General features: G+C 31.6%; 3 protein-coding genes and 1 long non-coding RNA gene across 7 annotated transcripts; 1 reads left to right on the top strand and 3 right to left on the bottom strand.

The window, feature by feature from the left end:
* Positions 1 to 30,612: 30,612 nt before the first annotated feature.
* Positions 30,613 to 41,176, bottom strand: LOC108476348 (histone-lysine N-methyltransferase, H3 lysine-9 specific SUVH4-like). Of its 2 annotated transcripts, XM_017778537.2 has the most exons (17): positions 40,932 to 41,174; positions 39,501 to 40,641; positions 39,297 to 39,419; positions 38,836 to 38,910; positions 37,986 to 38,081; positions 37,537 to 37,591; positions 37,329 to 37,438; positions 36,273 to 36,449; positions 35,056 to 35,154; positions 34,315 to 34,416; positions 33,831 to 33,880; positions 33,628 to 33,713; positions 32,808 to 32,967; positions 32,502 to 32,607; positions 32,228 to 32,410; positions 31,588 to 31,830; positions 30,613 to 31,007 (listed from the first exon to the last, which is right to left on the bottom strand). In XM_017778537.2, exons 2-17 carry the CDS (start codon positions 40,611 to 40,613, stop codon positions 30,894 to 30,896), a joined length of 2,892 nt encoding a protein of 963 aa, XP_017634026.2. In that variant the 5' UTR covers positions 40,614 to 40,641; positions 40,932 to 41,174; the 3' UTR covers positions 30,613 to 30,893. The 2 variants fall into 2 exon arrangements, with proteins under 2 accessions (XP_017634026.2, XP_017634025.2); XM_017778536.2 differs by having other exon boundaries at positions 39,297 to 40,641; positions 40,932 to 41,176.
* A 3,963-nt stretch (positions 41,177 to 45,139) lies between these two features.
* On the bottom strand, positions 45,140 to 50,054 carry LOC108476425 (OVARIAN TUMOR DOMAIN-containing deubiquitinating enzyme 1). 2 transcript variants are annotated; one of them, XM_017778644.2, is made up of 10 exons: positions 49,874 to 50,054; positions 48,912 to 49,159; positions 48,280 to 48,345; positions 48,079 to 48,162; positions 47,830 to 47,952; positions 46,796 to 46,848; positions 46,566 to 46,615; positions 46,388 to 46,488; positions 45,718 to 46,001; positions 45,140 to 45,398 (listed from the first exon to the last, which is right to left on the bottom strand). In XM_017778644.2, the coding sequence occupies exons 2-9, from the start codon at positions 49,077 to 49,079 to the stop codon at positions 45,735 to 45,737; spliced, it is 912 nt and encodes a 303-aa protein (XP_017634133.1). In that variant the 5' UTR covers positions 49,080 to 49,159; positions 49,874 to 50,054; the 3' UTR covers positions 45,140 to 45,398; positions 45,718 to 45,734. The 2 variants fall into 2 exon arrangements, with proteins under 2 accessions (XP_017634133.1, XP_017634132.1); XM_017778643.2 differs by having other exon boundaries at positions 48,912 to 49,150; positions 49,874 to 50,047.
* A 2,719-nt stretch (positions 50,055 to 52,773) lies between these two features.
* Positions 52,774 to 53,620, bottom strand: LOC128290252 (uncharacterized). The gene is made up of 2 exons (XR_008279927.1): positions 53,491 to 53,620; positions 52,774 to 53,362 (listed from the first exon to the last, which is right to left on the bottom strand). It is a non-coding gene; the product is annotated as an uncharacterized LOC128290252 (long non-coding RNA).
* On the top strand, positions 53,250 to 56,025 carry LOC108474572 (ethylene-responsive transcription factor ERF113-like). Of its 2 annotated transcripts, XM_053025498.1 has the most exons (3): positions 53,833 to 53,873; positions 53,978 to 54,502; positions 54,959 to 56,025. In XM_053025498.1, the coding sequence occupies exons 2-3, from the start codon at positions 54,466 to 54,468 to the stop codon at positions 55,531 to 55,533; spliced, it is 612 nt and encodes a 203-aa protein (XP_052881458.1). In that variant the 5' UTR covers positions 53,833 to 53,873; positions 53,978 to 54,465; the 3' UTR covers positions 55,534 to 56,025. The 2 variants fall into 2 exon arrangements, with proteins under 2 accessions (XP_017632029.1, XP_052881458.1); XM_017776540.2 differs by lacking the exons at positions 53,833 to 53,873; positions 53,978 to 54,502 and adding an exon at positions 53,250 to 53,380.
* Positions 56,026 to 72,089: the final 16,064 nt, after the last annotated feature.

The raw sequence follows: 72,089 nt of genomic DNA, 5'->3' as shown, positions 1-72,089 counted from the left end.
CAAAATGTTGATTTTCATTTTGCCCCAAATTTCACAGTTCATACAATTCAGTCCTTACTTAATTAACCCCTCAATTAAACTAATTTTCTCAATTAATACTTTTCCTAGACATTATAAGTTATTTCATAACTATTGAAATTCAGAATTCCACATAAAACTCTAACTTCAAACTCTTTTACAATTTAGGTCCCAAACATTCACTTTCTATTCAATTCTTTCAATAAAATCAGCATATAAACAATTTAAAGCTCTAATTCTATATCAAATCATCAGATACTTCCAGCACATATTCATAGAAACTTTCAATTTCTTTCGTAGAATTAAGAACTAATGAATTCAACAAATGGACCTAGTTGTAAAAGTCACAAAAACACAAAAATTTCAAGAAATAATCAAGAATTTAACTTACTTGCAGTAAAAATATGAAAACCCAGCTTAAGGGAACTCTTCCATGGTGTTTTTGCTGATGAGAATGGAGAAAAATAAAGAGAAATCTAGATAATTCCACTTTAGTCCTAGCTTTATTAAGTAAATTTTACAATTTGCCAATTTTTCCCTTATTTTCTTGGTGATTTCATGCTCTTGCCGTCCAGCCCAAATAGACCTTGGGTCTATTTTCCTTTAAACCCTCTTTCTTTTATCATTTAAGCTATTTAATCATTTCTCACAATTTTGCATTTGATACAATTTAGTCCTTTTGTTCAATTAGCTATCGATTACTTTAAATTTCTTGTGAAACTTTAATACTAACTTATTAACACTCCATAAATATTTATAAAAAAATTTATGGCTCGATTTAAATTCCGAGGTCTCGATACCTCGTTTTCAATTCTAATTATTTTAATATATATATTTGTACATTTCACTATTTCAAAATTTTCCTAACTTCACATTTAACTTATACTCACTAAATTAATAATATTTCCTACTCATTTTCGGATTTAGTTATCTCGAATCACTTTTCCGACACAAAAATTAGGTTGTTACAACTCTCCCACTTTAGGAATTTTCGTCCCGAAAATCTTACCGAAGAAGTTGCTTTCAACACTCATAAAACACCTTTACTAACTTCTCGGAATCACAATTTGATTTAACCTCGAATGTCTTTTTCCATTCACCTTTGAACTCTAGAACACAATGTTGGAACATCTTGTCAAAATTCTAAATTACCCTCTCAAGGATACATATACTCTTGATCATCAAATGAAAACTCAGCCTCTGAAATGATCATACGAGATCTTTCTTTGTCAAATGAACAACCATAAACTAAATAACATTTTCCTTTCGATGTTAATGACAATCCCAATTCAAATCTATAGTCATTCTATCTCATAACACACTAGTACTATCATTGACTAATAATCCTAAATGTTCTTAATGTTAAACACTTGCTAACAAATAGACATCTGAACATGAACTTAAAGATATTATGTAACACTCGTGCAATCACTAGTACATCTAACTCACAAGAAGATAATAAAGATCTTGATAATTTCTCAAAAGCCAAAAAAAACACTACTTACCGACTCGGACTTCCATCATAGAGATAATATATTTCCGCATGTATAAAACAAAATCATAATCGGTAGAAACATAAGAATAGTCTCACATAAATTTTTACCATTAACTTCATTTCAACATATTAAAATAGAATTCCAAGAAGATGGAGAAATGCGATCATAAACCGACCAGGACCAATAGGGCTTTCGTCTAACATCATAATTAACTAGCATTCTCAAAACATCGAACTCCACAGAGATGAACAACCACACACACATATCTCGAGGATAAAAGAATATATAGAATACCCGAAAAAGATGATCATATTCGTTTCAACCGTAACTATCACAAGACATCTTTACTACTCAATTATCATTTTTTTACTAATTCTATCATCATGAACCGCATCATTCCATTCACTAACGAAAACCAATTCGGGAAAAATTTCAGCAAACACATACTTCAGACATTGTATCTGAATAAGTCGACTAGTCGAGGTTAACTTTTTCTTTAACCGTGACATTACGTAATCTGAATAATCTTTAGAATAATCTGATATCTTTTTTTTTTAAAAAAACTGTATTCACTTGTCAAACTATTTTCAACTCCGTCTGCATTATTAATTATTCCATTACTGTACTCACTAGTTTCACATTTGTTTACTTATTCAACATTTTTTTTTTTGTAAATTTTCATTATAAAATACTACATTGGTAAGAGGGTGAGGTCGTAAAGCCTCTAACTGAGTTCTCATAAATACACACATATAACTTAGCGTTTATCATCAACATCATATCATCACAATTGCATAATTCACTTCAAACAAATTAACATACATGATTATGTTACGAACTTTTCAATTATCCATTTCAAACTAGTGTACTTAAACATACATTCCATGAATTTTGAGTAAATTTACTCATAGCATTTACTTAACCAATCAAGTCAAACTCATAATATCATATGAATGCCACACAAACATAGATAAGTTTATCACAATATAAACTTTCATTCCATTCACGTTCATCATTTCTCAACTTTTGATTATCTCATTTCGTACATTGTCACATACATATCATGAACTTCTATTCTTACATTTCTAAGTTCCTTCTCATCATAAACACATTTCAAATATCTCAATATCACTAACTCATACTTCTCTTACCATATACATAATTTAAATTTAACATTTAATAATAAATAATTTGAATTATAGTAATATAATCGTCGTTGAGTATGTTTGTACTCATGGTATTACCATAATTCAAATTATAAATGCTATAATAAATAATAGACATCAAACATGTAACAATATAAGTCATATGTGTTAATTATGCTTTAATTTCATATCTCGCAATAGTCTTTCATTAAATGGCATCATATATCATCTATATTATCTTTAATCAATTCATGAACCTTTGGTTCAAGCTTTCAATCTCATATCTCTATTTCAATTCACAATTCATTTCTTTTCATAATTCCACTTTTCACACTTTCTATAGTTTAATCGATCAAATTCATTCGATTTTCTCATTTCATTTACTCAACCCTATTAACATAACTCGGACTCGGACGGATATACGGATCCAACCAAACACACCATAGGGTACATTGTGCCTAAAGCGGTACATAGTACACGATCAATCACGACACATAAGTGCGAAATCGACACATAAAGTGCCCGATCGATAAAAGCCGACAAATCCCGTACTTCTAGTTCCTATGGCATGCCAATTATATCCGACTAGTCCGACAAGTTAATAGGAATTCAATTCTCATTTCAATTTCACTTAATATTCATATTTACCCTATTAACAAAACTCGAACTTTGGCGGATACGGATTCCATCCAAACACACCAAAATGTCCAACAAAACACACCAAGATAATCCTCCAAAACACACCATATCATATAATCCTCCCACACACGAATAATATAATCCATCCAAAACACACGAGAATAACAAAGTGCCTCTTGGATAAATCCGATCAGCATATCCAAATCTCATCTCCAAATCCCTTCTCAAAATCCTATGGCATGCCAACTATATCCGACTCAGTCAGTGATTAATAGGTATTCAATCACTTTCCATTTCCAATCAATACACATTTCAATTAATCACATATTCATATCAATTTCATCACATTCCCAATCAATAAAATTTTCAAATATAACATATATCCAAAATTCTATTTCCACATCAATCACATATATCCATACAAATTTAATTTAATATTGATACTTACCTTAAATTTTACTTACTATACACATAAATTTAAATATAACATTTATTCATACCTTTATGAGTTCGACTCATCATAATCTACTTTTGCTCACATATTTGAGTACCGCTTTCAACATTATCGTAATTAGCTCGGTTGGAAAGTATCTCTATCTTTAAGTAAAATAAATCTCATCAAGTGGAAGATATTAAATTATCTTATCACAAGTTATATAATGGCATGTATTTCTAGACTTCACATATGCTACGTTAGGTCGAGAACCGCTAAACCTTAGCTCGATACCAATAAATGTACCTAACCGAATCAATCACAAGAAATAGAGTTACGAACATTACGGTTCTTACCGATTCATTTATCGGATATTTCATTAATCCGATATCTTTTCTTTTCCGTTCAAGTCTCGTATTCAAGTCATCCGGATCTTTATAAAGAAATTTGATCGTCGTTTTCATTTATTTCATGTTATAATACATTCAACTAATGCTCTAAACAAAATTATCATTTTACCCTAAACTTTTAATTAATGATTTCATCCTTAGGTTAAAATAAAATTATTGCAATTTAATCCTTATTTCCAGCCGTTATTCTCACACAAATTAATAACAACCTATGAATTCTATTTTCCATAATTTCAACACTTTTCAATTTAATCCTTAAAACATGTTTTTCCGATCTTGAGCTAAATTAATAATTTCATTCAATTTTGTAATTTAAATAATAAAATAATCCATTTCATGCAAATTGGTCATTTCTAACATATTTTTATAAAATTGCCCATAAAATTTTACTTTTATTCAATTTAGTCCATGAGCCTAAAACATACAAATTAGCCATGCTAGCTGAATATTCATACATATTTTCCTCCTCCTCCTCTCCATTCCACATCCTTAATTTATATAACATGCAACAAGTAACATTATCAATAATTTCACTATTTACTTATGTATATTCAAACTGTCCATTTGCGTCATAGTCACTAAATTATTTATATCTTCAGCTACAGAACTCAAAATTAAGATCTATTAATTTTCCCTGAAACTAGACTTACTTATCTTATTACAATAAAATTTTCAGAATTTTGGTTTAGCCAATAAGTACAGTTTATTCTTTAAAGTTACCCCTGTTCTGTTGTCTGAGTTCGACCCTTCTTCACTAAGAATTAATTATCTCATCGCACGAGATTCGGATGATGTTCCGTTTATTCTATTGAAAATAAACTCTTTAAGGATTTTAAAATATAAATTTAATCCCTTAATTATTTTTCTCCAATTTTGATGATTTTCCAAAGTCGAACAGGGAACCCAAAATCATTCAAGTTGTCTCACAAAACTTATTATATCTCATGATTTACAATTTCATTCCTTGCACTGTTTCTTAAGAAACTAGACTCAATAATCTTTAATTTCGTATTTTATTCATCCTCTAATTAGATTTATACAATTTTTTAGATTTTTCAAAGTTAGACTATTGCTGCTGTCCAAAACTGTTTTAGTGCAAAATGTTGATTTTCATTTTGCCCCAAATTTCACAGTTCATACAATTCATCCTTACTTAATTAACCCCTCAATTAAACTAATTTTCTCAATTAATACTTTTCCTAGACATTATAATTTATTTCATAACTATTTAAATTCAGAATTTCCACATAAAACTCTAACTTCAAACTTTTTTACAATTTAGGTACCAAACATTCACTTTCTATTCAATTCTTTCAATAAAATCAGCATATAAACAATTTAAAGCTCTAATTCTATATCAAATCATCATATACTTCCAGCACATATTCATAGAAACTTTCAATTTCTTTCATAGAATCAAGAACTAATGAGGTGGTTTGTGAATACCGGATGTTTTTCCAGAAGAATTACGGGTTTGCCACTGTTCGGAGATAGAGTTTGGTATTGAGCTTGTACACGGGACCACACCGATTTCGATAGCTCCGTGATCGTATGGCACCAACGGAATTAAAGGAGTTGAAAGCTCGGTTGCAAGAGTTGGTGGATAGAGGCTTTGCTCGCTTTGAGTTTTTCACCTTGGGGTGCACCGGTGTTGTTTGTGAAAAGAAGGACGGAACCATGAGGTTGTGCATCGACTATCGTCAACTTAATAAAGTGACAATAAAGAACAAATATCCATTACCGCAGATCGATGATTTGTTCGATCAACTGAAGGAGCCTCGGTGTTTTCAAAAATAGATTTGAGATCGGGCTATTATCGATTCTGAATCCGAGATTCGGATATACCCAAAACCGCCTTCGAACAAGATATGGTCACTACGAATTCTTAGAGATGCCGTTTGGGCTCACTAATGCCCTCGCGGTATTTATGGATTTGATGAATCGGATCTTGGATCATATTTGGATCGGTTCGTAGTGGTGTTCATTGACGACATCTTGGTCTATTCAAGAGATGAGACCGAACATGCGGAGCACCTGAGATTAGTGTTGCAAATTTTACGGGATAAGCGGTTATATGCTAAGTTCAAGAAGTGTGAGTTCGGTTAAGAGGTTAGCTTCTTGGGTCATGTGGTATCTGCATCGGTATTCGAGTCGAATTCGAGTAAAATTTCAACTATACTTAACCGGAAGCCTCAGAAATATTACTGAGGTTCGAGTTTTTGGGACTTGCTTACTACCGACGGTTTGTAAAAGGATTCTCGATGATAGCCACACCCATGACGAAACTGCTTCAGAAGGATGTCAAGTTTGAATGGACGGAAAAGTGTCAGAAAAGTTTTGATCAATTGAAAACTCATTTAACGGAAGCTCCAGTTTTAGTGCAGCCCGAATCTGGCAAAGAGTTTGTCATTTATAGTGACGCCTCCCTACTTGGGTTAGGTTGCGTATTAATGCAAGAAGGTCGAGTTGTGGCCTACGCGTCGAGACAATTAAAGCCACATGAGAAAAATTATCCGACCCATGATCTCGAATTGGCTGCCATCGTATTCGCCTTAAAGATATGGCGACATTACTTATTTGGTGAGAAGTGCCATGTGTATTCGGATCACAAAAGTCTCAAATATTTGATGACTCAAAGAGACTTAAATCTGCGACAAAGACGTTGGCTCGAGTTGTTAAAAGATTACGAGCTTGTCATTGATTATCACCCGGGAAAAGCTAATGTGGTTGCGGACGCCTTAAGCCGGAAATCACTATTTGCTTTACGAGCAATGAATGTACACTTGTCTATTCTACCCAACAATGTGTTAGTAGCCGAATTAAAGGCCAAACCATTGTTGACTCATCAAATTCGTGAAGCTCGAAAGTTGATGATGAGTTGGTTGCAAAACGGGTGAGTGTGTTCGAACAAGGAATCGGAGTTTCATATTGGTGATGATGATTGTTTGAGGTTCGAAGTCGTCTGTGTGTTCCAAAGAATTCAGAACTTATTTCAATGATTCTGAACGAAGCCCATTGTAGCCGAATGGCAATCCACCCGGGGAGTACGAAGATGTACAACGATTTGAAACGACAGTTTTGGTGGCATGGTATGAAACAAGACATCTCCGACTTTGTTTCGAGATGTTTAATATGTCAACAAGTGAAAGCGGAACATCAAGTGCCTTCAGGATTACTTCAGCCGATTACGATACCCGAGTGGAAATGGGATCGAGTCACAATGGACTTTGTGTCCGGACTGCCATTGTCAGCAAGCAAGAAGGATGCGATTTGGGTTGTTGTTGATAGACTGACTAAGTCGGCTCACTTTATCCCCGTGCGTACGGATTTTTCATTGGATAAACTAGCTGAATTGTATGTTTCTCAGATTGTGAGATTACATGGGGTACCGATTTCTGTGGTGTCGGATAGAGATCCGAGGTTCACCTCGCGATTTTGGAAGAGATTGCAAGAAGCTTTAGGTACCAAGTTGCATTTCAAAGACCGCCTTTCACCCCAAACCGATGGTCAATCCGAGCGGATAATTCGGATACTTGAGGATATGTTGAGATGTTGCATCCTCGAGTTCGATGGTTCATGGGAACGTTACTTACCTTTGATTGAATTCGCACAACAATAGTTTTCAATCAAGTATTAAGATGGCGCTTACGAGGCCTTGTACGGCGTAAATGCCGTACACCATTGTTTTGGACCGAGCTCGGTGAGAACAAAATTTTGGAGTGGATTTGATTAAAGATGCTGAATGAAAGTAAAAGTAATCCGTGAAAATCTGAAGATAGCCTCCGATCGTCAAGAAGTCGTACGCGGATCTGAAACGAAAAGACATTGAGTATCAAGTGGGAGATAAAGTGTTTCTTAAAGTTTCGCCTTGGAAAAAGATACTCAGATTTGGCCGTAAAGGCAAATTGAGCCCGAGGTTCATCGGGCCATATGAGATATCCGAACGAGTCGGTCCAGTTGACGTATCGTTTGATTTTGCCCCCTGAACTTGAAAAGATTCACGACGTCTTTCATGTTTCGATGCTTCGACGCTATAGGTCTGATCCGTCGCACGTAATTAGTCCATCAGAGGTTAAAATTCAAGCCGATATGAGTTATGAAGAAGAACCGATTCGTATCCTAGCTCGTGAAGTGAAGGAGTTGCGAAACAAAAGGGTTCCGTTAGTAAAAGTGTTATGGCTCAAACACGGGATGGAAGAAGCTACTTGGGAACCCGAGAACTCTATGAAGGAGCGATACCCAAACCTATTTACCGGTAAGATTTTCGGGGACGAAAATTTCTTAAGTGGGGGAGAGTTGTGACAGCCTTAAAACGACCCTAGTCGGAATGTGGTTTCGGGACCACAAAACCGAGGCATAAAAATAATTTGATATTTATTTTGATGCCTATAATATGTGTTAACTCATGTGTGACATTTTGATGCTTTAATTTAGAGTTATAAATGTGAATTTCACTAAAAAGGACCTAGTAGAAAACTTTGAAAGTATGACGGGGAAATGTGTGATGACTAATTAAAGCATGCATGCAAAACAATGGCCTTGCATGTCAAATACCCCCTTTTTACAAGTGATGGCCGGCCATGACAAGGGAGTATGGGCTAAACATGCCATGAAACATGTTTTGTTGGTGCATTAGGGGGAAACAATAAACAAATAAGCATGGGTAGTAAAGAAAAAAAAAATGTGTGTGTGAGTGAAACCCCCCATTGCCGTACATGGAAGAAAAGAAAAGAAAAAAATTTTGCTCATCCATTTCATTCTCTCTTGACCGAAAATACTAGAGGGGAAGGGAGGAATTTTGCTTCATGCTTGGGTTGGAAGAGGATTAGGAAGAGGTTTGGCTATATTTGCATCAAGATTAAGGTATGTTTGATGTTGTGCCATGAGATTCATGCATGTTTTTGGTTGTTAACTTGATGTTCTTATTAGCCCATGGTTCAAATCTTTGTTATATCATGGGGATGGTATTTGGCCAAGGTGGATTTTGAGTTAATGCCATTGCATGTTAAATATGAAGCTTGATGATGATACATGTGATGGTGGATTGAGGACTCTTAGATTTTCTTTGAGCATTTTTGAATGATATACTAAGTTCTTTGTGTAATCATGACCAAAATTATGGTGTTGTGATGTATTCGCCATGGTGCATCCCCAAGTGTGATTTATGCTCTTTGCATGGAGAGTAAGATTTGTGTTTCAAATCATGTTCATGTTTAGTTACAATCAACTTGAGATTCGGCTCTAGCATACATATATGTATATATGTTTGAGCATGATGTATTGGTATGACGTATATACTATCTTAAGGTATATACTTACTTATGATGATGTTTTGGTTATGAAGGAAATGATAGATGTGTATTGAGTTACAATATGGAAAGGTATTAGTTAGTAAAATGTATGCTGTTTTTGTGTGGTAATAAGTGCATAAATGGCCTCAACATGGACATGCATATTCGCCACATGAAGGGAAATTGGTGAGCATGTATTCGGTTAGAGGCAACCATATTGAAGCCTTATCTTGGCTTAGATTGTTGACTAAATGGGTAATAAGTGAGGATGGTTGCGAATATACAAACATACATATGCATGTGTAATTGAATTATGAATGTTTAGCGAGATGGTTAAACTAGTTGATTTATTGATTAAGCTCAAGGAGTTAAAGAAGGAGAATCAAGCAAGGGAAAGGCGAAGGTCATCGAGTAGCCGACTTGGACTATTTTACCCAACACAAGGTAAGCCATTAAGCATATATTTGATATTGCTTAAATGATTGTAATATCTATGCAATTGTGTTTAATGAGATGAAATATATACAAATGTATGTGTATGAAAAGATGATAATGTTGAGCGTAAAAGAGATAGTGAAATGTGTAGGAAGTTTGCTTGCACTAAGTGTGCGAGAAATAGATGTGTACGGTGACGAGATTGGCACTGAGTGTGCGAGCTTGTAATGTACGGCACTAAGTGTGCGAGTTTGGACTATATGGCACTATGTGTGCGAACTCTACACATATCTCCGATTGAACATTTATATGGAGGCGTGACTTTATCGAGATGAGTATGGACAGCGGAAAGAGTAAGTACCTTGAGTTCATGGCTAATAGATGCTATGTTCATGCTCGGGGTGGAGTTGGTAAGATTTAAATCTATGTGATGATTTCAATTGCATTCCCGTAAATAAGGTATCGTGGAATAGATGAAAGTTCATTTGATTGCATGATTGTTGCGGAAATGAAATGATGTATGGAAATTGCTTCAAATATCCTATTGAACAGTATATGAAATGTAAATGTATGACTTGGTATGAGATTGATCCGAAAGATCTAAGGAACTATGGTATAGTTCGGTATGGCTGGAACATTTGGCCTTGTTTCATTATTTCATTTTATGATAATTGTATTAATGGATGGTTGTGGAATGCTTGTGACTTACTGAGTTATAAACTCACTCGGTGTTTTCTTGTCACCCATTTTAGGTTCCTTGGGCTCGTCTCCTTTTGGGTGTTCGTAACCGTCAAGGAAGTCATCACACCGGCGAGCAATCTTTGGTATTGTCTTAGGAGAACATTTGGCATGTATGAGCTATTTTGTTTTGTTAAATTTTGGGTTGTAAACTTTAAGCCATGTGAAAATGGCCTATGTGGTCGTTTGAGTGGGATGCTAGAATCTATAGCCACGAGTCTTAGAAACCTTAATTTTGATAAGGTGGCCATAATTTGTGTCACGTATGATGGATGAGTAGTAAGGCTAAGGAAGGATTCATGAAATTGGCATAGTCTACTGCAGTAACTGTTGCGGACAGCAGCAGTGATATGAGATCGAAAAATCACTAAAAATAGTAGAAGTGGAATTAATAGCTAAAAAAAATTATGTACTCGAAACTTGATGGGTCTATTTTCATATGGATGAAACAAAACGACCATATGATCTGTATTTTAAGAGATATTAAAGTTCTCGTGAAACAGGGCCAGAACGGTTTCTGGATCCCCTGTTCCGACTTTTGAAAATCATTGTAAATTAACCAGAGATAATTAGGAGTCATGCCATATATGTGTAGATTCCTATCTGAGTCTAGTTTCTATAGAAAGTAACGTCATCAGTATTGAAGCCCTGTACAGGGAGATATCCAATTCGTAACGTACAAAGGTCAGTGTAGTCGATCCCTGCAACAGGGGAGAATTTAACTAATAAACTGTACTAATTGGCTTGACCAAAAATTCTAGAAAAAAATATGTAGATGGAAATATGAGTCTAGTTTCAGGGAAAAATTACGAAACTGATTTCCGAGTTGTAAAACTCAAGATATGATTTTTGAAGCGACTAGTACACAGATTGGCAGCTTGTCTGGGAAATTCTCAATAAGTGGTTTGAAGTCTGTTAACACCTCGTGTTCGACTCCGGCGACGGTCTCGGGTTCGGGGTGTTACATAACCCCAGTCCGGCGATGGTACGGGTTAGGGGTGTTACACTCAACTTCTCAGTTTTTTGACAATTTCTTTTTTTCTGCCTTTCGATTTTCTCTGCCGTTCTTTTTTTCCTTCACTGCTGCCATTTTGCTCTTCTGGCTTTTCTCTACTTCTCCTTTTATTTGCTGCCAATTGCTTACTGGAAAACTTCCTTCTTCTACTGCTTTGGCTTCTCCATTAATACATTCTTTCTCTAAACCCTTTTACGTGCCACAACATGTCTTCTCCGTTGTGCTTTTTTCCGGTTGCTAAGTAGTGTTTTCGCCTCTTACTAAGTGATTCTTGGTTGATGATTAAGGAGATTATTGTTACTTAAGGTAGGCGAAAGGCAGTGATCAGTTTGTTCTGTTACTGAGGTTGGAGCGTTAAGGACAGAGTTGTCGTTGGTAAGTGGATCATGCTTATTGAACCGCCCTCGGTATTGGGGTCTTGTTTAGATCATTATTTTTTTTTTACTAATAAGGTTGTTTTAATGTTCGGTTTTTAAGTTTGTAATTGGGGAATCTTTGTTAATTGTGATGACAACGAAAGTCTAGAGTTAAGGGTTGTGCTAGTGCTGAATTATAGAAGGAAATGTCCGGTGTTTGTAAGGTAAGAGTTCGATTAAGTTGTTAGATGTATGTCTGTCGATTTTAGTTAAATAATTATTGATTGAGGTATAATAAACGTGATATTCTAGTCAACTGATAGGTCTTGGGTGCTCATGAGTGCTTTTGCAAAGAATCAGAATCAGGTGTGTAACCATATCACTGAAAACGAGATTTGGCATAAAGCTAAAAAATAGGACTGTCGACGTCACACGGGTGTGTGGTCGCCCATGTAATAGGCCGTGTGATCAAACATGGGCGTGTGATCAACGAGGCTTGTCGTGTGCGATACACGGGCCAGACCGAATTGGGCCATGTGGGCCACATGGGCGTGTGGGCCTACACGGGCAAACAACATGGGCTTGTAGGCCCATTTGCACTATTTGACTGCTAAGGTTGCACGGGTCGCCCGAGTCAACTGTGGACTTACTGTAGGGTCAGGAAGCTTACTTAGACCTCTAATTGATTGAAAAGACTATATGACTGATATGAAAAATATGATGATGTTCCACTAATTTAATACTGTATGCCTTGATTACATTCATGATATCATGTTATAGCATGTCATACCTGTATATTGCATTGCATTGGGTTGGGGGTTTATATTATTCGGAGGAAGTGTACTGTAAGGCCTCGAGCCTAATTTACTGGTAGCTCAACTACAAACCACTATTTAGTGCCGTATTCGGTACTTTTTAGAGCATAGGGATGGGTAGGTTGATTATATCCCCACATGGAGTGTAGGGTTGGACGGAGTTGGAGTGTAGAGGCTGGCTAGGTAGGATTTGATACTATATATCTGTTACTGTACTGAATATTGATACTGTATTAGGCCAAGGCCCAAATGCATGACTGCTTCTTTATTGTAATGGGCTAAGGCCCTAACTGAAACTAAAACTGTTACTAAAATAGGCTTAAGCCCAAACAATGATTACATGATGTCCGCTTGTTTATATGGGAATTACACACTGAGTTTTCGTAAACTCACATTTCTACTTTATTTGTACAGGTAATCCCCAGAATTAGAAAGATCGGAGCGGCAGAGGACTCAGCAATGACCACACGACCCCTTTTTACACTATTTCATACTTAATTAGATTTTTAAAGTTTTATTTGGGGTATTTTGCTGTAATAATGGCCACTATGGATTTTTGCTTAAAATTTGGATTTTATACTACTTTATATTTTATATCTGCTAGAGGTAGGTAAAACACTGTGTTTTAGCAAAATACCTACAAGACACAAACTGTTTTAAAAAGCTTCCGCAACGTATAATGTTTTGAAAACTAACGACTGAATCAAAACCATGACTTTGCAAATTAATCAAAGATAATGACTAGTTCTAAACGAACACTGTTTTAAGCTAAGTTACGGATTTTTTTCAACACAAGCTACAGTTTTCAAACACATTATCGTGCGACACATCGCTAGATTCGGCCATAACATCCAGGCAGGGTTTGGGGTGCTTCATCCTTGATGAAATTGAGAAACGTTTTCTAAAAATGATAAAGTTGAGATGACATCACTTCTGACTTCTTTGATGTCTATGAAGTATAAAGGTCAAGGAAACGTAAGGGAGTACATTATGGCGATGTTCCATACTGCTTTAATACTTAAGGCACTTAAGATCTAGCTTTCTGAGGAATTGTTTGTTCTTATGGTTTTGGTATCGCTTCCTGCACAGTTTGATCAATTTAAAATTAGTTATAACTGTCAAAAGGATAAATGGACCCTAAATGAGCTCATTTCTCATTGTGTGCAAGAGGAAGAAAGGTTAAAGTGTGATAAGTCTAAAAGTGCTCATTTGGCCAATGCCCCTAAAGACAAGGGCAAGAAAGAAATATCAGAATGAAGCTACTAAGGGTCCAACTCAAAAGAAACAACAACAAGCTATAGAGAGTTGTTTCTTTTGTAACAAGTTTGGACACGTAAAGAAAGAATGTACCAAATATCATGCTTGGCATGCAAAGAAAGGTATAATTTTTAATTTGGTCTGTTATGAGATTAGTTTAGCTTCAGTACCTAGAAACACTTGGTGGATAGATTCTGGTGCTACTCCTCACATAAGTGTTTCTATGCAGGGTTGCCTAAGTTACCAAAAGCCAAGTGATGGAGAAAGAGACATCTTTGTAGGCGATGGAAAATCGGTAGAAGTAGAAGATTAGGCATTTTAGGTTGTTATTAGGAACTGGTTTTTATTTGGATTTAAAAGACACTTTTATTGTACCGTTATTTAGACGGAATTTAGTTTATGTTTCTTTGTTGGACAAATTTAGATATTATTGTTCATTTAGAAACAATCAATAAATTTGTCTTTAAATTCAAATGTTATTAGAATTGGTTATTTAAATACTTATAACAACCTTTATTTGCTAGAAACAGTTGCATCCTATTATGAAACCTTGCATATGGAATCACGTGGTATTAAACACAAATTAAATAAGGAAAATTTAGCATCATTATGGCATAGGCGCTTAGGTCATATCTCAAAAGTTAGAGTTGAATGCCTTGTGTCCGATGGTATTTTAGAGTCCATTGACTTCACAGACTTTGATGCCTGTGTCGATTGTATTAAGGGAAAACAGACCAAAACCAAGAGATAGGGTGCCAACAGATCTTCAGACGTCTTAGAATTAATTCATACAAATATTTGTGGGTCATTCCCTACGGCATCTTGGAATACTCAACAATATTTCATAACATTCATAGACGATTACTCACGTTATGGGTACCTATATCTCATTCATGAGAAATCTCAGTCTTTAGACATGTTCAAAACTTATAAAGCTGAAGTTGAGAATCAACTCAACAAAAGGATTAAAAACGTCAGATCTGATCATAGTGGTGAGTACTACAGTAGATATGATGGCTTAAGTGAAAATATCCAAGACCATTTGCGAAATTCATAGAGGAATGCGGTATTGTCCCACAATACACCATGCTAAGATCGCCTAGTATGAATGGTGTAGCTAAAGGACAAAACAGAACTCTTAATAATATGGTAAAGAGCATGATTGCTCATTCTACCTTACCTGAGTCCCTCTGGGAGAATGATTAAAGACAGCAGCTTACATTCTAAATAGAGTACCCAATAAAGTAGTTGCAAAAACACTTTATGAGTTTTGGACAAGTCAAAAGCCTAGTCTAAACCACTTTCACATTTGGGGATGTCCTGCTGAGGTAAAGCCTTATAGGCCACATGAAAAGAAATTGGACTCCAAAACAGTAAGCAGCTACTTTATTGGTTATTCTGAGTGATCTAGGGGCTATAAATTTTATGATACCATAATAAGGAATATTTTTTAGACAGGAACTGCAACATTTATTTAGGATGTTGAGTTTGGAGGGAGAAATAAGGTTAGAGACATTGCTTTTGAGGAGGAATTAGATTCTAACTCAATTACTACTATCACTTTTGATGATGTTCAGGTTCTGATACCTATCATTGATCAAGAAGTGAATCTAGAACCTCTGCTAGACAATGTTGAACAACTCCCCATTCAAAATGAGGTAATTGTTCCAGAAGAACAAACTCAACAACCTCAAGAACAAGTGCCATTAATGAGGTCCACAAGAGAAAGGAGAAATGCTATTCCAAATGATTATGTTGTATTTCTCTAAGAACATGAGAATGATAATGCAATGATGGAAGATGATCCAATCAACTTCCATCAAGCCATGAAAAGTTCTAATTCTCAAAAGTGGATTGATGCCATGAAAGATGAGTATAAATCTATGCAAGACAATAAAGTTTGGGAACTTGTCCCATTACCTGCAGGTGCAAAACCAATTGGTTGTAAACGGATATTTAAAACCAATAGGGATGCAAATGGTAATGTGGAGAGGTATAAGGCGCATCTTGTATCTAAAGGATATACTTAGAAAGAAGGTATTGATTTTATAGAGACTTTCTCTCCAGTTTCATCGAAAGACTCCTTCAGGATAATCATGGCTTTTGTTTCTCATTTTGATCTTGAGTTACATCAGATGGATGTTAAGACTGTGTTTTTAATGGCGACATTGAAGAAACAATTTAGATGGTGCAACCAGAAAATTTTGAGTCGAAAGACTCAAAGAATATGGTTTGCAAATTGACAAAATCCATCTATAGACTCAAACAAGCTTCTCGTCAATGGTACCACAAGTTTCATCAAATAATTATTTCATTCAATTTTGAGATGAATATGGTTGATGATTGTGTGTATCACAAATTCAATGGGAGTAAGTACATATTTTTGGTTCTATATGTTGATGACATTTTGCTTGCCACTAATGATATAGGCTTATTGCACGAAACTAAGAGGTTTTTATCTAAACATTTTGAGATGAAAGAACTTGGGGATGCCTCTTTTGTTTTAGGAATTTAGATACATCAAGATAGTTCTCGACGTATTCTTGGATTATCACAAAAGAGCTATATCGATAAAGTACTCAAAAGGTTTGGCATGCAAAGTTGTAGACCAGGTGACACCCCTATCGCTAAATAAGACAAATTTAGTCTTACTCAATGCCCTAAAAGTAACCTTGAAATTTAGGAAATGCAAAAGATTCCCTATGCATCAGCTGTTGGGAGTTTAATGTATGCTCAAGTATGTACGCGTCCAGACATTGTACATTGTTAGGATGTTAAGTAGATATTGAAGCAACCCTAGTATAGACCATTGAATAGTAGCCAAAAAGGTTTTATAGAACAAAAATTTACATGCTTACTTATAAGATATCAGATCTTTTAGAGGTCGTAGGGTATTCTGATTCTGATTTCTCTAGGTGCCAAGATAGCAGGAAATCTACATTAGGCTATATTTACCTGTTAGCTGAAAGAGATATATCTTAGAAAAGTGTCAAACAGACACTTGTAGATTCGTCCACTATGGTAGCAGAGTTTGTAGTATTCTATGAGGCATCAAACAATGGAATATGGTTGCGAAAATTTTTCATAGGGCTGCGCATTTTGGAGAATGTAAAAAGACCACTCAAATTATTTTGTGACAATAAGTCAACAGTGCTATATTCCAATAACAACAGGAGTTCATCTAAGTCAAAGCATATTGACATAAAATTCCTAGTTGTAAAAGAAAGAGTGCAAAATGGTCAAATGTCCATAGAGCACATTGGGACAAACTCCATGATGGCGAATCCACTCACAAAAGGTTTACCACCCAAGGTCTTTCATGAGCACACTACTCACATGGGTGTTACATTGTTTGAGGGTATCATGATTTAGTGGGAGTTTATATTTTATTTATTTTCAGAAATTTATGTATTTAGTTATTTTCTAATCAGAAATGAAGTATTCAGTTTATTCACTCTGTTTATTGTTTTGAAACTGACCTCACTTAAGTTTAAAGAGGACCAGTTGGAAATAGACATGTTTAGATCATATTGCATGTAATTTCCATGCTACACATTCATACTTGATCTATGTAATTTGGTTGTTTAATGTACGTGATCATGGATGGATTCAGTTACGATATATGCAATAAAAGTAGCCTTGGTTCTATGGTAACATAATTAATGGACGAGATTGTTCGGTATACCTTTTGGATATGATAGTAAAATTTTGAGCTCATAAGGTTATATAATGACATGTAATTATAGAGTAATTAGTATATATATATATATGTGTGTGTGGTCCAAGTGGGAGATGTTGGAAAATATGGGCATCACATATATAACAAAGGTAATTACATGTTATTATGTACTATCATGATAGGTTAGCCCAAATTAAAAGTGATCTAATTTGGTTAGAATTTTATTGGGCTTTAATTATTAAATAAATTATGGGTTAAATAAGTGTAAACTCTAGTAATTGAGTTCTAATCAAATTCTAATTAATGATGGGTTAATTAGAAATTGATTAGAACTAATATGCCAAGGTTATAAATATTAAGGTTATAGTCCCCAAATTATACACAAGATATCTTTTCTAATATCACATCATTAGGAAAGAGAGAGCAAATATTCTTTGAATTTCTTATGTACTAATTTGGAAGATCAAATCCCCAAGATCCAATAAAATTTCAAGGAATTCATGGATTTAGGTACACTTCCGCGTCTAGTTTTGTTCTTAGTTTATTCTTGATGATTTGACATGATAGATCCTGGTTTATTCAGTTTTATTTTTAATTTTATTTTACAAATCTAACAGAACTTCCTTCAGCTATGCCCTCTTCTTTAAGGTGACTGAAGAAGATGTACTTAGAGAGAAATATTTGGGAAGAAAAATTGGGAGGAATTTCGTTCCCAAACACGCCTATGTATATACTCCATTGGCACAGTCTCCACAGACCATTGTTGCCACTCAATCCTAACTATTATGTTTCCCACTATAGAACCAACCGGTTCAAATCTAATTAAACCAAGTTTGAAATTTAATTATCCCCAACTAGCCACTCAAGTTTCTAAATATCTCATTAAAGCCCTCAAATTCCCTTCTCCATCCAATTGGCTCCCAGGTTTTCTTTTAAGTTCAGATCCTCATGGGTCCGAATGTGACATATATAGTGTTTGTGTGAATTGTTTTGATTATGTTCAATGTGGGATATCAAAATATATTACTAAAATGAAAAAAATTATGAAATACTTTAATTATGTTATGTGAAATGGTAAATGGATAAAAAGAATATGTTGTATATGGTAAGTAGTACATGTGATTTGATGATGAATTGGATTATAGTTGTGATTATGATCAAGTAATGATATGTATTAAATTGCAAAATGAAATGTGATAAACGATCGTTATGTGATAGTACAATGTATAGGGTATGAAAATGCATATGTGACTGAATACAAGGTATGAATATGTGAGTAAGATGATTACATGTATGGAAATACTTATATATATAATTGATGCTCATGTAAACTTAGTAAAAGGTTAGAATAAGATTGGCATGCCAATAGGGTTTTATATGCGCTTGTACGAGATATGTGATTATACGGAGATCGTTACAGATTATATAAGGATCCAACATTCATTACAAATCATCAAGTATTATATGTCTGGTCTTAGACCTTGGTGTGGTGGAGGGATGTATATGCATATGAGAATGGATTTGATGCCTAAGGGGTTTGCACTTCTGTGCTCTAGTTTGGTGTAGTTAAAACTCTTACGAGCTATTTGGTGTGGCGTATTTTACACGTGTATCCGAGTCTATTTTACTAGGGTTTCATCGGATGTAACATTATATTTGAAATTGAAAAACTTAAAAAATAATGAAATAGATAAATAATAGAATATAGTATCGAAATGAATATGAATGAGTCGATAGACTCTAAAAAGAAATTCAGACGATATGTTAAATGGATTTTGATATGAAATGAACTTGATATTGAATGTCATAATGAATGGATTATGAATGTTTTAAATTGCGAATTGGTATTGATAGCTAAATGCCTTAAGATAGGTTTTGGTATGTGTAATTGGATTCGATTATTATTTTGCTATGATAGTTGAATTAGTTTGCCTTGATAATTGTAAACCTTCATATGTAATTGATTATATATTTGTGTTACAATATAGAATATGTATTAATCGGCATTGAGATTATAAGTATCATGGCAAGTTATAAATGTTACATTATGTTATATTATCTTGAATCATGAAAGTACCATTGAGGTTTATCGCTTAGTGTATGGTTTTTTGTTTAATGTGTAGGTGCAAGTATTTCTTAAAGCCCCAGAAAGTGAAATCAGCATCTTGAACATCATTTTCAACTCAACAAAGTTTGTATAGTTCATTTTATATTTGTCTTGTGGTATGTACCTAAGGATACTTAGCCAAATATTTCAAATGGTTAAGTTTGTACATATTGTGATCATATGAAATGCTTAGAGTTTATGCTTATATAAGAAAATGCAATGTTTAAATATTGTGTTTTGAATATGCTCATATGGTGAATGGTTGAACTAGAGTCTTAAGGTTAATGGTTATGCAATTGATGGGATACTTGGCTAGTTTTTGTATTATAAATGATTGAAGTTATAATTTGGTAGTTAATGTTTTTGTGAAGTATCATTTTGTCACATTTTGGCTTGATTTTGTGTGTGTGTGTGTATGTGATTTCAGGTCATTTAGACATGTAACAGGTTGATTTTTGAAGTAACAACTTGTCACGTCACAACGGCGTACCCCCAACGTCACGAGAAACGTCCCAAGGTTCATGTTGCGATAACATAGCCTCGAGGTCACGATGAACCTAAGTCAGAGAATCACATCATGATGACAAAACCCCTGAAATTGCGACGTCAACTAGAAATTTTGTAATCTTTACAATTTGATCCATTTCAACCTCGGGGTAACAAAAGAGCTTTCATAAGCTCATATAAGATCCATAAATGATTGTGTCTTGTTTAACACACATTATTTGCTTATGTTTAAATGCATAATGATGTTGGATTGAATATTATTTATTATAGTTGCTTCAGCAACTAATGTGGCATCCTGTAGCTCGAACCAAACGATCGGGTCGGGTATTGGGTGTTACACGTACAATTTTGTTACTCAACTTTTAGGATGTTTTCATTTTAGTCACCTAAGAATTAAATCTTTATTGGCGGTTGACTATACACACCAAATCATGTTTACACTTTCATTTTGGTCACCCAACTTCTAGGTCGCTTTTATTTTGATCATCATTATTGTTTAAATGTAAAGCTCCTAACCCGAATCCGTCACCGGAATAGAGTTACGGAGCATTACCGGAGTTACCGATTCATTTATCAGATATTTCATTAATCCGATATCTTTTCTTTTCCACGTTCAAGTCTCGTATTCAAGTCATCCGGATCTTTATAAAGAAATTTGATCGTCGTTTTCATTTATTTCATGTTATAATACATTCAACTAATGCTCTAAACAAAATTATCATTTTACCCCTAAACTTTTAATTAATGACGATTTCATCCTTAGGTTAAAATAAAATTATTGCAATTTAATCCTTATTTCCAGCCGTTATTCTCACACAAATTAATAACAACCTATGAATTCTATTTTCCATAATTTCAACACTTTTCAATTTAATCCTTAAAACATGTTTTTCCCTGATCTTGAGCTAAATTAATAATTTCATTCAATTTTGTAATTTAAATAATAAAATAATCCATTTCATGCAAATTGGTCATTTCTAACATATTTTTTTTACAAAATTGCCCATAAAATTTTACTTTTATTCAATTTAGTCCATGAGCCTAAAACATACAAATTAGCCATGCTAGCTGAATATTCATACATATTTTCCTCCTCCTCCTCTCCATTCCACATCCTTAATTTATATAACATGCAACAAGTAACATTATCAATAATTTCACTATTTACTTATGTATATTCAAAACTATCCATTTGCGTCATAGTCACTAAATTATTTATATCTTCAGCTACAAAACACGAAATTAAGATCTGCTACTTTTCCCTAAAACTAGACTTACTTATCTTATTACCATAAAATTTTTAGAATTTTTAGTTTAGCTAATAAGTACAGTTTATTCTTTAAAGTTGCCCCTGTTCTGCTGTCTGACAGTTCCGACCCTTCTTCACTAAGAATTAATTATCTCATCATACGAGATTCGGATGAAGTTCCCACTTATTTATATTGAAAATAGACTCTTTAAGGATTTTAAACATATAAATTTAATCCCTTAATTATTTTTCTCCAATTTTTTATGATTTTCCAAAGTCAAAACAGGGGAACCCGAAATCATTCTGACATTGTCTTACAAAACTTATTATATCTCATGATTTACAATTCCATTGCTTACACCGTTTCTTCTATAAGCAACTAGACTCAATAAGCTTTAATTTCATATTTTATTCATCCTCTAATTAAATTTTTACGATTTTTAGAGATTTTTCAAATTTAGACTATTGCTGCTGTCCAAAACTGTTTTAGTGCAAAATGTTGATTTTCATTTTGCCCCAAATTTCACAGTTCATACAATTCAGTCCTTACTTAATTAACCCCTCAATTAAACTAATTTTCTCAATTAATACTTTTCCTAGACATTATAAGTTATTTCATAACTATTGAAATTCAGAATTTCCACATAAAACTCTAACTTCAAACTCTTTTACAATTTAGGTCCCAAACATTCACTTTCTATTCAATTCTTTCAATAAAATCAGCATATAAACAATTTAAAGCTCTAATTCTATATCAAATCATCAGATACTTCCAGCACATATTCATAGAAACTTTCAATTTCTTTCGTAGAATTAAGAACTAATGAATTCAACAAATGGACCTAGTTGTAAAAGTCACAAAAACACAAAAATTTCAAGAAATAATCAAGAATTTAACTTACTTGCAGTAAAAATATGAAAACCCAGCTTAAGGGAACTCTTCCATGGTGTTTTTGCTGATGAGAAAGGAGAAAAATAAAGAGAAATCTAGATAATTCCACTTTAGTCCTAGCTTTATTAAGTAAATTTTACAATTTGCCAATTTTTCCCTTATTTTCTTGGTGATTTCATGCTCTTGCCGTCCAGCCCAAATAGACCTTGGGTCTATTTTCCTTTTAAACCCTCTTTCTTTTATCATTTAAGCTATTTAATCATTTCTCACAATTTTGCATTTGATACAATTTAGTCCTTTTGTTCAATTAGCTATCAAGATTTTAAAATTTCTTGACGAAACTTTAATACTAACTTATTAACACTCCATAAATATTTATAAAAAAATTTATGGCTCGATTTAAAATTCCCGAGGTCTCGATACCTCGTTTTCAATTCTAATTATTTTAATATATATATTTGTACATTTCACTATTTCAAAATTTTTCCTAACTTCACATTTAACTTATACTCACTAAATTAATAATATTTCCTACTCATTTTTCGGATTTAGTTATCTCGAATCACTTTTCCGACACCACTGAAAATTAGGTTGTTACAACTCTCCCCCACTTTAGGAATTTTCGTCCCCGAAAATCTTACCAGAAGAAGTTGCTTTCAACACTCATAAAACACCTTTACTAACTTCTCAGAATCACAATTTGATTTAACCTCGAATGTCTTTTTCCATTCACCTTTGAACTCTAGAACACAATGTTGGAACATACTGTCAAAATTCTAAATTACCCTCTCAAGGATACATATACTCAGCTGATCTGTCAAATGAAAACTCTGTACCTACTGAAATGATCATACAGATCTTTCTTTGTCAAATGAACAACCATAAACTAAATAACATTTTCCTTTTCGATGTTAATGACAATCCCAATTCGAAATCTATAGTCATTCTATCTCATAACACACTAGTACTATCATTGACTGCAATAATCCTAAATGTTCTTAATGTTCGGCTTACTTGCTAACAAATAGACATCTGAACATGAACTTAAAGATATTATGTAACACTCGTGCAATCACTAGTACATCTAACTCACAAGAAGATAATAAAGATCTTGATAATTTCTCAAAGAAAGCCAAAAGAAAAACACTACTTACCGACTCTGGACTTCCATCATAACAGAGATAATATATTTCCCGCATGTATAAAACAAAATCATAATCAGTAGAAACATAAGAATAGTCTCACATAAATTTTTACCATTAACTTCATTTCCAACATATTAAAATAGAATTCCAAGAAGATGGAGAAATGACGATCATAAACCGACCAGACCAATAGGGCTTTCGTCTAACATCATAATTAACTAGCATTCTCAAAACATCAGAACTCCACCAGAGACTGAACAACCACACACACATATCTCTGAGGATAAAAGAATATATAGAATACCCAGAAAAGATGATCATATTCGTTTCAACTGTAACTATCACACACAGACATCTTTACTACTCAATTATCATTTTTTTTTACTAATTCTATCATCATGAACCCCGCATCATTCCATTCACTAACGAAAACCAATTCGGGAAAAATTTCAGCAAACACATACTTCAGACATTGTATCTAAATAAGTCGACTAGTCGAGGTTAACTTTTTCTTTAACCGTGACATTACGTAATCTGAATAATCTTTAGAATAATCTGATATCTTTTTTTTTAAAAAAAACTGTATTCACTTGTCAAACTATTTTCAACTCCGTCTGCATTATTAATTATTCCATTACTGTACTCACTAGTTTCACATTTGTTTACTTATTCAACATTTTTTTTTTTGTAAATTTTCATTATAAAATACTACATTGGTAAGAGGGTGAGGTCGTAAAGCCTCTAACTGAGTTCTCATAAATACACACATATAACTTAGCGTTTATCATCAACATCATATCATCACAATTGCATAATTCACTTCAAACAAATTAACATACATGATTATGTTACACGAACTTTTCAATTATCCATTTCAAACTAGTGTACTTAAACATACATTCCATGAATTTTGAGTAAATTTACTCATAGCATTTACTTAACCAATCAAGTCAAACTCATAATATCATATGAATGCCACACAAACATAGATAAGTTTATCACAATATAAACTTTCATTCCATTCACGTTTCATCATTTCTCAACTTTTGATTATCTCATTTCGTACATTGTCACATACATATCATGAACTTCTATTCTTACATTTCTAAGTTCCTTCTCATCATAAACACATTTCAAATATCTCAATATCACTAACTCATACTTCTCTTACCATATACATAATTTAAATTTAACATTTAATAATAAATAATTTGAATTATAGTAATATAATCGTACGTTGAGTATGTTTGTACTCGATGGTATTACCATAATTCAAATTATAAATGCTATAATAAATAATAGACATCAAACATGTAACAATATAAGTCATATGTGTTAATTATGCTTTAATTTCATATCTCGGCAATAGTCTTTCATTAAATGGCATCATATATCATCTATATTATCTTTAATCAATTCATGAACCTTTGGTTCAAGCTTTCAATCTCATATCTCTATTTCAATTCACAATTCACATTTCTTTTCATAATTCCACTTTTTCACACTTTCTATAGTTTAATCGATCAAATTCATTCGATTTTCTCATTTCATTTACTCAACCCTATTAACATAACTCGGACTCGGACGGATATACGGATCCAACCAAACACACCAGTAAGGTACATTGTGCCTAAAACGGTACATAGTACCTGATCAGAATACGACACATAAGTGCCTGAAATACGACACATAAAGTGCCTGATCAGTAAAGCCGACAAATCCCGTACACTTCTAGTTCCTATGGCATGCCAATTATATCCGACTAGTCCGACAAGTTAATAGGGAATTCAATTCTCATTTCAATTTCACTTAATATTCATATTTACCCCTATTAACAAAACTCGAACTTTGGCGGATACACGGATTCCATCCAAACACACCAAAATGTCCAACCAAAACACACCAGTATAATCCTCCAAAACACACCAGTATCATATAATCCTCCCAAACACACCAGAATAATATAATCCATCCAAAACACACCAGAATAGCACAAAGTGCCTCTTCGGATAAATCCGATCAGCATATCCAAATCTCATCTCCAAATCCCTTCTCAAAATCCTATGGCATGCCAACTATATCCGACTCAGTCCGGTACAGTTAATAGGGTATTCAATCACTTTCCAGTTTCCAATCAATACACATTTCAATTAATCACATATTCATATCAATTTCATCACATTCCCAATCAATAAAATTTTCAAATATAACATATATCCAAAATTCTATTTCCACATCAATCACATATATCCATACAAATTTAATTTAATATTGATACTTACCTTAAAATTTTACTTACTATACACATAAATTTAAATATAACATTTATTCATACCTTTATGAGTTCCGACTCATCATAATCTACTTTTGCTCACATATTTGAGTACCGCTTTCAACATTATCGTAATTAGCTCGGTTGGGAAAGTATCTCTATCTTTAAGTAAAATAAATCTCATCAGAGCTGGAAGATATTAAATTATCTTATCACAAGTTATATAATGGCATGTATTTCTAGACTTCACATATGCTACGTTCGGTCCGAGAACCGACTAAACCTTAGCTCTGATACCAATAAATGTACGCCCCTAACCCGAATCCGTCACCGAAATAGAGTTACGGAGCATTACCGGAGTTACCGATTCATTTATCAGATATTTCATTAATCCGATATCTTTTCTTTTCCACGTTCAAGTCTCGTATTCAAGTCATCCGGATCTTTATAAAGAAATTTGATCGTCGTTTTCATTTATTTCATGTTATAATACATTCAACTAATGCTCTAAACAAAATTATCATTTTACCCCTAAACTTTTAATTAATGACGATTTCATCCTTAGGTTAAAATAAAATTATTGCAATTTAATCCTTATTTCCAGCCGTTATTCTCACACAAATTAATAACAACCTATGAATTCTATTTTCCATAATTTCAACACTTTTCAATTTAATCCTTAAAACATGTTTTTCCCACGATCTTGAGCTAAATTAATAATTTCATTCAATTTTGTAATTTAAATAATAAAATAATCCATTTCATGCAAATTGGTCATTTCTAACATATTTTTTTATAAAATTGCCCATAAAATTTTACTTTTATTCAATTTAGTCCATGAGCCTAAAACATACAAATTAGCCATGCTAGCTGAATATTCATACATATTTTCCTCCTCCTCCTCTCCATTCCACATCCTTAATTTATATAACATGCAACAAGTAACATTATCAATAATTTCACTATTTACTTATGTATATTCAAAACTGTCCATTTGCGTCATAGTCACTAAATTATTTATATCTTCAGCTACAGAACTCAAAATTAAGATCTATTAATTTTCCCTGAAACTAGACTTACTTATCTTATTACAATAAAATTTTCAGAATTTTTGGTTTAGCCAATAAGTACAGTTTATTCTTTAAAGTTACCCCTGTTCTGTTGTCTGACAGTTCCGACCCTTCTTCACTAAGAATTAATTATCTCATCGTACGAGATTCGGATGATGTTCCCGTTTATTTCTATTGAAAATAAACTCTTTAAGGATTTTAAAAATATAAATTTAATCCCTTAATTATTTTTCTCCAATTTTTGATGATTTTCCAAAGTCAGAACAGGGGAACCCAAAATCATTCTGAAGTTGTCTCACAAAACTTATTATATCTCATGATTTACAATTTCATTCCTTGCACCGTTTCTTCTATAAGAAACTAGACTCAATAATCTTTAATTTCGTATTTTATTCATCCTCTAATTAGATTTATACAATTTTTTTAGATTTTTCAAAGTTAGACTATTGCTGCTGTCCAAAACTGTTTTAGTGCAAAATGTTGATTTTCATTTTGCCCCAAATTTCACAGTTCATACAATTCAGTCCTTACTTAATTAACCCCTCAATTAAACTAATTTTCTCAATTAATACTTTTCCTAGACATTATAATTTATTTCATAACTATTTAAATTCAGAATTTCCACATAAAACTCTAACTTCAAACTTTTTTACAATTTAGGTACCAAACATTCACTTTCTATTCAATTCTTTCAATAAAATCAGCATATAAACAATTTAAAGCTCTAATTCTATATCAAATCATCATATACTTCCAGCACATATTCATAGAAACTTTCAATTTCTTTCATAGAATCAAGAACTAATGAATTCAACAAATGGACCTAGTTGTAAAAGTCACAAAAACACAAAAATTTCAAGAAATAATCAAGAATTTAACTTACTTGCAGTAAAAATATGAAAAACCAGCTTAAGGGAACTCTTCCATGGTGTTTTTTCTGATGAGAATGGAGAAAAATAAAGAGAAATCTAGATAATTCCACTTTAGTCCTAGCTTTATTAAGTAAATTTTGCAATTTTCCAATTTTGCCCTTATTTTCTTGGTGATTTCATGCTCTTGCCGTCCAGCCCAAATAGACCTTGGGTCTATTTGCCTCTTAAACCCTCTTTCTTTTATCATTTAAGCTATTTAATCATTTCCCACAATTTTGCATTTGATACAATTTAGTCCTTTTTGTTCAATTAGCTATCAGTACTTTAAGATTTCTTGACGAAACTTTAATACTAACTTATTAACACTCCATAAATATTTATAAAAATATTTATGGCTCGATTTAAAATTCCCGAGGTCTCGATACCTCGTTTTCAATTCTAATTATTTTAATATATATATTTTTTTGTACATTTCACTATTTCAAAATTTTTCCTAACTTCACATTTAACTTATACTCACTAAGTTAATAATATTTCCTACTCATTTGTCGGATTTAGTGATCTCGAATCACTGTTCCGATACCACTGAAAATTAGGCTGTTACAGTTTAAATCTTGATTCGAGTAAAAAAAGGTTAAGAATTAAAATGAAAAAAAAGGTAGAAACTAAAACAATGCATTAAAAATATGTCAAATTGTACTTGTTTATCCTCTTTCCAAAAGTTCTACTTTTTTCAATATTAAAATTTTAAATTTCAAGATATCGAAATCAATTAAATAAATTGTTGAATTTTTATCCTTAATAATCTTAAACCGATTTGTTACTATAATATTGAAATTAATTAATTTAATCTCCTAAAATTTTAAATTTTATTTTATGTTTCCAAAATATTCTTAACGAAATCAACGTCAAATAACTCATATTTAATAATTGTCTAGGAAACTTAATTTTTTTTATTATATAATCTTGAATCTTCCTTACTAAGCTAAAACAAAGAGAAATCCTTACATTAATTAAATTAATTTATTGTTATTCATTTGGGTAAAGAAGTGATTAAAATAATTTTGGGTTTTGTTTGGCATGGAAGATAAACTTAATTATTTTAATTAATTATAAGGATTTTACATAAACTTAATTATTTTAATTAATTATAAGGATTTTACTTTACTTTTAGCTTAACTAGAATGATTCAAGATCATATAATCAAAAGATATTTGGGTTTTGTTGATAATTATTAAAGGTGAATCATTTGATTTGATTTTAATTTGAAACATAAAATAAAATTTAAAATTTTAGGAGATTAAATTAATTAATTTCAATATTATATTAACAAAACGGTTGACACGATCAAGAGATAAAGTTTCAACAAACTATTTAATTGATTTTAATGTTTTGAAATTTAAAATTTCAATATTAAAAAAATTAAAAGTTCTAGGAAAGGGAAAACAGTACACAATTTTTATGTGTTGTTTTAGTTTCTACCATTTTTTACTTTAATCTTAATTATTTTACTCAAATCAAGACCTAAAAAATGGTGATTAAAAGGAAAATACCCTAAAAATTGAGTGACGAAATTGTAAGAAGTTTTTAAAATCAAAATGAGAAAGCACTAAAAATTACATAACTAACTAGATAATTTAGTCTAAATATATTTATTATATAATTCTATGTTTCACCCATGTATCATAATTTACTATATAATTATATATACTACCATATATAAAAAGCATTCATTTTATGAAACATAGCCATGGTTTTTCTTAACGTTATTAATAGTTAAATTTTATTTTAGTTCACCTATTTTTAAAATTATATAAAATATTATATTTTAATTTTGTCCCTTATACTATATTTAAAATTTTATTTTATTTTTATATTTTAATTTTTTACATAATTTAATACCTCAACATTTATATTATTAATTAACATAATTAATGTAAAGACTTTATTTTAATTAAAATGCTGGCATAAATTTTAAAATTTATTAACACCATTAAAATTCTTTGTTAAATTTAAATTCATTACAATATACTTTTTATCACATAGCTATCAAGTGACAATTTCTTTTTAGAATATTACACCAATAAATTTAATAAAAAATTTAATAGTGCTAACAACTAAACCTGAATTCTTAAATTACAAAAATAAGACTAAATTTTTAAAAATAAAAAGCATGAGAACTAAATTTCAAATATACAAAGTACAAAAATTTACAATATTGTAACCTTTAAATTTAACTCTATAACCATACTAGTATAGTTTACAAATATATATATGTATATATATACTAGCATATATTTATTTTATGGGCACAAAGGCAATAAAAGAAATACAAAATTTGCTAACACTATACAAAAATAATTTAAATGTGACATAAATGACTAAATAAGTCATATAGGCCAATTTTGAGAGAAAGCTTATTCAACTAAGTGAGCTTTCCATGCACATGTTAAGAAAGCTTGCCTGACACATTTCCTTTTAAGTTGTAACTTCTGACTTTTTTTAATATAATTAGTTTCTTTAGTCAAATGTTAATAGTTTCTTTTGACTTTGTACGTGAGTGTGAGAGAAATCGAATATGAGACTCAAAAGACAAAACTACTAACAATTAACCATCTGATCAAAAAAAATTAATTATATTTAAAAAGTCAAAATTTGTAACTTCAAGAAAAACACATCCAGCTAAGCAAGTTTTTCCTTAAAATCGTCCTAAATAATTTTAAAATCGGCCCAGCCTATAGGCCTTATTTAGCAGATATAAATATATAAGATTTAAAAGAAAAAACAAGAGTAAACCATAAAATTGTAATACATCCGTTTCAAATCAGTCCAGGAGCAGGAACATGACAGTATTCCTTGTTTCATCTATACATATGCCCCTCCATAATGGTGAGATTAAAAACTTGTCCAACAAGTAAATCAACTTTCTTGAAAACCCCCATATTTTATATAAACATTAAATCAAATACACTTTTCTCCAGTACAAGAGAGAGAGGAGATAGGAATGGGCCTCCGCTTACCAGAATTCCAAAACTTTTAAGTTGCTTAAAACCTAATATAATCGCTTCCTACATTCAGATGTACCGCAGAAGCAAGGCAGTTGTTTTGTTTTGCCATCAGGACCAATAACGCTATCAATTGCATAATTGTAGTCGTATGTAAGTTCCTGTTTGTCACATAAACAGATTATTCTTCATCTTGAAATACAGTTGAAATTTGACAATGTTAAATATGTGTGTGCGTGTATATATTATTAAACAAGAAATTGAAGCTAGGGGCTCTTCAAATAATCTTCTTGAAACTAAAAAGAAATAATAGTAATTAGTAGTAGCACCATACTGGAGCTGAAGCGTATACTCAAAGCTGAACAAGAAATGACTACTAGTTTCTGACAAAAATGTTATCACCTTGATTCTGACAAAAATGTTACTCAACTGCATCATACAGGCATGCTGTGGAATACACATGACAACATGTACATCCCCCTCATTTTGGTGTAGAAAGGGAAGGAAAATCGAGTATTTTGATTTTTCCTCTCCCTACTCTTTTATTTGTTTTATTGCTCATTTATTTAGCTTTTGTAGTATATTGGTTATATTGCCCAACATCATTATTTGGGCTTTAATTCCACGATTAAGTATGGTTCTGAAAAATCCATATAAAACCATGAAATTTCAAATACAAAATGCACCATATTCCAGAATAAATCTGAAAAATAAATAATAAGAAATATTATGGGGACTAACCTGCATTCGAGGAATATCATCTGCAGCAAAGAGGACTATACGGGCAAGTCTAACATCATGGTGAGAGCTTAGAATGCACTGAACAAAGAGGTTAGGATCACAACTGTGATTAATAAATCTAGCAACATTTCCAAAGGAGCTGGCATCTATGCAAAACTCAGGCTCAGGTTCACTTTCTAGAGTTCTCTCATCAACTTCATCCACAAGGTTTGACATAGGAAGAGAAACGTCACCTAGGCGTCTCTATCAGAAGAAATGCTTTAGAGAATATACAAAATTAATTCTATGCATGTACAGTAAGGCAAACACATAAAGGAACAAAAAGCATGCAGTGAAAAGAAAAAAAAAAAAAACACAGCATGAAGGCCTAGTATGGATGGACTGCTTGGCATGTGAAGCTAACAAAAGTAGCATCTCAATAATTATAGTTTACAGTCCGTTGCCTATATATAATACACAATAAGTTGAAAGACTATTAGCCTATTTTTGTTTCTATTATCAATTAGCATGTATACCTCAGCACATAAGCTATCAAATCATGATCATACTGCACGTGTATGCTTTCTCATGTTATGCAATTATCAACGATCATGCATGTCAAGCTTTATGAAACTACTTGAGTTATTCCCTTGAACTGTACCTCTCTTCCTCCAATCCCTTTCATAGTGTGCCAGCAATCAATCTCAAATATGTAGTCATTTTCTGAAATATCTTCTAATTCATCATTCTTCCTTAGGATTCCAACATACTCGCAAACTGGTGCGCCAGAAGGAATAAAGTCCGAAGATCTAACTGCCCATCCTTTTTCTTTAGTGCGATAGACCTGTAAGGAATAAAAATGTTTACTAAATGTGTCAATGCAAGTATGCAACTGCATAACCAAATGCACTGCTTCGCAGTTATAGGTGTTATACCTCAAGCTGGTATTTTAGTCCCTGCTGAGATGAACGGTTAACGCACTCAGGCCCACAGCCACAATTTGGACCACATTCAAATACAACATCTTTAGCTTCGAACAATCTGAAAATTATTAAATGGAGAGAAAATGAACTAAAGTAAAGACAGCACGGTCTTGAAGAATAACAAAAGATCAGCCAATTTCAAATGAGTTTTGATCTCATGATCTTGTGGGAATTACCACAACACCTTGGGTTTTGTGGTCAGTTATTTTAACTCGGCAAAACCCTGAATTTTTCAAAGCCATATAATTCAAATCTCACCTGCCACCATCACGAGAAACATATGGAAAGTCACCACCATTAAGTTGAGCACAAGAACATGACCTTGGATTTGTGCACTTTCCTCTACAATTGCACCCAGGAGCATCTGGTGGGATGCTCACATTTTTGGCAACTTTAATGGAATTGATATATTTAAAGCCTGCAAAGAAAAACCATTACACAAAAAAAGAGTCAAAAAAAATTACGAAGGAATAAGGAGACAAAGGAATGGAGACATCACATATGGGATATATTAAGGCATCAAATAAAATTTATAGAAGTAAAATCACTTCCTTTATACATAAGCATTCTTTGATATATATTGGTTGCACTTGCATAAACATTTGAGAAAAAAAGAAAGACATCTAGTTGAAATGTATAGAATAGCAATATCATTAAAATATCTTAAAACTAGTTGATGGATTTATAAGAATAATTCTTCAGAATTTTTTTTAATTTAAATGCATGAAATTTCACTGGCCCTTTTAATCCTACCAAGAGAAATGAATAAAGCAAAAATAACAAGAAAAAAAAATACAATAACCTAAATAAAAAACAATTGTCTCTTATAGTTTTACCACATAAATTGATAATATAAAATGATTAATGTAATAGTCAATTTATGAGGATATCTGTGGATGGTTTTCTCTCAACAAATTTACTTCCAAGTTCTATGCATATATTATTAGCTTAGCTGACAATCCAGAGATAAACACAGCCTTTTAACCACAAACAGGAAATAGTTTGCCAGCAAGCAAGGGCATCTAGCCCCATTAGCAAGCATATACCCAACCTTACTCAATATTTCAATTTAACTTGCCTGTTGGAGCCAAAGAAGGATTATAAAAATTAAAAACAGGGATGCATTTATCTTCTTGACCATTTGATAGGTCCTTGCACACAAGCCTTGGGAAAAAAGAAAACATGAAGTCAAATAGTGTGACTAAGGCACATAAAATTGTAGTGTTTGAATTTGACATCTAAGAAATCTATCTAGAAGCATATATATGTGGCAATTCATACCCAGGCAATTCTTGTTGAACTCTAGAAACTTTTCCTCGTACAAAGTGAACCTAAAATAAGAAGTCAAACTAAAACTGAGAATAGTAATATAAGCAAGCTACAGCCTAGTGCAAAACCCATGTCAACGTTACATGCACAAAGCAAGCTTAGCCAAACAATGAAATCCAAGAGAGATGAAGCCTAGGAGATGCTTCCAAGAAAATCCATGAAAAATATAAGCCACTTAATGACTTTTTAGCACAGTATGGAAAGCACTATTCCTCAACCACTAGTGGCTCAAGATATACCATGCTAAAAGGCAAAAAGAGAAAATAAAATGCAGGAAGCGTCTCATTAATAACTCAGGACGGAGTTTGTGTGTGTCCGTGTGTCTATGTGCACATATGTGCATGTGTGTTCCATATTCCTTGTGACCATAGATAAAATAGCCTGTATAAATCCAATGGACTGTGAGCCAAAAGAAAAAAATAAACAAATAAATTACCTGATTCTGGCTTGTCAAATTATCTTGTCCTCGTAGTCGTTTCAACCTGTACTTAAAAACTTTAAAGCCAGAAACACCTTTCTCATCCCAATAGCCAGTAACCTATTAAAAGGAAAAATACAAACTGAGCATAAGCAAATGATAATTAGTTCAATACTAACGATAGAATATCTTGATATTAATTAATAATGTAAAAGAATGTATAAATAATGAACAAGAATTACTAGTTTAAATTGGTACTACTGCATACCATCCCAAGATTCATCCATTATATTCCTAGATTCTCATATAATAAAACATCTATAATACTCCACAATAGTAAGTGTACTAGAACACACCAATCAAGAAATAGATAAAAAGTGAGGGTAAAACAGAATGGTAAGAGGGCAGTCTCACTTCCAAATTATCATCCTAATTTGATAAAAAAATATATATTTCTGAGTGGGGCAAAACCATATATTTATTTTTTCTATTGCCACAATATGAGAAAAATGTAATTTTTGTTTGTAGATGATAAGTAATGCACTAACCTAAAAAAATGTTCTATTGTTTATAGGGGGCGAAAGATAGGAGCATGCACACAAAATTGTTGAAAACAGTGATGTTATCAAACAATGACACTTCATACAAGCAACAAAATACTCCCAAGTCTACACAAACACATCAAGTAAATTTTCAAATGCAGCACATATTTAGTTTTAGAGATCAATTGTATTAAGAATTTTATTTCAAGACTTTAACCTTGTATAAGCCATCATATATGTATACTTTTTTGCTGTAACTATCATCACATTTATGTCCACGAATAACTCTAACGGGCACAGATTGCTTCTTGTTGTTCTGCAAATAGATTACAAGAAAAATGAGTAAAGAAACAATTTAAATTGCAAGTTAAATCAAACATCATAACATGTAGAACAAAAAACAAGGCAAAAAGTGCAGCTATATCAGTAAACTGAGCTCAGAAAGCACTTTGGTTGAGAAGAGAAGAAAAATACACATACATATGACGGTTAACTTTATTCTAATTGTGTAGCTTCATAAGAGGCTATCAATACTTGCTGAAAGTCTTTTTCAGTTTAGATGGGTAAACATCAATAGGATGGTTTAAACCTTTTAATAATGGCTCAGCTGGTGAATCATTTATTTTACAAGAGCAATATTCAATCCAATCTAAATCTATCCTAAGCTATTAAAACCACTTCAGAATCATTAGACATAGTTTTATACTTCTATTGTCATACTAAGAGATTTTATGGAAGTTAAAAAGAAGGGACTTCTACTGGAAAAAAACCACCTATTTGATTTTTTTTTTTTTAACAGGCTGGAGATGACACTAATAAACTAAAAAGAATCACAATAGTCCAACACACAATTAGCCCTACCACCATAACCGTGTTCACAGCAAATGTCAGCTATATATTTTGAGAAATATAATTCAATTACATGATTTATTTATAACGCTTGCACCAAATGACCAGTTTATAAGTGAAAGAACAAATAGCTTTGATACCAAACATAAGGTAGCATACTATAACCTATCATGTCACTAAGGTATGGTTAAATTGCAATAAAAAGTTTAAAAGAATTCTCTAATTGCCAAAATCGGATGTTTCTAAAACTTTCACCTAAAAATAAAGTTTGGAATTTTTGTAAGTCAAGGTTCAAATAACAAGTGAGAGCATTGTTTTTCTTACCATATCTAAGCAAGTTTATATGTGGATATTGAGCAATACATGTCATCTCATAATTATTATGAAAGTAAACCCACTGATTAAAATAACTGCAAATAGTTTAAATTTTGATTAAAGATAAATTTGAAACTTGTAGCCATTACTAATTAATAGTTGAACAGCATTTCAAAAAAAAAAAAAACCTGAACATTTATGTTATAGCAATTAAGCATAGAAAGAGTGCAAACACGATAGTGTAAATAATAAAGAAAGCAAGTCACATACTTTAAGAGCCAAATTACCACAACGCATAACTTGATCTCTGAATTGGCGTTTTTTACCAGGTATATCCTTTTCACCTTCACCAGTATAAACAATTTCTTCCCTATTACCAAAATCATCTTCATATTGACCAGACATCACAATTGCAGCAGCGAGAGGGAAGGTATAGCCATTGTACTCCTGAAATGCACCAAGAGATTACTAAAGCAAAGTAGGACTAGAGAAGCTTATAATTCAAATTATTTGCATAGGAAAATTATATAGGAACTTATAGGGGACTTGAATTAATCAGTCTTATATAAAAAGGAATATCTTCAAAAGTAATTAACCAACTAATGTGGTTTAGGGAGAAAACAGCAGCAATACGATAAAACAAAGGCTGAAAATGAGTAAGATAGAATTTGGAATACTTGAAAAACATAGGGTTAGATGAACCTCTAGTTTTTAAGTCTATTCATTAAAAGAACAATGTGGCTGTGAATCTATTTTACAGTACTAAGGTTATAAGTAAAGGTTTAATCCTAGCCCTAAGTCAAAACTCTAAAGATAGCTTATAATTCTGGCCATCCATCCATATGTCTAATAATTAATAAACAAGAATGAAACAATAAAATAGCAAAATAGTAATAGCTCTTTTGTCATCAACTCAAGCTAGATGAAATTAAAGCATACCTACTTAAAGTCTTATAATCCCAACTTGAACAAATAAAGTAAAAAAAGAAAATGACAAATAGAGTAGAATGGTCATTACTCCTAGGCAGCACCATTACTAAGCATGTTCATGGGCAGTTATCTCTTGTTATGACAGAGAGTGCAGAATTCTGAACAGGTCAATCTAAGTTGAATACTAACATTGCTCTACCATGTGATAAAACACTTTTATGACTAATAGTTAATAAAATGTGATTTCTAGTTTATCAATAAGGTTAACAGTTTGCGTTAATAAAACTACCATTTCATGCCTGCCTACTCTGCTGCTCCAATGGAAAATAAGAAAAGAAAAACATGGAATCCTTCTGATATTTGATGTAAGCACAAGCAGAAGGTACAATAACCTACTGATTCAACATAAGGTTTTCCAATGTAATCAATTCTCTTCTGTAAGAGTTTATGAAGTCCTACAGCAACCATTTCAGCTCGAGAATAAAAGCGATGCCCAACTTCAATACCTATAAAGAAGCAAAAGAAATTATTTTAAAACAACTCCATTCGGAACTAATTGATATTTCAATATAAATATATATTAGGGAGAACTAAATTCACCAACCAGGTAGATCACCAAAGTATCTCTCATGACACAGAACTTCATTTTTGTTCAACATCTGTCATGAATTTTAAAAAGATAAAATATGTCATACAGACTTCATCAAGCAATATACTGATTATTTTACTGCTGATATGGTAGCAAATACACAGAAAAGACAACTTTATTCACATTTTAGTGGCGAGTGAATAATAAACAAACTTTACATATCAATCTAATTCGAGCACCAGTTCTCTACATATTGAATGTATTCACATCAATCCTTGCAGACTAATAGCAGGAACAAAATCACAAAAGTATCACATTTTCATTGACTAAAGCAACAAAACGAGAAGAAAACCTAGAATGACAGCTGACTGTAGGCAGTGGGTTGAAAATGAAAATCCAATTCAAAAGCTTCATACAGCATAAATATTGAAAGTATATGTGCAGAGCATTAACCATAAACTTGCCTCAGAAATCGCCTTCAGATCAGGGCGCTTAGTCACACAGCCTTTGTGCTTAGATCGCTTAGCCTGCTTAACATGGCCTTCACATCCTTCTTCTTTCTGTAAATTTGCAGTATTAACAAAACTAATAAAGCATTTTCTTTTCATGTAAAATGAGACTGGAAGAGAAGAGAATATACCGCTATTAGAATCAAGTTGATAATATAGAAAATGAAAAATAAAATAAAACTAGAATTAAACAAAAATCAGGATACAAATTGCCTCTAAACCATAGAACAGTGCCTTTTTTATTGAGTAACATCATTATGGAATTTAATCAGCAACAAGAAACAAACTGGGTAACTAGGAGGTAATGTACCCAGGTGTATTCAACCAGAGGATATTTAATGCCATATATCAAGACATAGACTGTCATAATTTAATATCTATTTTGCTTTGATGTCCAATAATGTTTTATTGGACAAATTCCTATCGCTTATCACTAGTTTTTTTCCTGACTTGCTTACTGAATTTCTGCTCATAAAGGTTCCAGGAATCACTTTGAGCTTAAATTTGGTAAGTCATGACAAAGGCCCTTAACATAGAAGAATACAGCTTTAAAGAGTTTGCTTTTCTACCTTACCTAACTAACCTAATTAAAAGAATTGATGAATGCATCACTTCAATATAGGTCACTACCAAAAACAATTGCAACCAAAGCCGCTTCATTTTTATATTTAATCAAAACATATCAACGTGTCGCAGAAAAAAGCTAGCTTAGTGCACAAGGAATTAACAAAAGATTTTAACATAAGCACTCCAAGAAATTTTAAAAAACATTAAATGCAATAAAATTTACAGTTTAGAAGCTTACATCCTTAATTTTACCATTCGCAATTTCATGATCAGTAGCACTACCATTCACTCTATAGCATCTTGCATCTTCTGCCTATGCATAGAAACACAGAAATAAGGTACCTTGTTATTAGTTCATAAATAATACAAATATAAGAGCATAATTTGGGAACACAAACAGATCAAAGTTAAACCTTACTTGCATCCTATAACAAATATAAAATGAAATCATAACAAAAAGTTTGTTCCAAGTTATCCAAAGTACTCTATAATCACATTTAATAAAATCTCCAACTTCTTTCTTTTTTCTCCTTTTGCAGAACACAACATTAAACAGAAATTGCAATAAGTACTGCATTTAGTTTTTAAAAAATCCATAAAACATTTTCTTTTTACATTTTCCCTTCAACAAAACATATATAAACATGCACCAATTCTTACTTCTATACAAAACCATTGCAGAAAAAATAAACAATTCACCTTAGAGAAGTGGAGGAAATACTTATTGAACAGCCTGAGTTTATCTTTCACTGCCATAGTCGTACTTATTCCATGAATAGAGGTCAAATCATCACCATACTTGCCCCCTTTTGAATCAGTTTCCTGTAAATCAGCAACATCTTTTTCATCATTTTCAACTGTAACATAACCATTAGATAAACACTCCAGCTTTGCATTACCAACTTTGTGTTTTTTGACCATGATCTCATCTTGAGAATCATCCAACGTTTTCCTCTTCTGGCTACTACCATAAAAGGGTCTCTTCTCCAAAGGAATACTTTGGAGTCTGGGGCTAACTCTAGTATTTGGTGTCTTTCTTGAATCGGGTACATTCTGTATCTTCTCAATGTTTGAGTTATCACCATTTGGTAGATTTTGAAACCTTGGGCTAACTCTAGTATTTAACGTCTTTCTTGAGTCAGTTGCATCCCATGTCTTCTCAATGTTTGCGTTATCAACATTTGGTACATTTTGGAACCTTGGGCTAACTCTAGTATTTGATGTCTTTATTGAGAGAGTTGCATCCCTTAATTTCTCATTATTGGAGTTATCACCATTAGGTAGATTTTGGAACCTTGGGCTAACTCTAGTATTTGATTTCTTTCTTGGGTCGGTTGCATCCCATATCTTCTCAAATTTTGGTAGATTTTGGAACCTTGGGCTAACTCTATTTGATGTCTTTGTTGAGGGAGTTGCATCCCTTTTCTTCTCATTGTTGGAGTTACCACCATTAGGTAGATTTTGAAACCTTGGGCTAACTCTAGTATTTGATGTTGTTCTTGAGTCGGTTGCATTCCATATCTTCTCAATATTTGGTAGATTTTGGAACCTTGGGCTAGCACTAGTATTTGATGTCTTTGTTGAGAGAGCTGCATCCCTTTTCTTCTCATTGTTGGAGTTACCACCATTAGGTAGATTTTGAAACCTTGGGCTAACTCTAGTATTTGATTTCTTTCTTGTGTCAGCTGCATCCCGCATCTTCTCAAATTTTGGTAGATTTTGGAACCTCGGGCTAACTCTAGTATTTGATATCTTTGTCGAGTCAGTTTCATTCCGTATCTTCACAATCTTTGAGTTAGGGCTAGCTCTAGTATTTGATTTCTTTCCTGAGTCAGTTGCATTCCTTATCTTCTCAATGTTTGAGTTCCCAACATTTAGTAGATTTTGAAACCTTGGGCTAACTCTAGTATTTAATGTTTTTCTTGATTTTGTTGCATTCCATATCTTCTCAATGTTCGATTTACCACCGTTTGGTAGATTTTGAAACCTTGGACTAACTCTTCGCTGTATTTCCATTTAAAAAATTGAAACCACGCTACAAGATCTGCATGCAGAGGAATATTAGAATGTCGGAGTAAGCGGAAATACAAAAGAAATTTTCTACTAAAAACACGTCTACAGATCACACTGGCTCTCTAAATTTTCATAGAAAAAAAAAAGAACGGAGTGAATTAGCAGAATCGATTTCAAGGTGCGTAGTAAATCTTTGAGAACATAAAGAACCAGCATTGTTTTATTAGACTCATTCTAGATGGAAAATTGATTTGCAAGTATAGAAAAAAAAAGAAAAGAAAATCGAAGAAAAAGGAGGGAAAAGAGAGTGGAGAAGCCTACCAGTGAAAGGAGAGCTGGAATGTTGGAGGAGACTGAACTGGAAAGTTGCCGTCTTTTAGAATCGAGTCTAGGGTTCGTAAAACTATTCTTCTTGACATGGGTTTTCTGATTTAGAGATTGAGAGCAGCGGGAAAGCTGAGATTTTGACGGATTTGAATAAAAGTCTCAAAGCATGATTCTCACATTCAAGATTCTGCTCTCTGTCATTCAACCTTTTTGCCAATATCATATAATATATATATATACATATATAAACATATTATAAAATACAAGTATATAATATTTTAGTGAATACTAGAAAAATAGGTTAAGTAAACTACATTTAAAATGTTAATAAAAATATTAAAAATAAAAAAAACGCACATGCTTCAAAAAAAATTAAAATCAAGTGTTATAATATCTCTTAACTTGTAAGTTTTCATAGTACCAAAAAATTAAAATACATGTTTTTTTAAATAAATATTTTCACTTTAATTAGTAAAAAAATATCTTCATTCAGACTTTATTTATGATATATTTTTTATATTATTAAAATACTCTAATTATCATAATAATTAATATGTTTAATTTTATTTATTTAATTAAAAACACATAAAATCATTCATGAAAATTGAGAAAAAAGAAGTCCAAAATTATATTACTCCAGAGTTTGTGCCACTAGGCATGTCGAGGACTGTAGGTAAGCCCAAATCAAATTCGAGTAGATTTTTAGGCATTGGGCTTCAAAGTTTAGTACAGTGCTCTAAAAGAAAAAATATTTCAAAATTATACATAAATTTTAATTTAATATATAATATTATATATTTAATTTAATTTTAATTCAATTTTCACAATATAATAGCATTGTTATTTATGTGTCATTATTTTTCATCATATTATATAAAATTGCTAATGCAATATTTTATTAAACTAAAACATAAATTAATAAATTTAAATTATTTTTACGTAGATTAAAAAATATATATCTTTACCAATGTACTAGTGGAAAGATAATTTAAATTTACGTAGATTATTTCCAAAAGAATAATTTAAATTATGTGGAAATATTAAAATTTACTAATTCATTTTTAGTTTAGTAAAATATCAATAAGTAATTTGAATTTTCACCGACTTCAAGAAAAATAATGTTACTTAGATAATATTGCAAGTGTTATATGAAAATTGAATCAAAATTAAAATTTTATGTATAAATTTACACTGGACCGAAATTCTTGTATAATATTGTACATTAAATGAAAATTTATATATGCTTTTAAAATTTATCTCAATATAAAATAACTAAAATTTAAATTTAAAAACAAGACATAACACAATAATTTAAAACGAATCTAAACCCAAATTTCAAATAAAGTAAACCTTGGATAAACTCAAATCGAACGAAATTCAAAGCATTCTATTTATATCAAGCTACTGCCTTAGAGCCAATTTTCTTCTTTAGCAGACTAATATGGAACACTGGATGAATTTTGGCATCATTTGGGAGATCTAATTTGTAAGGTACAGCCTACAGGTCCAATTTTTTGAATGATAGTGTAGGGTCCAAAGTATTTGAGATTCTTTCTTGAGCTATTAAAGTTTTCTTGTAAGGTTGAATCTTCAAAAAAAACCTTATCTCTAATTTGAAATTCTCTCTTAGACATGTTCCTATCTACATAATACTTCATCCTTTGCAGCGTTTTCTCAAATTGCTCAACCAACATTTTGCCAAGTTGTTCTCTTTTTTCAAGCAGCTCTTCAACAATAACTACTCTAGCATTTATGCTTGCTTCCCATGCAAAATCATGGGGTTTATAACCATAAAGAGCCTGTAAGGGTGTCATACCTATGTTTGTACGGAAACTGCTATTATACCACCATTCAGCTAAAGGTAAGTATTTAACCCAATCCTTTGCTTTAAGGAAACACGTACATATTCAATCTTTCAGTTTGTCCATCAGATTCGGGATGATAAGTAGTAGTAAGGTGCCAACTGGTGCCTAAAAGCTTCATTAGCTCTTACCAGATCAAGCTGGCAAAACAAATTATTCCTATCTCATATAATCACCTTTGGAGTACCATATAGCTTATAAACTTCTTTTAAGTAAGGTTTAGCTATATCAGCAGAGTATATGGATGTGACAAGGGTAAAAACTTAGCGTACTTGCTAAATTTGTTTATGATGACCATGATACAACCATACATTTGGGACTGTGGAAGGGCTTCGATGAAATCCATGGTGATGACTTCCCAGCTTTGGTGAGGAATAAGAATTGGTTGCAATTTCTTAGGATAAGCTACATGTTCAAACTTTTTTCTTTAGCAAGTGTCACATTGCTGAACAAGTTATTGTACTTATTTCAGCATGTCAGCCAAAAGAAATAAAGTTTGAGCCTCTGATATGTTGCCTGGGACCCTGAATGGCCTCCCCATGGTGACTCATGTAGTGTCTGAATGAGTTGCTAGCTCAAGTCACCATTCTGCTCAATGTAGACTCTATTTTTGAATCCTAGTATCCCTTGTCCAAAAGTGAAGGAAGAATTATCAGTATCCATTGTCAGGGATGTAATTTATTCTGCAGCATATGCGTCCCCCTTGTAACTAACTTCCACTTCTTGAACTCACTTAGGAATCACCATAGTAGTTGATAAGACTTGATAGGACCCCAGCTCTTCATGTTGTATAGACAAGGATCTGCAGCAGCATTGGTCTTTAACTCTTACCCTTATTCTTGGTGAATGTGACAAACAACTGAACGAGTAAATTTCCTAAAGCAAATTCAAAAGTTTTTGTTACTGGTAAACGTTTGACTGGAAGGCTCACCAATAGTGTTATACGTCTCATTATTATAGTCCATTAGCCGCATGAGAGATGAAAAGTATAGGCCAATGCCTTCATCATTCAATTACTGCGAAAATCAATACCAGCACAAAAGTCATCTTGTCAAATTGACAAACATGACAGGAACCAATTGCACATAAGTGAGAATGGATTCGACGTTATGATGGATCTCTTTCCATATTTTTGTGGCAATAAGATTCATCCCTCATTGTTGCATACAGAGAGATGACCTTCTTGCAATCTTTCATGAATAGACAGCCATTATAATGTTTCTATTGAGGTTTAGAGTTTTGAAAGAAGATACGCAGGATAGTTTAGAATAAACAGTAAGGAATTTTTTTTTTTAAATAAGTAAGATTGAATTATTTATAAGGTTTAAAGTCATGGTCAAAGAAATTTTGATTTCTATGGGTGTTGAAAATAATTTAACATTTTCGTGCTTTATTTTCAAATTTTGGTTAAGATTAGGGTTCCATTATGGAAAACTTAAAACAAACCTTGACATTCCCTTAGACCTCGATGTCTATAGGCATTAAGACTTGTTTAAATTTTCCATAATTTTCTATAATAAAGAAGGAAAATTTAAGATTAACAATATATTAGGGTATTTAATTAGATCTCGGCACTCATGGTGTTGAGGCTTCTTCAAATTTTAATAAACCAAAAATTCTGAATGAAATTATAGAATGAATATTGACCTTTAATCGAGATTTCTTTAAATGGTAAGATTTTATCCATTAATTTACTTACCAATTTCAATGACCTCAAAAAATTTTGACTTAAATTTAAAATGAATCTCGACATTTTTTAAATGGAAAGATTTCATCCATTCTATTCACCAACTTCAATAACCTGACCTAAATTTAAAATGAATCTTGATATTTATAAGTATCGAAATCTAATATATAAGGAATAAAAACATGGTAAAGAAATAACGAAAGAAAAACACCAATATTTTGATCAATAATAACATAAAAGTAATATCTGGAAAAAAAAAAAAACTCTTCAAAATTCTCGAACCATAAATTTTCACAAGTTTTCAGATAACTTCTAACCTACTTATTCTTTGTATAGCTTTTTACCAATAGAGCTTTTTACGATAGCAACATGATACTAAAGCAAGCATAAGCACCTTGTTGTTTGGACAAAAGCGATAAGCACACTTTTACAGTAAGAAATCATGTTTTGAATGTATAAGAATTTTTAAACCCATAAAATTTGCATAATATATATAAAATTACATTTTAGATAAAAAAAACATTGTTCATTTGATATTTTTTAACATTCTAAAATTATTAAAATTAAGATGCTTTTTAAGATAATATTCATTTTAATAATTTAATGGGAACAGAATTAAAAGATTAAAAAAAAAAAGAGTTCAAATTTAAGTATTTGCAGAATGAAAATTTTATATTTGGATGGATGCAATTTCACATAGATTCTGGGTGAGGCTATTCTCAATAGGAAGATACAAAGTTCCAAGTCTTGAGGAAACCTTTTGTTCATACCACACAGTTAAGAAGCACATAAAGAGTTCAGAAGCATGAGTAACATCCGAATAACGAGTCTATGCGTTTGCATTACAGTCACACGTCAGCCTGCAAGGTAAATTTTCCCCCAAGGACCACTGATTAGGACATTGTTAACAACCTGCAAAACAAACGCACCAAACCTCTTTAGCCATAACAACCGAATGTTAGTAAAAGCTTTATGTCACATTGCAACAGAGATATTGTCAAACATTTAGCAGCATCAATCTGCCATCGAGGGTGTTAAGTGGCTCCAAAAATAGTTTAAGGGCAGTGCCACGCACAAATATGTGAAATACTATGTTTTCAAGCCAACCAACCTTGTGGCTCAAAAGGTTTAGGGTTTTTGTTAGTAGACTTAGGTTCCTAGTGCTCCTAAACTTGGGAAGGTTCAGCAAAGCACTCTATTGATGATCCAAAAGATGTGAGGAACCACTTACCAGAAAATGCAAATGCATCACTTTGGATAGAGAATGTCATAGTGGCCTGGACGATATAGCAAGGTAATAAAAGGCTTGACAGGAACAGTGCTACCACCTTTAGCATTTGACTTATCGCCCAAAGTAGGAAGGAAATCATGATGGTTTACACTAACACCGCCAATGTCACAAGAGCTCCGATCAAGGTACACAACACGAATTGGCACACCCAGAGCATCTGAAAGGGCAGTAATGTGCACATGATCACTCTCTTCACCCATTGGCTCTACGGATGACTTGCAAAACTACAAAACAGATTATATGATGAGAGGGAAATTCAAGATCACCAACCTACCAGAATGCATTAGTATTAAATGTGATCATGCAAAGGAATTTTGGTATGATTGGAAGATACAGTTGATGTAAACTGTTCAATATTATAAACATTATCACAATGCATGACTTGGAGAACTGTCAAGAAGGCATAAGGAAACAGTTGCTGCATGTATTATGTTAGCATGAACCAGTAATCAAACATGGTTCAACCCTGAAAGAAAAAGAACAAAGATTGCATCTGTAAATAGCATGCTTATAAATAAAGTGCCATTCAAAACCCCATTTCTTTAATGATGCATGAAGGGATGTCATGTTCTTATAAGCATACAAAAAAGTTTTATTATATTAAACAAACCTGTTCCACAGTTGCATTTGTTAATCCCAAAATAAAGGGTTCGAAAAACTCTGATCGCTTTCGTATTTCACCAGAAGTAACAAACCTGAAGAACATTACAACTAACCAACCAAACTTGTTATGAAATATACCAAGGAGAAAGACACATTAATACCTCAAAATCTTATAACCCCCTCACCATAGTCGGAAATTGACTGATCTCGACTCCTTAGTATTAACTCATCCTGACTGAAAAATGGGGAAAACTTTGTTCAGAAGATCAGTCTAGTTTAATTTCCAATACATGTAGGCAACTAAATTCAAGCTACACGGCTATCAGTCGGTCATTGATATCAGTACATGTGGTATGAAAAGAGAAAGCAACTTAAACAAGGAAAATATTAAGGCAAAGTAAAAATATGTACACACCTTATGGAATCTTCTTTTCCTTGAAGAACGCATTCCAGCTGCTCAAGGAATAACTGAAAATTTTTTTCACATGGAAGCACATATACAAAATATTGGTATTACAGATGAGAAAACATAAGCAAGGTGCTTCATGAAGAAAACTGTTGGTCACAATATACCCAAAACAAGTAAAAAATATACAAGACACCATTTCTTTTAAAAACAACTCATGAAATAGAAAGAAAACTTTGCACCCAAAAGCAACACAGGAAAACTAACTCTTCAAGTGTAGGAGAAAATAAGCTGCAACCTAGAAATTAAAATATTATAGCTTCCATACTCTTTATAAGACAATAAACCTAGAGTTAAATTAAACAAGATAACTACTAAGGGCTTCTGTCCTGAAGAAAGTATGAAAATGCATGAGCAAGCAGCATTAAAACATCTAATAAGAAATTGTAAAATAACCCTGATATGTGTTGAGTTAATAATTCATTTTTGGAATGGTAAAGTAGGCCCCTAATGTTTGAAAACAGCAATAGGAATTGAAATACCATGATGGCTAAATATTTCCTGATTTACCCTGTCCCAAACATTTTTTTAAGCCAGAAGCAAGACAATTAGGTGGAATGAACCAATGTTACTGCAACCCAACATGCATATAATAGGAACCGGGATTCCCACTGCATAAAAGTAACATCTGACAAATCTGTCAGAACTGGATTTTACAAGGAGTGCCTTGAAGAACTTGTAGTTCCCTTTTTTACCCCTACCCACCCCTTTCAAGAGGAGGCTTCTTGGGGGAGGGGGGGGGGATGTAATAATAACAAATCTGGAAGGTGTAGAATTACAACTCGATGGTAATAGTGGTTTTCCAGAAAACCTTGCATGATAAGGTATTTATACATGTCTACTTCAAGCATACACCTCAACATTTGTTATAATGAGGCAAAATGAAAAAAAACCAAGACATCTAATTGCCAAATACATAGGAAATGGAATAAAATAACCTATCAGCTAAGAAAGAAAAAAGATTGAAAGATATAATAGGTTACCGAAAAAAAGTCCTCAAATGTAAAATCTGTGTGGCCTAAGCTCTGAAGCGTCTTTCTACATTCTTCAACATTGCCTTTGATACGATCAACCTCAGCACGGTCTTGAGATTCCAAAATATGTTCCTATTCCATATTCAAAATTTTATAACTTACCACTCCTAGAGAAAATGACGTTCCCCCAACAAGAAGCTTGGAGATCAATTAGAAGAAGATAAATAAAAGGCATTCATAAAAGGTACTATGACATACAAGGTATGAAAACATAAAACTCCGGAAAAAGCAGTTTCCATCTCCTCGCGTTCTTCTAATGGCAGCATATTGCTGATCAAGCACCTGCATTAAGGATAATCACCAATGCCTCTTGTTTAGAAAAGTAACTAAATAAGCAAACAATTGTGGCACCAGGCAGTAAAAAGAACAAATGGACAGACAGCAATGAAAGCAAGAAACCTTTATTTTTGCTAGCAATATAGGACTTCCTGATTCATATTCAGCTGCCAACATAGAGAGTGGTTCCTGCAGTTCCATATAACAAAATTTCTCAATCCCACATGTGATCAGTATAGCAAAAATAATGACAACTGTCCTTGCATTGTAATGTTCATGAAAAGCCAAAATATGAAGCAAGCGACAAAATAGCCCAGTTGATTTTCGAATATCAAATGAACAAAACAATACGATACCAAGACTTGCATACTAGTTATTTAAGCTTTACAAAAATGGTGATGCAAGTGATCCACATAAAAAAATGACTCAACATGAACATACATAGAAATTACCATCCATTCTTCATTGGCATTGGATAATTGGTGTTTGATAAGGAAACAACACTAAAGGAATTGCCTTGGAACAAAGTGACAGCATAAAGCAAGTAGGATGCAAGAACAGTCAAATTGCAACACAAAAGATACTACCTATATGAACTGATAAATTCAAGAACAGAAAAATAGACAGACTGCTTTTTATATAATGCAGAGCAGCAAATTGAATATTAAAAAAGAAAAAAAAAGACCCAAAATATAATCCAAATGCAATTATGCAACCATGTTAAGTAATCTTGAAGAGTCATGTGTTTTTCTCACCTTGTCACCAACAAATGGAATTTTCTTGGCCTCCTCAGCATGAATGGCAGATTGTTGCTGCATGATATCATCATCTGCGAAGTTTGCCCAGTCATCAACTTCAGAAATGGGAATGGATACAGCAGATTCCTTTTCCCTATCAGCTACCGCTCCATCCTGATTTTGCATCTTTCCTTCACACAAATTCAAGTACTTGCAAATTTGTCAATGACCTATGCCTCGTGGCGTGAATTTTCTATCTGCAATTCCTCCAAAAAATATGAAAAATACGCTTCAGAAAAGAAGAAAATTCCCAACCAGACAAATGGTTAATAGCCTCCAATTAAAGAAAACTTCACTGCATTAAAGTAATAATCACCTTCATATTTTATTATGCATTTCATCAAAATAGAAGATCCCAGGCCCCATGCATACCATTTGCCAGGGTTGCCAAAACAAACTAAAAATACGTTAATATTACGATTTTATGATTCTACAAAGCAGCAAAGGAGCCTGAAATCTTCGTATAAATTCGTTTCATGTTCTTGTCTATAGTTATAGATAAGTACTAAGCGTGTTTGTAGAGTGCAGAAATTCCACCACCACTGTAAATTATAAGCAGCCCGGAATTTAAAACTAGTAATCATTAAACCAAGAAACGGTAAATGGAAAATGTTGCGGCAATCAATCATGCAATTTAGACCTCCATGCATGATGAATCAAAATTCTTTAAATTACCGTGAAGTTTTACAGAATCCATATCAGCTAACATTAGGTAGCGTGATTCTTATATTTCACTTTCCAGACCCATTAAAATGTTCTCTCGAAATACTCATTAAGCAACAAGATTTTGCTAAACAAAATCAATAAGAAACAATATTCTTTAAAAAAAAAATTCATAACGAAAAGGAACCCTTTCATTCTTCAGGCAAAAAGAATGACAAAAAGAAGTGTGGGGTAAGTGTAAAGAAAGCTGAGCTTACCAGAAATTGAAGATATAGGATTTGATTTCTCTTGGCAAATTCTCAGATCGAAAGCAAAGTGTTTTACAAGGGGGATATAGGATTTGATTTCCCTTCCTGGTGGCGAGTGGCGAGTGGCGAGTGGCGACTACCTTGTTTTTATTTTTTTAATTATTTATTTAGAATATATTGTTTCTTTAAAGAATAAAGAAAGATAAGGGTTACTGTTTCCGTAACAGTAAGTAAACAACACGCTTACTACCAAGTTACTTACTGGCTTCAGTTTGATTTTCTGGTCTTCTACTTTCTTTGGGCTTTGGCCTTTGGGCTGTTCTAAAAATAAATTAGCTGGATTTTATATTTTATACTTTTTTTTGGATCAGTAGCAGTGACATAAGATATTGTAATGGTAATATTAAAATCAATCATAAAATATGTATTTGAATTTAATAAAAGTATCATAAAGGTCCTTATATTAAGAGTTGAATTGTATTTTACCTCTCTATTAAAAATATGTAAATTAATCATTATACATTATATCAAATAACAAATTGGTCTTTCTGTTAAAAGTTTCGTTCATTTTTGCTGTTAAAAAATGGTTCATGTACGTCAGCATGAGGTATATATAGCACACCACATGTAATGTCTAGTAATTCCATTAGCCGAGCCAGTTTTTAACAGTAAAAGTAGATTAAATTTTTAACAGAAATGATAAGTTTATTCTTTAATGTAACGTATAGGGACTAATTTAACTATTTTTTAACTAAAGGGTGCAAAATACAATTTGATCACTAATACAAGGACCTCCACGATACTTTTATCGTTTGAATTCAAAACCATCAATAGTGGTGCGATTAATGATAAAATAATAAAAATGATATTAGATAAAATATGCATATGTAAAATGTTGAATATATTATTAAAACTAATATTTTAAAAATAAATTAAGAAAACAAAAATTGAATATTTTTAACAATAATATATTTTATTATTTAATAATATTTACGTGATTACTTATTTTATTGATATATTAGTTAAATAATAAACTATATTTTATTAGCTTATTATATTATATTAAATATAAATTATTTTATGTTTTAAATAAAATAAATTAGAAGCAACTTTCAGTATTCATTATTTACACAGTTTAAATTAGTAAAAAGGACAAATTTGGAAAATTACTTTCCAGTGGCAGAGCATTTTCTTTACTGATGCACAAACCCTCAGTCAAAATATATGGGTCTAGTGATAATTGGAATGTTCCAATTGTATTGCTGCTATGCGATAGAAAGGCAGAACAAGCGTGTGTTTGGGCTAAGAAGTTAAAAAATATTTACAATTTAAAATAATGTTTGATAAATATTATATATAAATTACGAACAAAATTATACATCAAAATTTAATGTACCAAAAATACATATGACAATTTATAAATGTGTTATAAAATAATGCATAAGATTATGCATAGGATTATGCATAAACATGTAAAAAAATTCATAAATATATACATAAAATAATATTAACATCTAAACATTCATAAAAATATACATAAAATTATCATACTTATTATCCTAAAGAAATGAATTTATCATCATAAATAGTTGATGAATATATATATCATGCATTATAAAATAAGAGTTATATATCATATTCATATATAAATTCAATACATCAAGTTTATTTTGTAAATCGAAAATTATAAATAAATCATATTTATAATGTACATATTAATCATACATCCATAAAAGCGATATACATAATGTACATACGTCAAAATAAAAAAATTAGATATAAAATTGACTTTACCAAGACATATAAAACATAGAATCTTAAAATTAAAGACAAACAAAATTATTTGATCGACACTATTGTAATTTAAAAATTTTAAGAGTTAAAAAATCGAAGGATTAAAATTGATATTTTAAAAGAGGAATGAAGAAATAAAATGGGAAATCCTTATTTGAAAATTGAATTTGCAAAGTTCAAAAATTGAAAATGCAAGAGATTAGGATCATAAAACTTCGATTGTTGGAGACGAAAACTTCAAAAGATTGTCAAATAATAATTAGCTACAAAATTTAAAATAAGAGTAAGGCAAAACAACAACAGAAGGAAAAATTAATGTCAATAATAGTAATAATAAATAATGTTAAATAATACTAAATAGATAGATAGATAAATAAATAGAATATAAAAAATAAAGAACTAAGTTAATTATCATTTTTTCACAATAGTTGTCATGTTAGCCGCCACCTCTTCGTTATTCAACTACGTCTAGGAGTTTTAACCCTTGAAAACTACATTTGAGAGGTTAAATTGAGCGCAATTTTTTATCAAGGACTTAATTTGTTTTTTAATTCTTATGAAATTTTTCTAGCATTTAAGTTTATATATACATACATAAAAATAAAAAGAAAATCTAAAGATAATATTATTGAGAAGGATAACTATAAACTCGAAATATTAATTAGAAAACAAATATCAAAAATATCAAAAAATAAAAAAGTGAAAAAATAAAATAAAACCCAAAAATTATGAGAATCGAGGTTTCAAAATTAAACTTGTCAATCAAAATTTATTTTCTCTTTCTAAATTTCAAAGAGATGAATAATTAGAAATTTATATCAAACTAGATGCTCATAAGATTCCTCCTTCAAATAAAAAAATATCTTAAAAATAACTTTTGTGATAAAATAATAAAAATCACTATTCTCATATAAAACCCCAATATATAATTATATAAAAAATAAATACTTGAATGATGATAGGACAAATATCTTTTTGTATTTTGTCCTACAAAATAAATAAAAATAAATGAAAAGCAATTGAATCCCAACCACATGTTAATATATATATATATATTATTTACATGTATCCAATGTAAGAAATTGCGTGCATGTGAGAAACATGTGCACCGTTGGTTTCCTTTGTATCACTATTTAATTCCTTTATTTGTCTAGCTTTTGTTTACAAGTGGATTTGTAATTTAAGTGACACAGTTAATATATGGGTATTTTGGAGCCCCAAAAGGACTGTCCAGTGTCGGATCCAATAAAACCCGAAAATTTCCTCTTCTAAATATCCTCCCCCATTTCCCCCATTATATAGTTTAACCCAAATATATTGCACCCTCACTTCAATCTCATAACCGTCGATCCCCTCCTGTCTTAATCCCACACATCTCTCCATTGATATACATTACCCCAGGCAGCTAGCTATCTAGCAAACCATTCTTTACATATCTGCGAACTATACATAGTATTAGCAGTGTTTTTTGGGGAAAAAAAACGGTGGATCGAAGGCATGGAAAACGTCCGCTTCCATCCGAAACATCGGAGGAGAAAAGCAAAGGACGCGATGAATTTGCAGCAGCCGCAACTTCATGGACTGAATCCGCGGACATGACAGCCATGGTTACAGCTCTTACTCAAGTGATGGGAAGCGATGAACAGCTTAGCTTCCAACAATCACCGACGCCCTCATCAGTACAATCTGAAGCGAAAAATGAACCTGCAGTTCAAGATCAAGGTATATATATATACACATCTATGGCTACAGTGAAAGATTTATCTATTTAAAGGTAGGTGTAGCAACTAGGGTTGCATCCGGAAAAGCAAACAGATAAAAAAAAGAATTACGTGTTAAAGATGGGATTGTCAACATTTTTCAGCCGGTTGTGCTCCTTTTGTCTGTCGTCTTTCTGATATTAACTTGTTTTTGTTCGTAGCAGTCATGATCTATCTCTTTCTCAAGTTTTCCTTTCTTTTCTTCTGGTCCTTCAAAATTCTCCCCCCCCCCCTCTATATATACATGTGAGAGAAAGAGATCTACCTGTCCCGATTTTACCTTTCCTTTTCCTTGTAGTCTGCAAGGGACTACAGGCTCGTCAAGAGACGAAAATGGAAATAAATGGTGTCTCCACGCTAGGGTTAGTCAAGTTCAATGTATCCAGCGGCTAAGGCCAAGCCTACTTTCCGTAAACAAGTTTCTCTCTCTCTCCGCCAATAAAATAAAAATTAGTGTACTGTACAGCGTTTACACTATATTTATATATATTCTTTCATGCTAGCTTTTTCTAACTTTTGTTTCTAATATATATGTCGATTGGATTGTAGATAATTCCAGTTTTCTGGTCGAATAGCAAGCTGGATGTAACTTCTTCTTATCTATATGTTTACTACTGGATAAGCCATAAGTATTCCCGATTGTCAAAATTTTCAAAGAAAGAAACAAACAAAAAACAAAAGCCGTGGTCAATTACGTGGGATGCTTTCATTCCTTTTTATTTTCTTCTTTAACCTTGTGAACTTATCATTCCATTTCCAATCTTACATTCTTTGCTTTTAAACTGTGCCTAACTTTGAAAGTAACTAGTATACTGATACAAAATCTGGGTTTCTAGTTTCTTTATCAATTCACACCTGTTTTCCCTTTTTTTCTTTTTCATAATTCCTTGACGTTATGCGTTGTAAGCTCGATTTATAAGTTTCTTCTGCTAATACACTAACTATAATAATAGATATCTTTTAGCTGGCTACTGCTTATAAACTTGTTAGCTGATTATTGGAAGAGAGAAAGTAGTGATATAAAATATATTGAACCGTCATGATTGCATGTATCTTTCCTTCTTTTTCATTACATTTGCAAAAGGTATAGTGAGAAACCATTGATCACAAGTAGTGCAATTGCTTGTTAGCATGTTTTTCTTTTTTAATTGACTCCAACATTTCAACAACTCTGGAATTAAGAAAAGGAAACAAACTTTGGTGACCAAGTTACGACATAAAACTACTTTCAATATACATTATGGTTCTAATAGAGCACTACCTAATATCCCACTACTTTGCTGGTTTCCGTTTGTGCCGTGATTGCATGCAAAATACCATGCAGAACTATATAAAAATAGTATATGCTAAAAATTAATAGTGTTATTTTCCTTTTTTGCTTTTCTTATATCATAAACCTGGCTAAATTTGGAATTATTTTGTATGTGCTAAATATTGAAGGGTGAGAGGCAATTGGTAAACTTCTTTGACACTTGTAAAATCTTGGTGCTATATGTTATGCTATGTCATGTCTTCATCCATTGCCTTTTTGCATGTGAAGAAAACACGAGGAAAAGACATTACAGAGGAGTGAGGCAAAGGCCATGGGGCAAATGGGCAGCAGAAATTCGTGATCCAAAGAAAGCAGCCCGAGTGTGGCTTGGCACTTTTGACACAGCTGAAGATGCAGCCCTTGCATATGATAGAGCTGCTCTCAAGTTCAAAGGCACCAAGGCAAAGCTAAATTTTCCTGAACGAGTCCAAGGGAATAGGGAGGTGAGCTATTTAACTGGCCCCGGAGATTCAAGCACGGTCCATTCTGCACAAAATCCTACTCCTGTAGTTGCACCTTCATCGTGGTCTCAGGACTCATACCCTCACTTGTTTCAATATGCACAGCTGCTTTCAAGTAGTAATGATGCTGATATCTCATATTACACTTCCAATCTTTTCAATTTCAATCAAGAAGAGCCTTTCTCTCCTCAATTTTCTTCAATGTCAGCATCATCCACCCTCTCATCACAATACTACCACCAAGACCTCACAAGATTTTCAACAAATTATGACAGCTCCTCTGGTCCTGATTATCCTCACCACTATGGGAAGGACTTCGATCCTAGTAACAGAAGCGAGTAGACAAGTTTTGCTTCTCAAGCTCTACATCGAGGTTCAGGAGGGCATCCAAAATTCTACTATATTTGCACCAAGCAAAGAAATAAGAATGCCCCCATTCCAAGTCCCTTGCTCCCTCTCCTTAATCTCTACATATGCGCTTACTGATTTCTTCAATTCTTATGACAAGCATGCATGATCTCAACTGGTGCCACTTTTTGTAAAAGAATTACATATATACACTGTAATTTACATGTATGAATAGGGAGTGGGAGGATGATTCATATCCCTATCTCAGCACCATGATTTTCAAGTTTTATGATTTGTTTTGCTTCTATTTTAATGTCGTCTTAATGCATCAGAAGAAGGAAGGAGGAGAAAGACATAAAGGTTAGCTTCCAAGTTTTTCTTGATGTCTTTTGATGTAAACTAGCTAGAGACGATCAGTTTGCTTTAATTATTGTCACTATTTCAAGTAATTTAAATATATATATATATTCTTATTCTTGTGAGAAATATAGTAGTTAGTGATAATGCAAGTGGAGAATGTACTGCGAAGAATATATAATATTATTCCAATCTTCAAAAGGTAGTTTCTTGGAAGAGTAGCTCCTCTCCGATAAACTTAATTTAAGTCTTTTACTACTTTTGTCTAAACCTTTTAATCTAAGCTAAGGTGGTGCTCTTCACATCTAGTATGTATAAATATATGTTAATATTGGATAGCATAATTATATATATATATTAGTATTTGACATTCCTGAAATCTTTTCATTGCTTCATAATAATTTAAACGAATGCTTAATGTACCTATACATATATCATTTTTAGTAGTTATTTTTATTGAAGTTATGGGAGGTTTATGGATTAGCTTTTACTTGTTTTAATAACAAAACCTTGAGGTAAACATAGCTGATTATATTTAAAATATAAATATGTAAAATGATTTTTTTCTTCTCCAATTTTATAGAAAAATTATTTTAATTTTTCATTTAATTTAGCTTCTTTTAGTTTTTAAATTTATGTTTTTTGTCAAATAATCTCAAAATAGGTGAAAAAATAACATTTGTTAATTTTATTAATGTTGCATACATGTGGCATTGCCACGTGGATGACACACGGGCATTTAATTATTTTCTAAAAAATTTAAAAATTCAAAAATATATATGAAAAATATTTTTAAAAATTAAAATAATTAAAAAATAAACATATTTTTTAAAATTTAAAATTAATTAAATCTTGATGTGTCATTTAAGTGGCAATCCATGTGTATGCAACGTATTCTCGAGAAGTGGTGACATAAGAGCACTTGATTCGATTTATTTCTTTATCTCTCTGTGAATTGTATGTTTCTAACAAGAAGGACAGAATTTCTTCAATTCTAACTGACTGGGCATATTGTGTCGATTTTTTTGAGTAATATACCTGGAAATACCCATTGATTCCTTAGTAGCGCTGTTTCGAACTCAACCGGTACATTCCAAAATAATCGTTACCCGGACATCTTTACTCTTGGCCATGAACCTCCTTTGAGTTTTTAATTCACCCAACTTTTCTATTTTCCGATCAAAAGCGAAGAAGAAATGAATGAAAAAAATAAAAAATAAAAGTTGCTAACTCAAAACCAAATCTTGAAAGTTTTTTTTGCAATCAATATAGTAAATCCATATAGATTTATAGTAATAGTAAATAATAAGAATAAGTAATACAACGATTTTGAACTCTATTTAGAATTAAACCACGGTAAGGTATTTTCAGTAAAATTAATAAATTTTAAGAGATTTAAATGAAAATGGAAGTTTAAAAATTGAAAGAGGTGAAAAATCATCATACCTTATAAATAAGATAAAACAATAAATCAAAACTTAAGATAAAAATAATAACAAATGTATTTCAATCTTTCAAATCTTAAGATTATTTTATTAATTTTATGTTTTCTTACTGCACTCTGAACAAAACATTTGTCATTGAATCCTATTTATGGAGTGTATCAAATAATTTAGTATATTTACGTATCACCCGTTTGCATGCGTCCATGGCCATTACAGATGCACAAAATTAACGAATTGGAAAAATTGACATATTATCCTTCATAGAATGGCCGGTAGTAATTGCGTACCTGATTTTACTGTTGATAGATCATGAATTCTTTTATAATGCTATCAAATATATCTTCAAATTTTACATGAACTACATCATAAATTTATAAGATGTTAAAGATGTACCATATTATGACACACTCGTGAAAAAATTTATGTAATAAATTTATAAAATTATATGAAAATTAAATGTAATTTTGATTGAAATAGTAATATTGTGGAAAGAAAGATTTTGAGATCTTGAATTTAAATCTTATTATGTGCATTTATTTTTGTAAATTACATGCAAAAAGATAAAGTATTCTCAAAATTATGTTTGTGTTATAAAAGTATTAAATTTTTAATAATTTTATAATTAAGTTAAGATCCGATTAAAGATGACATCCATCAACTTAATTAAAGCTTTAAATAGAAATACAAATTCTCTAATGTGATTTTGAAAGGTGGTATTAGAAATATATATATTATCTACTTAAAGTGTTGCATTTCCTAAACATGAAGATAAGCCAGTGGGAGAAATTAAAATATATTCTGCAACAAATTTTACTTAATTTTTTTAGGAAATATTCACAAACATGTGCAACTAGCAAACTATATATGTAGAATGCGTAGTATATGAATAAAAAAGGGTACATATTGTAATGGTAATCGATTAAATTAAGGTGATTTAAAAAAGGTGTCTCATAATTACTAGTAGAAATTAAGTTCCCAATGAACTATGTCCATATGTAGTAGTTGACTGCAGGAAGCAGCTATGTTAGCTCCTCGGGACTTGACGAAATTCGAAGCCACTTCGGACTTTGCCAATAAGCTATGGGTAGCAAATTAGGCAATCAATCTTTCATATTCTTTTGACCTTTATATCATAGAGTTGGATAAATATGTCATGAAGGCTTTTTGTTAAGTTGGATAGACATGGACGCTTTTGATCAAATGTACGTTGAATGGGTCCATATAAATACTAATTAATGAAGTTTGAACTTGGAATCTACCTTTTTCAATCTTTTGTATATAAAATAAAATACTTATATATATAGCATAGGATAGAAGTAAAGTAATGATGATAAAACATCAAGGGAACATTTGTATCTTAATTTATACCAACTCCGTTGTTCGATTCTTTGCTACTATATAGATAGATATCTATAGCAGATGAACATGCTCCTCACGTTGTTTGCTTTTCTTCTTATGCTTGGTTTGGATGATGATGCCATCCTCCTTATTTTACCAATGGATTATTTCCAAGGGTTGATAGATCATGATTAATCCGTTAAAGAAAGAAGAGATGCAAGTCGTGAAAGATATTGGTCGCACATGATGCTTTCCAATCAAATAGGAATAAGAGTTCTATCAATCAAAATCAAAGGGGGGTCACTTCACTTCCTATATGTACAAGATATGTGCAATTAGGCGCCTGCCTGCATGTTGCCTTTAGTTTTTATCAAAGGCTATCCACTAAATGAAATTATCCGCTTTATTCATTTTCAATCGTGTTAATCATTTTATTTGTATTTTTCTTACATATGAGATGTAATTATCAAGGAAATTTGAATTTGTCCGAGACAAATAATCAGAACCGCCCAAGATGTCATTAATAATATCACATGATTAGTATCCGGGTTTTTTATCTCAATATTATAAAAAAAAAATTATATACCAAAATAGGTTGTCAGTCATATTAATTACGAAAATGGTATACTTTTTAGGGTTGTGCCTACCTGACAGGCACAACTTATTATTTTATTATTAATTTTTTTTGTTTTAAAAAATTATTATTATATTATTTTTAATATTTATATTAATATATGGATTAAAATACGGGTTTTATACGGATAAAAAATACCCAAACGGGTCGAGCCTAGAGGTGATCATGGGCGGGCGGGCCCAAATAAAATTTTAGGCCCTTATACTAGGCCCGGGCCCGGCCCGGCCCGGCCCGAAATATAAGCCTAAAATTTTGCCCAAGCCCGGCCTGAAATAAAATTACTAAGCCCGAGCCCGGCCCGGCCCGCCCATATTAATTTTTTTTTCTTATTTCATTAAATAAAAAATTTAAAAATATAATAAATCAAATATATTTAAAAACATAAAAATAAATATTAAAACAAATAAAATAATACTAAAACAATTCTTAAAACAATACACAAATTAACAATATAATAAAAATAGTTATATTAAAATTTAAAATAATTAAAATATATATTAATATATAATTGGGCCGGGCCCGAGCCAAAAACTCTTACCCGAGGCCCGACCCTTTTTTAAACGGGCCTCGTTTTTTGCCCAAGCCCATTTTTCGAGCCTATATTTTTATCCAAACCTCCCATTTTTCTAAGGGCCTTGGCCGGGCCGGCCGCCCAGACCATGATCGGCTCTAGTCGAGCACTGTCGGGTAGCACGACTAGTCGTGCCTAACAGTAGCACAACACTGCACATTTCCTTTTCTTTATTTGCATTTTACAAAAATTGGTCTTATATCACTTTTGGTCCTCTACTAGGCCTAAAATTAAAATTCAATCTTTATACTTGAATTTCTACAATAATATTTGGTCCTATTTTTATAATTTTTTCCAAATAATTAATATTGTTAATTACTCTGTTAAAGTTTTTAACGTGTTTTTTAAACAAAATATTAGTTTAACAAAACAATGATATGTTAAGTTGTAATAAGTTTTAAATAATAAAATTTCTAACAAAAATGTATTCCAACTTAACATATCATTGTTTTGTTAAACTAATATTTTATTTAAAAAACACGCCAAAATTTTATCGAGTAATTAACAAAAATTTTAATACAATTTTGTTAGAAATTTTATTATTTAAAACTTATTCTAACTTAACATATCATTGTTTTGTTAAACTAATCAAAATTTTATAGAGTAATTAACAAAACTTTAATACAATTTTGTTTGAAATTTTATTATTTAAAACTTATTCTAACTTAACATATCATTGTTTTGTTAAACTAATTTTTGTTTAAAAAACACGTCAAAAATTTTATCGAGTAATTAACAATGTTAATTATTTGGAAAAAATTATAAAAATAGAACCAAATATTATTGTAGATATTCAAGTATAAAGATTGAATTTTAATTTTAGGCCTAGTAGAGGGACCAAAAGTGATATAAGACCAATTTTTGTAAAATGCAAAGAAAGAAAAGGAAATGTGCAGGTGTTGTGCCTACCTGTCAGCACGACTAGTTGTGTTTACACATCGTGCACGACTAGTCGTGCCTACCGACGAGCTTGATCCGTTTGAGTATTTTTATCCGTGTAAAACTCGTATTTTTATCTATATATTAATATAAATATTAAAAATAATATAATAATAATTTTTTTAAAACAAAAAAAGAAATTTAATAATAAAATAATGGGTTGTGCTTGTCAGGTAGGCAAAGTATACCATTTTTGTAATTAATCTGGCTGACAACTCATTTTAGTGTATAAATTTTTTTTTTATAATATTAGGGTAAAAAACCCTTAGTATCCTCATCGTATTACAAACTACACGACAAGTACTTTTCTATGGATTTTAGTAGTGGAAATATTAAGAATGTTTTTCAATTTATTATATTACTTACTCTTGATAACACCTTTAATTATTATTATTATTATTATTTTCATGTTATTGCAACCTCAAATATTCTCCTTTTCAACTTGAATGGCGGTGACTTGATTCTGCTCCTCTTTACCAAAGTGGGCAAGTGCTTCAAGTGAACCCAAAAGTAAAATTTTTTTTCTTAAAAAAACAGCTCAAGGAGGGTCCACATTAATTATTAAATAATAATTAAATATATAACCCGCATGAGAATTTTAAGTTCTTTGCATGCTTTGGAACATGGGGTGATGTGTGTCCAGATAAATTTAATTTGAAATGTTTAAATAAAATATTTAATTTACTTACTAAAATACAATTTCTTTTTCCTGAAGAAAGCGAGACGCTAGTGTGTTCTTTTTTTTTTTTATGAAGTTTACAAGTTCAATTCTTGGACATTTCTCCCATCAGGTGTAAGAAAAGAGATGATTCAGACTTGAATGTAAGATATGATGTCAACAATGACTTAAACAACAAGTCAAAAATTATTTTTATGTTGTGACAACTATTTTATTATTTTAAAACTTATATGTATTTTATTAATGGTATATGATTCATTTATAAATGTAAGGAACGAAGACGTAACTTTTATTATAGATTAATCACAAATAGAATGATAAAGGACTTGTACTCAAATTTATCGTTAGTGAAATTTCATAAACTAAATATATGCTTAAATAAAATAAAATAAATAACAAGAACAAATTTGTGACCCTACTTGTAAACGAGATAACAATCATTATTCTGAAAGATGTCGGTTTTAATGATGAATTGACCATTAAACAAAACGCATGCAGAAGCCGAAGTGGGCCTTGGCCTAGTTGCTAAAGAAAGGTAGGTTTAGTGGGCCACCCAGGATCCTCCAAAGCCCAAGAACTCACAAAACGACACGGAAAAAGGCCAAAAGAAAAAAGAAAAAAAAAAAAAAGGAAGAGAGAAGGTTCTTGGTATGGAAATTCCGTAAGCCGCGTGAAAAATGACGTGAGGGTGCGGCTCCTCTTCCCGATGCCACGACAAAGACTCTTTTCAATTCAATAGGAGGTAGGGGACCATACAAAATGCATTGCATTTTAACCATCCTGACGTGGCCTACCATGCTTTCGGCTTCTGCTCGTCAAATTTTGCGGCTTCTCATCTCTCCGGCTCTCTTTTGTCCCTTTCTTGCTTTTTTATACATAAATATTCTCTCTCTCTCTCTCTCTCTCTCTCTACGTATTTCTAATTTTTATCGAAATATTCGTAATCATTTGATTTTATTTTTTATTTTGATAAATTTTATTTTATATCTCTTACACATTATTTAGTAAAGCTTTAAAGTCTTTTAAATTTATTTTTATTATTTTAAATGAATATTATTTATTTTTATATTATAAATAAATAAGTTATTATAAATAAGTAACTTGTGAATCAAAACTATGTTCAAATAAATTATTAATATCTCAAAATTTTTTCTTAGTTCTGGCATCAGGCCATCACAAAATAAAGTTGAACTATTATGATCTGTCTTAATTCCTTCGGAAAATTCAGACTCTGCCAGCCCGCATGCAGATCAAACTCAGACCGAGGCTTTTCTACTATCCAAGTAAATTTCATTATTCATAGTATTATTAGAATTTTAAAAAAAAAGTTGAAATGATGTGATCGTCGTTCCTTTTTCTTATTTGTAATCTATGCAAACTGATTTGATGAAAACGATTGGGTGTGGCTTCGTTTTGACTAAAGTGGCAAAATATAGTTCTATGATTTTCTCTGTTCATCATGCGGTAGAGGAAAAAAGGTCGGAAATAAAGAAAATCATGCAAGGATGATTACAAAAGGACATGCGTGAAAGAAACACTGGCAAAAAGAGAAAGTGAAAAGCAAATTGGCAAGTGATAATCTGTAATTTAGATATGAAATCATCATGAAAAGCTCTCTTCTCTGTTTATCTAAGCGTGTTTATGAACTATAAAGAAATGGGTGAAGGAGATTGGTTTTGAGCTTTTGTAAATTTAAAAGTATAATAATAGATTATGATGTGAATGGAAAATAAATTTATGTATATATTTACAAAAAAATCGATATAAAAATTAGCTGAAATAATGTTGAAAAACTATAGATAAAAACAATTATATCTTTAAAATAATATAATATAATTTATTTTGTTAATAATAATATTATGATAAATTATTAATTGAATTAAGATTCAAATGATAAATAATATTAAATTAATCAAAGGCTTAAAATAAAAATCTTGCAAACTAGTTATTGGCCTAATGATAATAGATTCGATTTTGGACAATCCGTATGTCTATCCTATAAAAAAATTTATGTACTTATAATTATGATATGAAAAGAATTAATATATAAGAGTTAAATATAAAATTAGCATTTGAATTTGTTAATTTTACTTAGATTGATACTTATAATTTTTTGTCTCAAATTAGTACTCAATTTATTTTCTGTTCACTATATTGGTACTTGACACTAACGCCATTAATATTTTTACTGATGTGGTAGCACACGATTGGCCATCGCTACCACATCAATAAAAAATTAATAGCGCCAGTGTCAGGTATTAATATAGTAGATTAAAAAAGAATTCAAGTACCAATATGAGATAAAAAAATTATAAATACTAATATAAGAGAAGTGAATAAATTTAGATACTAATTTTATATTTAACGTAAAATGTACCTTTATAAATAACCTATCATAAATATGAAATTATATGAAACTATAAAACCAACCAGAAATGAATACAATAATCTCTTAAAATTTATATAAATATAGTATATTTTAAATAGGGAAAAACACAATTGCCCAAACTGGTCTAAATCTAATCTGAAGTAGTCTTTCTACTTTATTATTATTATTTTTATTTAGCTTTTTCGGAGCTTCCAATCCCAACTAAACATGAGAAAGAATAAAGTGTTACTTTGAAAAGTGAAAACTATTGTTTGGCAACTAGCAGTTAATAATGGACAATGCTGTAGTCCTTGAAAAAAACTTACTTTTATTGGGGAGACGCTTCAAATAACGAATCAAAGTTGATTTCATTTAAAGAGGATTTGGTTCTTTTATTGAGAGAACAAAGCATTGAAGTGTTATTTTTTAATACGTTGATTTAATTTTTAAATAATATAAATTTTATTTTTAAGTGCATATACTCAATTTTACTTTCAATTTTTTGTCTTTTTTATTTTTAAAAGAGTTTGAAGATGTTTATAAAGTTTCGGTAAAGCTTTTAGGTCTACCACAAAATGTTTTGTCATTTTAGCCTTGATGGCTTCAAACTCGTGCCTTTAGAGGATAAGAACACTATCATTTAAGCTTCTTCTTTTTTTGTTAAAGGATAATGAATTTCTTTATTAAGTGAAGTCTTTGAAGTGTCCTTTAAGAGATCAACCTAAACCTTAAATAGTAGAGGTATTGTCTCAAACCTCACACAATCATATGTCCAAGATTCATTCCAATTTAATTCAAAACTATAAAAAATTTAGAAATTATAAATAATTTTTAAAAAATTCTAAAATTTGAAAACAATTTTAAAATATAATATTTTTAATTTAATTAATAATTTTATATATTCGAAATAAAAAGTTTGAATTAATAATTTTATATTCCAACGTTGTATATAAATTATTATTAATAAAAATTAATAATAATATCCAAACACATTTTTACCTCTTTCAATTGTTTTCCTGGAAATGATGGTTTATTCGAATCCTGTATGATATATCTATAGTTGGTGTCTTAACGGTGTAATTCTTTGTGCAGAGGTATTTTACCTGCCTTGGATCTCTTTAGTAGTAAATACTAATAGTAATACTATGGTGGGGGTAAGTTCACGCCATTAGGTTGCCATTTTCATAGTCAAATTTCGATTACATTATTGCCTTTATCAGTACTGTTTAGGATCATGCCATTAATAGTTTTGTTAATAATCTGTATATTCAAATAATTTTATTAATAATTTATATATACAAAATTCAAATAACAACATTATTAATTTAATTTTTCAATTGAATTTTAAAAATTTTAATATATAAAAGTTATTAATAAAAATTTAAAAATTTAGAAATTGATTTATTTATACATTTTAGATTTTTAAATAATTACTCATATTTTTTATAATAGTTTTAAATTAATTTGGATATATAATTGTCGATTCAAATGAACATGTAATTTTTATTAATTATATATATATATATTTAAAATATCATCATATCGGCTTATTTTCATGTGACATGTCATGTGTCATCTCTTGATTGTTACCATCAGTTACATTAGCGCCTTTAACAGTCAAATCGGTTAATTAACGATTTCCGCTAATTAAATGACTTAATTGATATTTTATTAATCATTAAGAACTCAATAAGGTTTATTTATTTTAAAGATCTAATATAATATTCTTATAGTTACATTTTATTCTCATTTCGTCATTACAATTGTATTTAAATTTAAATACACATCTTAATATTGTAATAACTAATCTTACTATTACCGCTATTTTTGTGTTGTCCGATAATTAAAGGATTCCATAATCTAAAAGAATCCTTAGAATCCAATGGCACCCCAAAATTATCTGGACACGTTAATGGAAAAAATCTCAACTGGACAACAGATGTATAATTTTAGTTGGGCTATGGACCAGCCCATTTTCTTGATTGGTTAGATATTAAATTGAGTTTGATATTTGAATATTGGCCTTAGACCTAATTTGTTAAAACCAAATTGTTTCCAAAATTGAAAAACAAGGAATTGGGTAGTCAGGGGATGATTCTGTGGTTTCGGAGGTATGAGATAAGCTGAGTTTAAAGATTTAAGCCTAAAATGTCTATTTCTATTCCCTACCTTAAAACTTAGCCTCATTACAACCTTTCAAAACAACTATTAATTTGAATTGCTATGTAGAGAAATTATTAAATTTAATATATGAAGGCGGATTACTACTTAGCTTAATTAACGGAAACAAATTGATTGGAAAAGATTAAATACATATTAAATTAGGAGAAGTAATTTAGTTCATCTTTTTGTTAGCTTGTTAATAATTGAATGATATATATACTTAACGCGTATAGTAGGAAAGTTTCTATTTTTGGGCATAGTTTCACTAAATGCACAACTATGGAATAAATTAATTTTTCGAAAGAAATCTCTTAAAAAATTAAATTTTTTTGTAAGTTAGCATTACTAGAGAGGAGAAATGATTTAAGTTTGGGAATGTGGAAACTCAAAAATTTATTGACTTTTTCACTCTTTCTGACCAACAATTTTTGTAAATTTTGAGCTCTTTTTAGTATATTTTTTAAAATTTATTACAAAATATCTAAATTGGAAAAATTCAAGACAAATGTATATTTTTAATTATTTTTATGCTCAACTTACAATTTTTTGCCAATTTTTAACAGTTTTATGCAACAAAAGAACAACTAGACTCGGAGGCACTTTGAGAAATCAAATTGTTGAAGCATGTAATGACCTAAAATTTACAGGCATTGGAAAAGAACATTATCGGGCCTCCGTCTTAGCGAAATGGATTCGTAAGTAATTAATAGAAATATTTATGAGTTTAGAGATGTGTTGAATTAGGTTTTAATTAAGTGAATTTAGCTTAATTTAGAGTAATTAGTAAAAAAGACTAAAGTGAATAAAAGATAAAAGTTTAATTGTAGATTGAAAGAAAGTAAAAAGGACTAAAAAGAAAATTAAACCAAAATCATGAAATTGAGGCGGTTTATGTTAAAAAAAATGAGATTTTTAAGTTAATATATATTATTATATTATTATATAACAAAGATATTTATTATTATTATTATTATTATATGTATATAAAGTAACGAAAGAAAGAAACAAAAGAAAGAAAATAGAAACAGAATAGGGGACAAAACAGAAAGAAAAGAAAAAGAGAAAAGAGAAAAGAAAAGAAGAAATTTAGGGATTTCAAGGTTCAATTTTAAACTGGCAAGTCAAATTAAGTCCTTTTCTTGTAATTTTTGAGTTTTTATGAACCTAGAACAAAATATTATTAAGTATGTGTTGAAATTTTCAAAGATATTAGATTTTTAGACCTTGAATTTTATTGAGTAAAAGTGTGAATTGAGGATTGAATTGATAGAATTTCTAACTAGAAGTGGGAGATAGATTAAATTGTAGAATAAGTTATAAATTTTGTATGATAGGGACTAAATTGCAAGAATTTTGAAATCAGGTATTTATGATGAAAATTAGATAGTTAAGTTTAAGTTTAGTTGAAATTTGAGTAGAAACGAGATATGAATTGAGATGGAAAATAAATGAATTTAGTTAGGACTAAATTGAAATTAAGATAGAAATTGAATAGAAATTTAATTATTCAATATAAATTAGTATTGTATTAATAATATAAATTATTTTTATTTTCGTAGCTAATAAAGAACTCGAGACATCCGCAAAGAAAGGAAAAGAGAAGGTTGACAAAGAGTAATCCGAGAATTACGGTTTATATTTCTATAAACCAAACATAACATTTAAATTGTTGTTTTTATTATTTGATGTGTATGGAAAGATATTAAGGTAAGTATTAGTGTTTTGATAATGAATTGAATGTATGTGAATTTGTGATCATTATGAAATGAATATTGAAATAATTAATTACTGTGAATTGGGAAATGAATTGAATATCCTATTAACTGTATCGGACCGAGTCAGATATAATTGACATACCATATGATTAGAAGTGTTCAGAGATACTTCGATATTGAGTCAATGAGGCACTATAAGTGTCGTACTGTTACTTCGACTTCGACTCGATGAGGCACCTTGTGTGTCGTACTGTTACTGTTACTTCGGTTTAATCCGATGAGGTACTAAGTACCGTACTAATACTGTTTACTTCGGCAAAGCCGATGAGGCACTGAGTGTCGTATTGGTGTGTTGGTTGGATCTGTGTATCCGTCTGAGTCTGAGCTATGTTAATAGGTGTAAACTATTGCATTGAATATGTAACGTCCCCTAACCCTATACCGTCACCGGAACAGGGTTACGAGACATTACCAGTCAGTACAGTCCAATTCCGGTCATTAATTAAAATAAATATTCACACTCATCCTAGTTTTAAGATGTCGTCCCATTAATGGGCCCTCGCGGTCCAATATGAACAATAAATTCAATTTGAAACTAATTTAGAATCACTACGAATTTTTAATAAATTTCAAAATTCATACTATATACCGTTGCCAACCATAATTTACTTATTTCATCAATACTTTTACAACCTAAATAACTCTAATTAAACATCCTAGGTACATGCCATTATCAATACTCAACATACTTTACCTCATTGAATTCGGGATCGACTTGGGATGCTGATTCAACAGTCTAGCCTTAACTTAACCTGCGCATGGAAACAAACCGTACGCTGAGTATACACTCAGTGGTATTTCTATAATCCGAACACTTAAACAATTATAAAACTTATTAATTTATATATATTGAACTATTCAAACTCAATGAGTATTCAAACATTCACTTTCCAACCATTGTTTTAGTTTACTTTAAATTTCAAATCATTTATTAATTTCAATAGCAATTAATCAATCAGTAATGTTCATTAACAATCAGAACAATTATTTATTCAGTGACAATCACTTATTCCGTAACAATCAATTATTCAATAATAACTAGTTATTCAGTATCGATCAATTAATCGGTTATCCAAGAATACAATTATTTAGTAAAATCGATATTCAAGAGCAATTAAGTTATTCAAGAATATCATTTATTCAAGACAATCGCTTATTCAAGAATGATCAATTATTCAAGAATATTCAGTTATTCAAGAATCTATTATCCAAGAATACAATTATTCAAGAATAATCAGTTATTTTATACCTTTATTTACCCCTATTAACATAACTCGGATTCAGACGGATACACGGATCCAACCAGATCACCAAGAGGACACATAGTGCCTCATCGGCCAAGCCAAAACAAGAATAAATAATAAGAGTAATACGGTACACAGAGTACCTCATCGAACAAATCCGAACAAGAATAGTAATAAGATAAATGATTTAACACACAAAGTGCTGAATCGATAACGGTAATAGTAATGATTCGACACACAAAGTGCCAAATCGATAATAAAGAATAAGATGAGTCGGCACATAAGTGCTCGATCGAGAATGTAACACCCCAAACCCGCCCAGACGTTAAGGCCGAATCCGACGTGCCACTTTGAAGTCAAAAACCCGTGTTCCCTTTTTAGTGTTTTAAAAAGCCGACTTTTGTCAAACTAACCAAGTGAATGGAAGCTGGGCACCAGGTAGGTATCCATAACAGAGGAGGTGAGCCATGAAGGCTGCTTAAGTACCAAGCTCTCTGATTGGATCCAATCCTAGACATGCCCACATCCATTGCCACACTTGGTTATAACAAGTTGAAATTTCTTTGAGTGATTATCTTTGGTAAATCGAATATTCGTGACGTCGTGTTATTTTAAAAAAACAAGTATCGTTTTGAAATCACGCCCTAAGTCTAGCCCATTTGAATTAGTATCCATCAATTTAAAGTTGTTTTTAATAATATAATCCCGGAAAATCAAAGAAGAAAATAAAGTTAAAATGGCCTTATTACAACCCAAAAATTAAATAGTAATTAAAAATAACTTAAGAAAACCAGTCTCTTTTTCAAACCCAAAAGTATTCACCATGGCCACTCTGAATCCCCTCCGGCTCCAAGTCACCCACATCAAGGCTCACCTGCAAGGTTAAAGAAGGGATGAGTTTGGGGAAACTCAGTGTGTAAGGAAAACCCATTCAAAGCCCAAGTCAGCTCAAGCCCATTGGGCCTAAGCCCATTCAGGTAACAGTGGTACTAGGCCAGAGCCCTTTTCAGATTACAATAAACTGGGCCTTAGCCCCTTATTCAGATAATAGTATGGCCCATAAGCCCATTTCAAAATACATGCAACATCAGTAAACATATGCAACCCCATTTGGGGAGACTACTCAACCCACCAACCACTACACTCCACCCGTACCAGCCATACACTCCATGTGGGGAATAGCTCAACCCACCCAACCCAACACTCCACAGTTGCAGCCTTGCTGCTCAGTTAACAGTAAATTGAGGCAAAACCTCCAGTACGTGGACAAGCCACTTTTAGTACTTCCTCCGTCAATATCCCAGTCCCATGCATCAGATAATAACAACATGGCATGAAGTAAATAACAACAGTCAAACATGCATTTAGGTCAATTTAACCCTAGGGGTATTTCGGTAATTTATCTCCTAGGGGTAAAATTGTAAATTTTCCACTTTTAAAGGTATTTCAGTAATTTATCTATTTTAGGGTTTTTCATGCATATTCCTACCTTTCACGTACTAATGTAATCACTACCGATGGTTCTTACCGAATTGGGCAGTTGGCCCATCATTCCAATTTTGGCCCATTAAGCCTAAAAATATCGAGGCACGAAATCATGCACTTTGCGGTCCAAACATTGTAGCTTACCAAAAACATTAATCGATTTACCTCACGAGCATTCGCACACTTTCGCAAATCTACAAAATACCGCTTTTGGCATTTCGACTTTTCGACTTTTCTTGATCTAGACTAAGAAAGAGGTGTTAGTTACACACTGCTTTGCGACGATATCTTGACGAGATCCACACACGAACCGCCTACAATTGGATTACTAACACGTTAATCTAACTATTCAAATACAAACTACGATTAACCCCTTACAATATTCGCCAACCACACCTACAGATCATAGTAAGCTTATAAGAAATCAATAAGCAACTCATTAACAATTTTTTGTCAATGTTTACCACATAATCATAATTTCACTGCAAGCTGTCTTCCTGAGCAACAGTCACTAAATCATTTATAACTGGAGCTACGAAACTCCAAATCAAGTACCGTTAATTTTCCCTGAAAATAGACTCATATATCTTCTATCCATAAAATTTTCAGAATTTTTGGTATGGCCAATCAATACCAGATTTTTCTTAAAGTTTCCCATGTTTCACTATTTGACTAATCTGACCACTCTTCATTACGAATCAAATTTCTCATTGTACAGAATTCAAAATATGTTCTCGTTTATTCCATTTGAAACTAGACTCATTAAGATTTAATTACATAATTTATGCAGCTTCTAACTCATCTCTCACAATTTATGGTGATTTTCCAAAGTCACGTTACTGCTGCTGTCTCAAGCAGATTTATTACCAAATCACTCTTTCACACCTAACTTGCATGCTTGTTATTTAAACATGTATATCACCAATCAATCATCACATATCTATGATTTTACTTAAGTATAATCTCCATTTCATCATTTTAAAGCACAACTTGTTAACCGATTTTTCCCCTTAGCATCTAAGGCACATGCATGCTCATTTGTTTGGCTCAACTTCACCTATCTTCCATTTTTCATCAAAAGAACGTGAAACAACAACCAAAAACCAAAATATGCTTCATGAGTTAGGGTAGAATCAAGAAGAACTCATGAACATCAAGATAGAAGCAAAGTACCAAGAACTTACCTTCAATTTTTCCCCCTCCTAGTGGCCGAATATTCAAGGGTTTCCTCCCCTATTTGCTCTCTCTCAAATTCGGCTATGAAGAACAAAGAATGAACAAAAACCTTCATTTACTTCCTTTTGCTATTCTTATTACTCAACATTTTATGACACATAAATGATATACTAATATTTGTGCCATACTCATGCCATAATTCCAATAAAAATATGCCCATAATGCTTACCATGCCCATCGTCCATTAACTATTAAAATGCTAATGCCCATCATCCATTAACTATTAAAATGCTAAAATGCATACATTATCAACTATCCATCACCTTGGCCGGCATTAAAAGTGGGGAATTTGACATGCAAATCCTCCTATTTTGCA

The sequence above is a fragment of the Gossypium arboreum genome, chromosome 3, assembly GCF_025698485.1.
Source record: "Gossypium arboreum isolate Shixiya-1 chromosome 3, ASM2569848v2, whole genome shotgun sequence".
In the NCBI taxonomy this organism is placed as follows: Eukaryota; Viridiplantae; Streptophyta; class Magnoliopsida; order Malvales; family Malvaceae; genus Gossypium; species Gossypium arboreum.
This window is presented reverse-complemented; position numbering and strand designations above follow the sequence as displayed.

Bases quoted from the DNA above. Each gene is read 5' to 3' on its own strand.
- LOC108476348 (XM_017778536.2), bottom strand. From the start codon at position 40,613: ATGGAAATACAGCGAAGAGTTAGTCCAAGGTTTCAAAATCTACCAAAC. The intron at 36,450-37,328 runs GTAGGTTATTGT...GGTGCATTTCAG, and splicing joins GAAAACCTTATGTTGAATCA to GAGTACAATGGCTATACCTT. The intron at 31,008-31,587 runs GTTAGTCCCCAT...TGTGACAAACAG, and splicing joins ATGATATTCCTCGAATGCAG to GAACTTACATACGACTACAA.
- LOC108474572 (XM_017776540.2), top strand. From the start codon at position 53,254: ATGACAGCCATGGTTACAGCTCTTACTCAAGTGATGGGAAGCGATGAA. The intron at 53,381-54,958 runs GTATATATATAT...TTGCATGTGAAG, and splicing joins ACCTGCAGTTCAAGATCAAG to AAAACACGAGGAAAAGACAT.
- LOC108476425 (XM_017778644.2), bottom strand. From the start codon at position 49,079: ATGCAAAATCAGGATGGAGCGGTAGCTGATAGGGAAAAGGAATCTGCT. The intron at 47,953-48,078 runs GTATGTCATAGT...AATATGGAATAG, and splicing joins GTTTTATGTTTTCATACCTT to GAACATATTTTGGAATCTCA. The intron at 46,002-46,387 runs GTTTGTTTAATA...TCTGTTTTGTAG, and splicing joins CAAATGCAACTGTGGAACAG to TTTTGCAAGTCATCCGTAGA.